At 40.1% G+C, this 72,089-nt stretch overlaps 1 protein-coding gene across 2 annotated transcripts; it reads right to left on the reverse strand.

Moving 5' to 3' along the window:
* Positions 1 to 10,349: 10,349 nt before the first annotated feature.
* GCLC (glutamate-cysteine ligase catalytic subunit) lies at positions 10,350 to 57,164 on the reverse strand. 2 transcript variants are annotated; one of them, XM_063096780.1, is made up of 16 exons: positions 56,569 to 57,164; positions 33,918 to 34,030; positions 32,911 to 33,093; positions 28,917 to 29,030; positions 27,196 to 27,254; positions 26,958 to 27,091; positions 22,394 to 22,468; positions 21,822 to 21,938; positions 20,570 to 20,708; positions 20,001 to 20,113; positions 19,407 to 19,499; positions 19,003 to 19,107; positions 13,415 to 13,496; positions 13,231 to 13,334; positions 13,038 to 13,158; positions 10,350 to 11,989 (listed from the first exon to the last, which is right to left on the reverse strand). In XM_063096780.1, exons 1-16 carry the CDS (start codon positions 56,716 to 56,718, stop codon positions 11,778 to 11,780), a joined length of 1,914 nt encoding a protein of 637 aa, XP_062952850.1. In that variant the 5' UTR covers positions 56,719 to 57,164; the 3' UTR covers positions 10,350 to 11,777. The 2 variants fall into 2 exon arrangements, with proteins under 2 accessions (XP_062952850.1, XP_062952851.1); XM_063096781.1 differs by lacking the exon at positions 21,822 to 21,938.
* Positions 57,165 to 72,089: the final 14,925 nt, after the last annotated feature.

Consider the following 72,089-nt stretch of genomic DNA (forward strand, 5'->3'; position numbering starts at 1 on the left):
TTGTTGGGAGGAATACTGGTCACCTCCTAGAGTGTCTGAAGAGAGTTGAACAACCAGGCCCTCAGCAGCAGTATCCTCAGGCTTTCTCTCTATTTCACCCACAACTGGACTCAGTAACCTGCATCTTGCATGTAACTCTTAGTTGCTCTCAAGAGAAAACCTAATTGGCTCTTGGCCAGCCAATGGATTCCCTCCTTTGGAGTCAGGTGTCCACTTCTAATCCTGTCAACTGTGACCAAGAGTCATGAAGTACAAACAAGACCCCTGGGAGCTATTTCTGTGGATGGATTGGACAGTTCTATGAAAAAACAGTCTGGTGCTGGGAAGATAGCCCAAAGGTGTTTATTGTACTTGGTGTAACTCAATAAATATTTATTGCCTGGTGTTTTTTGTATTTATTAGTCCAGACCAAACACATTGAGAACCTTGACCCAATCATCCTTCTGTTTTTCATTTAATCCATGGGCCATATGTCATCAGGAAAATATGTGACATTTCTATATGCCAGTTGTACCCTTTTTTAAAACCACTGGAACAAATCAAGGAGAAATGAACGATTTATTCTCAAATGCTTGGTTTCAAGGAGAGAGAGGAAGTGGGGAAAACATTGTGGATAGGGCTATTGTGTTTGCTGCTGGAATACATCCAAGGCCAGTTATTAAATGGGTGGGCAGCAACAAGTAGGTGCTCTGTTTTTTTTCCCATAGGAAGTTGCTTTTGTTTTGCAAGCTTGTTGAATTTCTTTTGTGTCTGGAGTCAATAAACTAGATGCCTGAGACTTTTTTCCCCTTCAGAGACCCCTAATTATGCATTTTACATAACACTAAAGCTAACCAAAAGCTGATGTGTTGAGAAGTATGTTGCTTGCAGGTTAGTTCATTGACTCTGAAGGCTGCATGTACGTGGATTAGTCTTATACTGCCACCATAAGGGGACTGCTGGAATTCCAAGGCACTTTTAGTTAAACTTATTTGTTATCAAATGTAAATTTTCAGAAAGGAAAGTGAGCAAGGTAAAAAAAATATAATGGGATAATCCACCTCCTAAAACATGACTGTCTGGAAGACTTAAAGGGATAGACAACATGGCCAGGTGTGTATGAGTTAGGTAGAGTTTGTGACCTGCCTCCACCTATCACAACTAGTAACTTCTTAGACCAGGCATTTGTCTTCTAAGCCACATGTGTAAAAAAGCCCTGATGGTACACATTTCACAGGGGTTTGTGTTGACTAAATGACATAGCCTGTCTCAATCTTTAGCACTTAGTAAACAATTGAGTAATAAATGATTGTTATTGTTATCACCCGAAATTGGCCATGCCTGAAAGCATTAGAGAAGCCTTCTGCAGGAAAGAGGAAAAGGTGAGGGTGGAAGGCACCAGTAACCCAGTGAAACTAAACACTCAGAACACGACTGGAGTGGATGCTCGATGAACACTTGCAGGGTTGGGGGAAGGGGTGATGTAACCAAAGATGGCTCTAACTGCCAAAGGGGGATGGGCAACATTTTTTTCTGATCATTTTAGTGAAGAAATCATAAAAATATAGAACATCCATATGGTTAGGATTCTAGAAATGTACTCCAACTTCTTTTTTCAAATGGGGCCACCAAGTGGTTGAATCACTTCTCAAGTTAAAAAATGTGAATCAGTAAGACTAGAACTCAAGACTTTTGACAAATAATCCAGTCCTCTCTATGTAGCACTAAAATATTACTCAAGATTGGCCAAATCAGGACTGCCCTAGATTAGGAAAAAAGTGACTAGGCAAGTTATTTAACCTGATCATGCTTTAGTTTCCTTACTGGCAAAATGGCAGTAATAATAATATCCTACTGCAGAGGACTGTAGTAAAGATCAAATGAGATGCTACATGTAAAGCGTTTAGAATTGTGCAATGTTAACTAGTATGATTATATGACCACAGAGTTTATCTGTGTAAAGCTAGGGCTTATAGACCCCTCGAATCTGTTGCACAGACTGGGGGGGTCTGTGAGCTAGGTAATAAAAAAAGCTAGGTAATAAAAAAAAAAAGGTCCCGGGAGCCGTGGGTAAAGAAAAATGAATGGGTTTTATTCAGATCTAGGAGCAACTATCCCAGGGGCTTCTCGGAGAGTTCTGAGAAGCGCTGTGGATCAGAGCTGTTAGTCTTTTATACTTAAGTACATAACTCTGGACACCTGGGTGCCCATGCACAATTACATTAAGTAGTAACAAGGAACTCCTGAGGATATTAACAGCAAATGCTCAGCAAGATTCTGAACATCTGAGGGGCCCTGACCATCTTCCCATTTTTTCCCAACAATCTGTTACAATTAAACTGTCTTTTGGATGTGACCATCTCTAAAACCATCGGCTTCCTGTCTCCATGATAATAAGTTCATTGATGGCAAGAACATTCGTTAACTCTTTATACCTTCTGGTGCCTGTACAATTACCTTTTTTTAAATTAAATTTTTTATTTTTAGATAATTATAGATTCATATGCAGTTATAAGAAATAATACAGAGACAACCCATGTTTCTTTTACCCAATTTTCTCCAATGGGAACAGTTTGCAGAACAGTATCACAACCAAGATATTGACATTGATATAATCCATCAACTTGATCTCTCCAGTTGTACTTGTATTTGTGTGTGTGTGTGTATGTGTGTGTATTTAGTTCTATACAAAATTTTATCCCATTTATAGGTAGGTGCATGTATCCACCATCATGGTCAAGATACTGAACATTTTCATTATCCACCAGGATTCCTTGTACTGGCCTTTTATAGCCACACTGACCTCTCTCCCTGCTCCCTAAACTCCAGCAACTGCTAATTGGTATGGGGCATTTTTCACTCAGCATAATTCACTGGAGATTCATCCAGATTGTTGCTTGTATCAATAGCTTGTTCCTTTTTATTCCTGTGTGGTACTTAAAGATATAGATGTACCACTGTTTGCTTAATCATTCCCTCCTTGAAGAACACCTGGGCTGTTTCTTGTGCCTGGCTACTAGGAATAAAGCTGCTAGGAACATCTGTGTATGGGTTTTTGGGTAAACATAAGTCTTCATTTCTTTGGGATAAATGCCCAAGAGTGCAGCTGCTGGGTTAAATGATAATTACATAAGAGGAGTCCTCAAAAAGTTCATGGAAAGATTCATATTATCTTTTAATTCCATTTTCCCACAAACTTTCTGAAGTACCTCATATTTAGATTTATGAGAAACTGCCAAACTGTTTCCCAGAGCAACTGTACTATTTAAAACCCCCACCAGCAGCATATGAGTAATCTAGTTTCTTTGCATCCTCGCCAGCATTTGGTATCATTATTTTTTATTTTAGCTTTCCTAATAGGTGTGCGGTAATATTTGTTGTGGTTTTAGTTTGCATTTCCCCAATGGCTAATGATGTTGAACATCTTTTCTTGTGCTTATTTGCCATCTGCCTCACTCCTTGATGAAATCTCTCTTCATATCTTTTGCCCATTTCATAACTGGATTGTTTGCTTTTCAAGACTGAGCTTTGAGAATTCTTTACGCAGTTTAGATATAGCGCCTTGACAATTTATTTTAAAGTAAAACCTCAACATGGGATTGTGAGCAGCATAACTATGTAGTAGTAAAATATATGACAACAATAATGCAAAGCATGGGAGGTGGTAAATGACAGTTTACCGTTGTATGGTTCTCACACTGTATATGAACTCATAGTGTTAATCCATGTTTAACTGTGATAAGTTATGGATGCACATTATAATCATTTAAAAAATACACAAAGAGGAACCATTAAAAAAACCCCAAAGATATGTAATTAAGTCAATGGAGAAGATAAAATGGAATACCAATAGATGGCAAGAAAGGTAGATTAAAGGAACACAGAACAACAGAAACGAATAGGAAAGAAATAACAAGATGGTAGACTTAAACCCAACCATTTCAGTTATTACAGTAAATGTTAATGGACTAAGTCCTTCAATTAAAAAGGATTTTTAAAAAGACCCAACAATGAGCTATTTGTAAGGGATACACTTTAATTTTAACATTATAGATAGGTTGCAAGTAAAAGGATGTAAAATATTTATCATGTAAGTACTAATCATAAGGAAGTTAGTGTGATTATATTAATATCAGACAAAATAAAGTTCAAAACAGGGGTACTAACTACCAGCAATAAAAAAGGATACTTTATTGATATGAGGGTCAGTTCATCAAGAAGACATACACATTGTAAATGTGAATGTACCTAAAAGAGCTTCAGAGTATATGAGGCAGAAACTAACGAAACTAAGTGAAGAAACAGACAAATCCACAATCCTGTTTTGAGGTCTTAACACTTTAACTCTCAGTAATTGAAAGAAAAGCAGACAAAGAGAAGCAGTAAGGATACAGAAGATTTGAACATTATCAAAACACTACAGATGCAAAGACACATTATTTTGAAGTGTACATGCAATATTCACAAGAAAGACCACACATTGGGCTATTAAAAAGTTGAAAACTTAAAGCATTGAAATCATTTATAATATTGTATGACCACAATGAGATTACGCTAGATATCAGTAATAAAAAAGATATCTAGAAAAATCCCCAAAGATTTTGAAATAAAGCCACACACTGCTAAATAACCCATGGCCAAAGAAGTCACAGGGATATTACAAAATACTTAAAACTCAACAATGAAAATATGACATAACAAAATAAGTATGCAGTTAAAACAGTAATAAAAGTGAAACCCACAGCTTTAAATGTTTATATTAGAGCACAAACCTATTTCTATCTTAAAAAGAGAATATAAATAAAATACATTTCGATATGGGATTTCATTTTACAGTAAATTTGCTCAGAATATGTCTCTTTGTGAATTGGGGAATATTTATTTGTAAACCAATGAAACTACATAAAAAGTCAGCTACTGACTTCACCACTAGAGGACACTATTATCTAATTTCCACAGGAAAAAGCTTTTGGTGTAGAAAATAGAACTTAGCTCTGGAACACACCTGACACAGCATTGAGACTTTATTCCCCTATTTTGCAAATAACACAATTGAGGTCCAAAGGGAGCAAATTACTTGTCCAATATCACACAAATACTAGTAATAGAGACAACTAGAACCCAGTCTCCTGACCTTACAGTTCATGGTGATCCTTCATGAAATTAGAGGTAGACCCAGACTGTCCTATGGACTTATGGCAAGTAGGCTCCTTCCCAAGGGGGTTGCCCCGCTGCTGTGATGCCTGGAGTCGCTGGAGCTGCTGCGGGGTGGGGTGGGCACAGCGGGCCGAGGAGTGCACTCCATGGAGAAAGGCTGCCTGAGAGTGGAATCATTACAGTGGAACGCATAAGCCAGAGAAGAGAGAAATGACTTGATGGCATTTCAGCCACCAGTAACCTATGCTTAAAGCTAGGGTCACCTCTTGAATATTTCAGGTATGCACGCTGGTAGATTTCCTTTTCATTTAAAGCCAGTTGGTGTGGGGATTTTCTGTCACTTGCATCCTGGAGTAGGGAGTAAAAATAGCTTGCCTGAACCCAGTTTATGTACCTTCTTTTTATGTGCGTCACCTCATTTCCACCTCATAGCAACAAATCTGCGAAGTATTCTGTTTTACAGATGGTATAGAAAGAGGTTATGTCACTTGCCTAAAGTCACCCAGCTAGTGTGTGTAAATAGGATTTGAACTCAAGTCTGTACTCTTGCTTTTGTGCTAGAAGGACTTGAACCTGTTGGAACGCAGTCCTGAGAAACTTCCTAGGAACTTCAAACCACACTTTTGATTGAGAGGTTAGCTTTTAAGCTGCTTTCATTAAGATGTCATGATGAAAGCATAATGTATTCAAAAGGATATAAAAAATAGTTATTCAACACATACGCCACTGGTATAGAGCTAGTTCTTGCTCGGAAAAGTTTCTTTTCGAAGTGGCGGCGGTGCTGGCGTGGGTCGCGGGGCTGAGGCTGCGGCCGCCGGGGCAGGGGTGCGGAGCCTGGCCTGGGGGTCCTTGGGGGACAGGCGCGTCCTCCACCTCTCGGGGGCACTGGGGCTGCCGTACTCTGCGCGAAACACTTCAACGTGCTAACGATTCCCTGAGAGCCTTGTCTTTCAGGCTGGAGGTTCCTTGAGCAAACTTTTGGGTTGGAAAGAGGGAAAATTCGCAATCTCTAGCTGATCGTGCCCTGCTCCTATCCCCCAGGTTCACCTGAGCAGTAGCCGAGTGACCCATGTGTGTGTTCACTTTGGAGAACCACGGTGTCCAGTTGAGGGCTGTGATTCAGATGCTGACACACAGACTGGGTTTTAGCCTGTCTCTTGGCGACCTAGTTTGTAATGGTTCCTAAACTTTAATTGAAGTAGTTGTTTTCTGGGCCATGGAAATCAAAATGGTGGAATAGACAGTTTCCAGGGTCACTCTCTCCCACGACTGACCAATTTACAACTGTTAAAAAACAATGACAGCCAATCTGGGGCCGCTAGAGCTCAGGGGAAGAGGAGGAGAGACCTACCGAGTTCATGAAGACAGGAGAAGTCACCATGAGAGAAAGAAAGGACCATTCTCACCATTTTGAGCCCCGCCACTTCAAAGTTGGCCCTGGTGAGCATATGGAGCAAGAGCTGGCAAAAGCCACTGCCGTGCCCTTTGTGTGAAGTTGCTTGGAGGCTGCAGGGGAGAAGAGGGCCTTGGTGGCCCCCAGGCCAACAAGACCACTAATAGGGTTCCTGTGGACCCACACAGGAGTGAAGGGTCAAAGACAACTGAAAAAAGGAGCTACTCAGAGGCTGGTGAGTCATTGCAAGGGACCAGCACACGGGACCAGTGCCCGTCCCACCCCATGGGAAGTGTTTGGAGTGAGGGCAGTGGGGGAGGCAGGCCACTGGGGGAACACTGGGGCACAGTACGGACAGCTGATCTGCCCTCCAATAGCACAGGCCCACTCCGTGTAGACTCGTCATGAGTATAGACCTGCAGGGAGTGCAGTTCACTGAAAAGACTCAGGCCCAGACCAGTTTCCATACAACCCAGGTATATCAAACCTCACAAGACTCGGAAGTGCTTACAATGTCAACAATTAAAACCTGAGCTGCACAGAAAGCCTTCGCCAGAGCATCAGCAGCAAAGCAGCAATTTAGCTCAACCACAGGGCTCAAGTGCTGGTTCCCACAGGAAGTTCCCTCATTTTAGAAGTAAGCAAAGGACAACATATGAGTTCCAGTGCAGAGTTTAAGTGGTGGGGGTAGCTAATAATCCAACACAGAAGTGAAAGAAAACACCCACAGATCAGAGACAAACTTCTGATATTAAACAGTAAAAGTCTAACACCACCAAAGAACACCTATAAAACATAAAAGAGCCAGAAACCCCCTGGGCTCCTGAGCCAGGGTGAGGGAGGCCCAAGGGCCTCAGCCATTTTCCCCCCGCCCATGTCTGCATCCAGCTCAGTGATAACAAAGCCACCACAGATGCCCCCCCAAGCTCTTGAGCTGGGTTGGGGGTGGTCAAGGGCCTCAGCCACATCCCCCAGAAGTCTACATCCAGCCCAGCAACAACTGAACCTGAACAGAAGCCCCACAGGCTCCCAAACTGGGGTAGGGGGAGGCCAAGGGCCTCAGTCCCATACCCACCACATCTGCAACCAGGCTGGCACCAACCAACCCACCACTGGAAGTCCCCCAGGCTCCTGAGCCAGAGTGCTTGTGGGCCTCAGCCACAGCCCCCCATCCACAACCAGGCCAGCAAAGGAGTGGGCCGTGGGCCAGCCCTGCCTCCCCCACACCTCTGTCCCCCTCCCCCTCCCACTTCTCTGCAACATCTTTGAATGTAAAAATAAATGTTTTAAAAAGTTCCTTTTCTTCCCCCCCTCCTTTTTGAACAGTTTTTATTTTGTTGTTGTTGTTGTTTGAGGTATAACAAACAAAAGAGGTAAAATGCCCTCAAGTGTACAGCTTAGTGATTTGTAAACATTTATACACACAAATCATCACCCAGATTAAGATATAGAACATGTCTAGCAACCCAGAAATTTGTCTTTCCAGTCAGTACTTGTTCATTCCAACCCAGAGGTAACCACTAGTGGGACTTCAGTAATTGCCACTTAGCTTTTGTCTGTTCTTGAACATGCAAGTGAAATCATAAAGTACACATTATTTTATCTGGCTTCTTTCTTTTTCTCAACATGACATTTGTGAGATTCATGCATTTGTTGTATGTAACAGCTCTTTCTTTTTATCACTGATACATAGTCCATTGTTCTTTTTTAAAAGCATCTTCCATACTTAGCTTTCATAGACTGTTAACAGTGAAAAGGGGCTTTAGGAATTATAGCCTATTTCAGCCTCTGCTTACCAAGGTAATGTGACACTCTGAGGGGTGTATCTTTCCTAGCCAAGACTGCCCTCCAAGGTCCCTTCACTTCCAGTCCAGTCCTCACCAATTCCCTTCTGTTATGGACTGAATGTATCTCCCCAGAGTCCCTATGTTGAAGCCTAACCTCAAACATGATGGTATTTGGAGGTGGTGCCTTTGGCAGATAATTAGGTCATGATGGTTGCACCCTCATGAATGGTATTAGTGCCCTTACAAGAAAAGGCACAGAGAGATGACCTTTCTTTCTTCAACTTGGGAGTACACAGGAAGAGGATAGCTGTCTGCAAACCAGGAGATCTCTCACCAGGAACTGAATCTGTTAGCGCCTTGATTTTGGACTTCCAGCCTCTAGAATTGTGAAAAATGTCTGTTGCTTACGTCACAGTCTATGATATTGTTTTAGCAGCCTGAAATGAGACACCTTCTTACACACTTCTATATGTCACTTGGCACGTATTTCCAGAAGTGTTTACAGGGAATGCTAAATATTTACACAGAAGCATAATGGAGAGGAGAGAGCAGCTGGTAGAACTAAGTGGCTTATCTTTAGGGAAAGTGGGGAAGATTTAACCTAAACGGAAAGCTCACTAGCAAGACCTCTGAAAACTGTGCGACTAAGCAGCACATTTACAGCTCTGAGAAGGGCCCCTCATCTAGTTGAGCTTTGAAAGGCCCTGGCATCACAGGCCCACTTCACCGTTTTCCTTCCATGTGTCAAGCACTGCAAACAGCTTGAAGCATCTTTCCATCTTTTCTTTTTGCAAGGCTTCAGGTCCTCAAGGAACCACCAATCAACTCTTCAGAGACATGGCCTAACCCATTTCACATCCTGGATTACCACACATCTCTTGGCTAATTTTTGTATCAGGTGGTGGTTTAGAAGGAAGTGGCCAAGGCAGACTCCTTCCATTTCTAAATGGAAAGGCTCACAAATAGCCTCAGAAATGAGCTGAGTGGCAGAGGCATCCTGGGACCAGAAGGAAACCCCTTATTAATGCAGGAAACTTATGGGTAGAAAACTGTACTTAGGGTTAGAAGCAGGTTAAGTAACAGTAGTGTTCTAAGTGAGGATCTGAGAGTCTGGGCTTGGCCACAGGTATTTCTACCAAGGAGAAACCACTTTTTGCTGATTTCAATGTTTATAGCTCTGTTCCCCAAACCCTGAATTCTCAGCTACATTCAGATGGTAAAGCTCATAAAAGTTGTGGGGCTTACTGTTTTGGAGAAAGTAACATTACCTGGTTTTTTAGTAAGAGAAAAGTCTAGACACCTCACGTTAGAATTAAAGGCAACTGTTATTTGAGACTTAAAATTGATTTTTCTGCAACTTGGGTACAGAAAGTGACCTAAGTCCTTGTTTTTCATGCAGCCTGCAGACCAGCAGCATCAGCATCACCTGGGAGCTTGTGAGAATGCAGAAATGTGGACCCCACCCCAGACTTACTGAGCCAGAATAAGACCCCCCCCCCCAGAAATTCAGATGCAGATTACTCGATAAGCAATGCCCTAGGATCATTCAGATAAAGAAGTTAGAGCTCTGAGAAAAGTGTACTGCCCAGATGAAGAACATTATTCTATGCACTGTGTGTGTGGGGGGGTGGTGGTGAGTGGGGGTGGATATTGATATCCAAAGACACAGGATGGAAACAGCTCTTGGCAGGACTCATTGAGCTTAGACTGCAGTGTACACACTGCACCTGAGTCACTCAACATGCACCAACCTAGCACACCAGCAGTTTGGAGTAAAAGAAAAATTCACTTGCAGTGGTGCAGCAGTCATTTCAGCCACGCTTCACGTCCTTCCCCTCCCCACAGGGGTTGTTAGCTAAGGGAGATGACACATCTGTTTTCTTCATCACTATGCTTCTTTCTGAAAACATGTGAGGATCCCATTAATGAAGAAATAATTTCACGAACCTAGGCTAATTATAGAAAAACTTTACTATCCGCTTAGTTGTAGAACTCACACACATTAAAGAGTTTTCTGAATGCTAATTCCATTCTTTTATTTCCTCATACCACAAACAGTTTGTCTGCCTTTTTACAACCTGATTTACACAAGCAAATTGCCAATGAAAAACAGGGGTTCTTTAATCCTTCAAAATGCATGTATGAAATAGAGAACAAACCTTAGTATTTAAACAATCAGGTTTAGCTGAAGTTTTATTGCAATCTCTTAAAGTTAGCATTGCAGTTTAAATATTTATGCTTGTAAAGTTTTGCATGTTGTATAATACAGTTATTTCAGAAGCAGTTAAGACTTAATTGGGGAAAAAAAACCAACTTCAACACAAAGCTATAGCAACAATTATCTGAAACTTAAATTATTTACAATTAAACATTTAAGGTCCTGATTCACAAAACTTAGTGCATTTCATGATTTATTTGTGTTTTATAGAGAAAGCAGTATACAGGATATTTCCCAGGTAAAACTGGAGTGAATGGCTTTGAGAAGAAAGTCTATCAATATGCTTACTGGAAACGAGAGAAAGAATAACAAAACTTCAGCAAACTGCATTTGATTTGCAAATTTAAGCATACAGCAGCAATCAGAACAACAGACCACCACACAAGAGCTGATGCCATTTTTGACAGTACTCTTGGTATGTAGAGGAAAAAAAATGATTCCCCCCGTTTTAGTTAAAAAATAAAATAAAATCACCCCCAATAATTACTACATATGAACTCTGAGTAATAGTCTTTTTTCTTCCTACAGAGTTGTCCTTAAAATGGCTGAAGCAGCAAATTTAAACAAATAAACAAAAAGGAAAGTTCTTTTTATAACAGCCATCAGAGTTCAATGGATTTTATTCGACAGTGAAAGCTTACGGCAAGGTTCCCAAGTGGTTAGCTATTCCAATTCCAAAATAAACATCATAGATAAGGTGCCAGAAATCCAAGATTACCCCTGAAACACTTCAATGGATTCAAGTGATTTTATATGCACAACAAAGGAGATGACTCAAAGAAAATTAATAAGAGAAAGTGTGTTTTTTAAAGTGAATAAATTTCAGTGAATCAGGTCCCAGGTAGTCTTTAAATGAACAAAAATGTACAGTAAACATTTTAAACTCTGGAATGCAGGTATTGTACAATTACTAGTACATTACATTTACAAAACTGCTTAGGCGGTAGTTTTTCCAGAGTAAGATTTTAAAAATGTACAAGCCAGTTCACAATGACTTTAGATACAATGTTATTAAAATACATTGTTAATCATAAAAATACTTTACTATGTACATGTACACTGTATAAACTCTAAATTTACCTATTGAAGGAAGCCTCTAAATCAATTGCTGGCCCACTGGCTCAGGAAACAGTGCGGTTCTATTATTTGGTCTTCATACTGTACACATGGGCTGAGAGGCATAGATAGCACTGCAGTTAGTTCTTCAATAAAACAGTAACACATTTTTCTTTCTGCAGAATGTCTAGTTCGAAGAGTCAGTTTTACTTCCGCTATATTTTACTTTCCTAAATGCTGATCCAAGTAACTCTGGGCATTCACATAATTCATTTGCAATTTGGTTACACTTCAAAATAAGGCTATAGTTCATTTCATCAGTTATTACACTATCTTGTTTGTAGTCAGGATGGTTTGCGATAAACTCCCTCATCCACCTGGCAACTGTCATTAGTTCTCCTGAAAAAAAAAAAAATTAGGTTAATAGTAAAAAAAAATTTGCTTAAACAGTAAGTTGATATTTCGTGCCCAGCATGAGCATGATCTGAAGAGAAATCAGTATGACCTTTTAGTGTAGCCACATGGCAGGTATTGGGAACAACATGTCTATCTTTCAGTGTTTGAAGAATTACTCCTGGGGAAGAATTTTAGGTGGCAGGCAGGCAATGAGAACATATGTATCCAGTTTCTATGGTACCTGTTAGATGTCACGCATATGCTGACACTGTCAGCTCTTAAGGGACAGGAGATAGCACATGTGTACAAGAACATGTGTCCTCCCATTTGGCCAGAGGGTTAGACTACTTACACTGGTGCCATGAGACTGCTTCAGAGGACTGCAGAGTTCCCTAGAGTAATTTTTGATCAAAGAGGTGGGACAAAGAAAGAATAGTAATCACAGAGAATGAAGAGGGAAACTGGCAGGAACACCATTTGGTGATGTGTGTGGTTCTCCAGCTATCTTCTGTGACTCCAGAAAATTTGCAGAGCCTCAAGGTAAATGCAGATGCTACTCTGCTGGGTACTGTTAGGTGCTATAAATGTGATCTCCTCAAAACTAACAAAGAAAGGGGATTTTCAGGATGCTCTCTTACAGAGGGAGGCTGAAGCAAACGGACATCCTAAGTGTGCAGCTTATTTACCCTACAGAGTTACTTAGCCCTATAAAAGAGCCCACGATGACATACAATGAATACAGCTGAACATAAATAACAGGCAATCCGGATACCAAATTTCATCATCTAAGATGCCATCGATTTTAAGATGCACCTCTAATTTATGAAGCAGTAAGAAAAAAAGGACTTCTAATTTAAACTGCGACTGTTTATAAGATATAAGATAAAGATTGTAAGGTGTACCCAACTACACACATTTGAAAAATGAAAAGGTGTTTATGGATAAAATATGGTACACTTTAAAAGGCTACTTTAAGAAACAATATTGTAAGACTATGGGGTTCTGCCTACCTACATTACAAGATTATGAAAAAAAGAAAAGGCTACCATACCAGATGCTCTCTTCTTAATCAGCTTTAAGTAGTTCAGAATACTACATCTGGTGTCCACATCCACTTCCATGTTTTCAAGGTAAGAGTTCAGAATCGGGATCAGTCCAGGAAACACACCTTCCTACAAAAGCAGGACACATTATGAACTCCCTGCAAGCTGGTGCGCACAGCGAGACACATGTACAGGACCTACCTTCCCATTGATGATGGTGTCTATGCTCATGAGGGTGTACTCCTCTGCAGTGAGCTCTGTGCTATTCTGGGCCTTGCCACGCCCATCTACCACTGCATTACCACCTGCCGGGGGAGAGGGCAGAGGAGCTTTAGTGGCTTGTGGCAGCATATACTGACCCTAGAAATCCAAGAGCATGTAATACCTTTGCAAATATCTTTCCTGAAATAAAACATTCCCTTCAAGACAGCATCTCGTTTCTGTGCTACTTTCATGTTTTCATCAACCTAAGGAAGAAAAAGAATCATGACTAAGTCGAGATGTTTTTGGTCAAACACAGAAGTTGTAGTGCTTTCCTTACTTCTGCAATTAGGACTCACTCCCATGAAATTTTACTTCCCCTTCCAACGCTTTCTGGTCAGAACAGACTTATTTATGTGGGGCCAGTGTCGCTCAACCTAGCAGTTGAGGAATTTTAAGAGAAACTTACCTTTAAAAACAAAACAAAAACTTAGGCAGGACACCTGCATTCCAAAGCACCCTTGTGACTGCATTTTGCAGTGCTGGGAGGACAGGAGTGGTTCCCTTCACACAGCACAGTGGCTCACCAAAGGTCCCAGAGTAACTACTAGAGATCAGTCCTCCCAACTTCTCGGGTCAGTGCCTTCCTCTCCCTGCCACTGGGGTTTTCCAACTCACTTTAGTGAGGACAGAGAGTGAGTGAGGAGGCTGTCGGATGTGGAATAAAGCTTCAGCCCTAAGGGCGATGGGTCACCAAAGCTGTTCGTCCACCTGATGGCTCTAACCATTGCTGACTCATTCGTGAGCCCAAAAAACTTCCCCCATTTCTCCAGTGACTTCTTAAGACCCTCAAAGTAGAACTTTTATAAAGTACTACTTTTTAGTAGTAGCCCCTTACTTTCTATAATAAAATCTTATGTGGAACCTCAATACATGAAATAGACAGTAGAGGGCCAGGTTGAAGTGGGATGGATGGTACAAAGTCATTCTTGATTACTTATCCTGTCTCCGTCCTCATTATGGGGAAGTCCTGTTTGCTCTTGTTTTGCTTTTTGAAAGACACATAAGATCTTCTGAATAATCCAGACACTTCTAGGAGCATACATAAATAATAGTCTAAAATTCTACCAGGGCTGTGAACATGTTTTCATTTCTAATGGTATATGGGTTTTTTTCTTAGTCTTGATAGAAGTCCATAAAGACCATTAGGTTTTATCTTATTTTTAAAAGTATATTTTACTATTGTTCTTTAGATTCTCCACCACTTAGGTTTATTTTCCATCTTTTTGTTAAGAAAAAAAATCATAGCTTTAAATGTTTTAAGAGACTAGCTCTGTCAGCATCCCCTACCATTCTCTTTCTTATACAATCTACCATTCTAGTTTTGATTAACCTAAAACCTATTAGGAAAGATATTTTAAATTTCCAATAATTAAATTTCTCTTGAATACCTTTTTGTTGAATTTTGGTGTGGATACATCTTGTATGATGTCTACTTTTGAGAAGTAAAGATTTTCCCTGATTAGTTTTTTATAAATCTTCCTCAGGGCATTTGAAAAGAGACGTGCTACGGTATGAGACTGGTGAGACAGGCTATACAACCAAGTTTATTAACTATATATCATTTAATTCCCTTATGGCCTTTCTCATCCTTTGATTATACGTCCTGTCAGTTACTAAGTAACATGCCAGGTACTCTGCTAAGTAGGTTACCTCCATCAAGCCCACATGGGCTCACAACAGCCCACCTATCTCTATCTACATGTAGAGACTGAAGCACTAAGAAGATAAATAATTTGCCCAGGTTAAGAAGCTAGTAAGTAGTACAACTGCATTCTGATCTCACATCAAAGCCCTATTAAATTCCCACCATATTAAATTCTTCTCTTGGTTCTAAGAAGTGTCGCTACACTTCATGGTACGAAAAGAACCATGGCTCTAACATCATCTTGGAAGAATATATAAAATTGCTTTCTCTATCCAATCTAATACTTTCTACCTCACATTTTATTTTGTCTGATAATACTTTGTCTTTCCTTCCATTCATTTTAAAGGTCATTGTGTAGCTTTTTATTGTCAGCATTTGTCCTTGTTTTAGGTATGTCCTATGCAAACAACTTACCATAATGTTGCTATTTTATATTATCTGTTTTAGTTTTTTTCATATCTACCTTTATTTTTTTAATTTTATTTTGTCGATATACATTGTGATTGATTATTGTTTCCCCATCACCAAAACTTCCCTCCCTCCCCCCCTCCCCCCCAATGTCCTTTCTGTTTGCTTGTCGTATCAACTTCAAGTAATTGTGGTTGTTATATCTTCTCCCCCACCTTTTTTTTTTTGTGTGTGTGTGTGTGTGTGTGTGAATTTATATATTAATTTTTAGCTCCCACCAATAAGTGAGAACATGTGGTATTTCTCTTTCTGTGCCTGACTTGTTTCACTTAATATAATTCTCTCAAGGTCCATCCATGTTGTTGCAAATGGCAGTATTTCATTCGTTTTTATAGCTGAGTAGTATTCCATTGTGTAGATGTACCACATTTTCCGTATCCACTCATCTGATGTTGGACATTTGGGCTGGTTCCAACTCTTGGCTATTGTAAAGAGTGCTGCGATGAACATTGGGGAACAGGTATACCTTCGACTTGAGGATTTCCATTCCTCTGGGTATATTCCCAACAGTGGGATAGCTGGGTCGTATGGTAGATCTATCTGCAATTGTTTGAGGAACCTCCATACCATTTTCCATAGAGGCTGCACCATTTTGCAGTCCCACCAACAATGTATGAGAGTTCCTTTTTCTCCACAGCCTCGCCAGCATTTATCGTTCATAGTCTTTTGGATTTTAGCCATCCTAACTGGGGTTAGATGGTATCTCAATGTGGTTTTGATTTGCATTTCCCGGATGCTGAGTGATGTTGAGCATTTTTTCATATGTCTGTTGGCCATTTGGATATCTTCCTTAGAGAAATGCCTACTTAGCTCTTTTGCCCATTTTTTAATTGGGTTGCTTGTTTTCTTCTTGTAAAGTTGTTTGAGTTCCTTATATATTCTGGATATTAATCCTTTGTCAGATGTATATTTTGCAAATATTTTCTCCCACTCTGTTGGTTGCCTTTTAACTCTGTTAATTGTTTCTTTTGCTGTGCAGAAGCTTTTTAGTTTGATATAATCCCATTTGTTTATTTTTCCTTTGGTTGCCCGTGCTTTTGGGGTCATATTCATGAAGTCTGTGTCCAGTCCTATTTCCTGAAGTGTTTCTCCTATGTTTTCTTTAAGAAGTTTTATTGTTTCAGGGTGTATATTTTGTTTTAGCCTTTTGATAGGAGAGTTTAGTCTATTCAAATGTGTTTTCATTTTATTCACCATTTCATGTTCTGTGGGTTATACTGTCTAACCACTCTCCTGGCCCACACCCACTTTCGTGGTACTGAAGTTTTCTTTGTTAATTTCCCCACCCTTTTAGCTAGCAGTTTAGATGGAATAAATCCTATTTTTATACTATTAATAGTTTTCCTTACTTTTTTTTTTTAATGCAGCTGGCCAGTATGGGGTTTCCTTACTTTTAAACAAGTAGTTTTGAAATTATCACTCTCTAAATGTCAAGCATTAAAGGAATCTACCATTCATCTCATTCCAGTATCTCCCTGCTAGATGCTATGGGTTGAATGTCTCTGTCCTCCCAATTCATCCACTGAAACCTAACCTCCAATGGGACAGTTTTAGAAGGTGTAGCCTTTGGGCAGTGATTAGATCATGAGGGCTTTGCCCTCAACGAATGAGAACAATATCCTTGTAAAAGAGGATCCAGAGAGCTGGCTAGCCCTTTCCACCCTGTGAGGATTCAGCGAGAAGGTGCCATCTGTGAACCTGAGAGCAGACCTTCAGCAGACACCAAAATTTCTGTTGCCTTGACTTCAGATTTCCCAGCTTCCAGAATTGTGAGTAATAAATTTCTGTTGTTTATAAGCCACTCAGTTTATGGTATTTTGTTATAGTAGCCTGAATGAACTAAGACACTGGCATACTTTTAGCCCTAACTTGATCTATTAAGTTTTACTAGAATCACCTGGAAGTTAAATAATTTGGCTAGGAAAAGAATTCTCTGGCTATAATTCTTTACCTCTCAGGATTCTGTAGACTTCTTTCCATCTCTTCTAGCATTTAATGTCGTACATGAGAAGTGATATCAGTTGATTTTTTCCCCCTTGACACATATCCTAATTTTCTCTCCTGTCTGGACAGTTGATTTTCTTTTTATTTGAAATTCAGCAATTCCTAGATTTGGGTTCTTCTTTAAATATTTCTCTCATCCTTACTGGACCCTTATGTTAAGGGAAAATTCCATTATTTCTTTGATTATTGTATTTCACATCACTTCTATACAGACCATTTTTTTCTTCTAAATTATTAGACAAACACTGAATTTTCCAAAGCAATTCTCCATGCATCAGTTTTTCCATAATTTCTATTTCTTTACTCTCCTGCTGCAATGAACCTTAATCTGGTCTCCTAAAGCACTACCTTGGATCTTCAGCAATATCTGCTCTGGTGAATATACTGAGTTTTAAAAGTACGGCTACCATGTTCCTTGTTCCTAAGAACTCCTTTTCTCCAAATGTGTTTTGGTCCATAGTGCTTGTTTATTTTATGGATGTGACCCTTCTCTAGAATGAGTGCACTAATTAGAATTTAAGAGTTTGTTCTTTCCAGTTTCTTGAATCTTCCATGTTTCCCTGAGGGTAATATACTCTGCAGGATGAACTGGGCCCTTCTCTTTAAAGCTGTTGTTAATTTTCTGTTGACCATATTTATAAACAAAGGCTTAGATAGGTAGCTTACATGGACTCTCCCTTAGATGGATTTGGCCTCCCCAGTAGGTACACCCCTGAGGACAATGTGGGCCCACAGAATTCTGTGGGTTACCTTTGGCCCAGGTGTGATGAGCAGGCAGGGACAGGCCAACAGCCAGGCTTCCTTCAGTGGGTGTAGGGGGAATAGGCACAGGCTGGCAAATCCCTTGTGGAGGAAGCAGGGAGGGAGGTATCCTGGGGGCAGATCCTGGGGCTAAGCAGTTTTATTCTTCCTTTCATGTCTGCTGTGACAGGGCTGCTCTATTCCCTTCTCTGGCCCTAAAACCCTCTGCAGGAACCCACTGAGCAGAGCCCTCACTCTGCTTAGCCATCTTTCCCAGCCATTTTCTGTGTCAAGTGGCCCAGTGGCCCACTGGCCCATGAACCAAAGGCCTCTACTTCCTCAGCTACTGCTCCACAGCCCATAGCTTTCCTTTCTCATGGCCTGGAGCTGCTCCAAAGCTCTGCTGGGAAACTTCTCCCAGAAAGCTCCTGTTTTAGTGTTTGCTGGGCTGGGGTTAATCAACTCTGATTTGTTTTTCTAGTAGAGTCCAGTGCCCTCTACACTCTCCAGAAATATCTTCATTCCGGTTCTACTGAAGAGGCCTTTCCCTGCATTCTGGCAGTTACACTTTCCCCTCCCCATTCTAATTTTAACACTGTAACCCAAAATGGGATTTTTGGGTGGATACAGTCAATTTGGGACTCCCTCCAGCCATCAGTCATCTTGAATGAAAAGCCTCTAGAAATAAAGCTTAGGTTTAAAAGGAAAAAAGAACAGGGTAAAGAGAAGCATTTTACTCTAATAGGTGAACAATTCTAAATGAAGTCAGATTTGAAATAAATAGTATATATAAATGAGTAAATACATCTCCAGATAGCTATACCCAGCACTATAATGAAACACATCCTTACCTTTGACAGTGGAATGAGAAAATCCAATTTGTACGAAAGGATGACTCTGGTGAGCAGCACCACAAACACCACATAGGCAGAGTTCTCAAAGTCTGTTAACTGGACCTAGACACGTAGAAGCCCAGAGAGGTTAATGTGCTCTTCTCTGACCCCAGTCCCTACCCGGGGCCATATCATTCCCAAGCCATCTCCTCATTCCCCATCTGGGTCTGGAAGCCCTCTGCCTGCATCTATTCTCAGAAATCGGTCCCCCTTAGCTTTTGTACTTGCTTTTAACATGCACATACTTAATTTTTATGCCTTATAGTAAGTTTAAGGGCCTTCTGATGAGAGGATCAGAAGGGTGATGGGCAGTCAGAGGAAGTGTGCTTCCGAGTCAGTTCCTGATGACGCACGGGTCTTACCTCCATGGGTCGAAATTCTACTCTCCATCCAATATCTGAGTTTGGAGGAGGGGGCTTAAATCTCATTGTCTGCCAATTTGTGGACTGAATATTCTATAATCAAAAGAGCAGAGAATAAAACCAGCTTTCCGCATGTCCAGGAAAATAGTAAAATGATTTGGGTGTAATTAGAGAAGATTGTTCACTGTCCATGTCAAATATTCTTCAATTTACAAATACAAAAAAGTAAAATTTAAGATTTTCTTGGGGTGTGACCTGCTAGGAAAGAAAACAGCAAGTGTTTAACAGAAGTTAGGTGATATATCTGCAGCACTGAGATAACTGATTATGTTATTTTTTGTGCAGCATACTTTGGATTTTTCACCACTAGGCAAACAAGAGAAAATACTGAACAAAGAAGTTAGAATCAAAGATATAAACAGTAAGAATCATAAAATAAGAGTACTTTAAATCGATTTTCAATTTTTCTTAATTCTTTACTGCACTGAGTAATGAAAGGTGTATGAGATTTTTACTGTCGCTAATTCCTCACAGGGTCAGAAAGCTGCCTCCGTCTTAGTTCATGAAGCGAAATGCATTTAAAAGAAGAGATACCTCAAAATGGTCAGACTCATTGGCATCATCCAGGTGTATTTTTTCTTCAAATAGAGTCAGTGGGTCTCTAATAAAGAGATGAGCAACATGCTGGGCCAGGAGATGATCAATGCCTGCAAAGACAGATTACACACCTGAAGACACTTGAAAGTTTGAGACATCACTTTCTCTAAGTCCAGTAAGGAGACAGGGCAGCTCAGGAAGTTTGAAAAAAGGGTATCTAGAAGCTCAGGAAGCAACTGGTTTGTTCAGTATTCTCACCTCACCCAGAATTTTATCCTATGGACACTGGGGAAGTGTCAGAGCTTAATTCACTACTTACACAATGCCTGCTGGGGCACTGGTGTGGACCTAGACACACACCTCCAAAGTAAGTTCCTTTTGCTAAAACTCAAGATCTCATAAGCACTTGGAACTTGAAACTTTAGGAACAAGCAGACTCATAAGAAAAGTTAGAGACTTCACACTAAAAACAGAAATCAGACCAGAAGTCAGCAAAAACGTTTAAAAGAGCTTTGAAGAACTAAAGGCATATAATCAAACCTAGAAAAATGAAATGGAATGATCACCTTCTTGTAAGAGTTGTTTGTAGATTTCTTTATCTATCGTCAAGTTGATGTCATTATATTTCTCACCACAGTTAGATAAGTAGCTGTCTATTGAATCATATCGGGATTTACTAATCCTATAGTTATTGTTCTTCAGAGGCTAAAATTAAAAAAAATATATGAATGAATGCCTTATAAAGTGATCTGAAAATAGACTAATGCCCCAATATACAAATGATACATATTTTTATATATAATAATCATACAAAAACCTCAACATAAGATACTGAGAAAAGTTAGGGAGCCCTGAAAAGTGTTAGGGAAAATTATATTTTAAAAAAAATCTGGTGGCAACTTAAGTACCCTTTTTTCTGATATGACTTAAATGTAATTTTTTTCTTTTTAAAGCAGATCATTTTCATTCTTATTAAGCTAGGAAAATAAATGCCAAGGATGAAAGCAAAAAAAAAAAATAAACGTATAATGTAAAACAAAGCTATCAAAATGATTTATCCTTTAAAGTTTGTTTCTACTTAGAAAGCATGTTTATGAATAATTTATGAATAAAATAAAACAATTTGTAAATAGTTACATAAAGACCCAAGCAGTAGTAGTACAGCTCTGGTTCAGAACATCAGAATAACTTGTGGGGAGGTCTTTAAAGACACCTATGTCCAGGCCACAGTCCAGGAGATTCTTATTTATTAGGTCCAGGATGGGGCTTGGGTGTCTATTTTTAAAGATCTCCATAGGTGTTTCTGATATGCACTCCTGATTGGAGAGATGTAGGGTTACAGTTCAACATGCAAACAAGAGGTGCCAACTCACTCTTATTAGGCAAAGCCTAACTGTTTATACAGAAAAAGACTCTGACAACAAATTACACTTTCCACAGCAGAAAGCATCATATACAAAGCACTCATTTAGCACCAAAATGCCTTTTGGTAAAAACGGCCATCAGCACTGACTTCCAAAATATAGAAAAATGGCACTACTAATTTTAAAAGAAGCTAAAACAAAGATTTTAAAAAATGATAAAAATTAACTTCCCACCCAAACAAAATCACTTTCCCCACATATTTACTCCAAAGCAAACACTATGAAGCCAAAGACTAGAAACAAAGACAAGTTTATAACCTGTGTGTTTCTTCCCATATGTGACTACCCCATTCAAGATAAAAATCTAAGAGTGACTTCAAAATTGCAAGCAGTTACAATAACCCCATTTTACCTGCTTGATTTAAAAGAGTTATTAAGGAAAAATCATTCCCACCTCCAGTCCTCTTTCCTCCCGAGTTCTATCATCTACAGATGCAGAAATCACTCCCCAGCGACAATCAATATCTGACACATAGCCTCGGTAAAAAGGAGATGCAGCACTCAAAGCCATCTAAAAACAAACAAAAGTCAGCGTCTGCAGGTTCCAAGTATCACTTACATGCAGATAAAGCTCCATGCGGTTATCTTTCTGGTCAAGAAGAATCAGTTTATGCAATTCATTCAGAGTTCTACCACATGTACCTGTGCCTGTTTTCTTATACTGAAACATACCAGAAACAACCCAAATCCTTCGATTTGATTAATTTAAATTATCCTCTCCATAACGGGAGGACATGAAGCATGGGAGAGGGAAAATGGCCACACTCAAACTTGACATATAACAAATGTTTTACTAGCAAAGGTAAACTTCTTTAGCATAGGCTCTAAATCTGCATAGTATTTATATTAGTTCATTTCTGAATGAAGTCTTAACTGGACTTAAATAGCACACTATCAGCAAATTCTGCACATGCAATGTTATTTTACACAAAGAAGTATTTAAAATAAGATGTAATTTCTACTTACGACAATTGGACAGATCGTGGCCAACTGATCATAAAGATATCTGGCCTCAGATATGCTGCAGGCTTGGAATGTCACCTGTTTAAGAATTGCAAGTCATTAACAATAAAAAAAAATCATTAGCCTCCTCCGGCGCAGTAAAGTCTGAGAAGGAAGATGGCTGGAGAAGAGAGGGGGCAAGGTAAATGTCCACTTCGTTGATGACAATGTTTAATGCAACACAAGGTTTTGTTTAAAAGTGCTGTCTTGTGTGAATTTAACTAGAAAATGGTATTTAATCATGTCCCATTACATACAGACAACTAATATAAATAAGCATGTTCCTAAATGAAATAAGATTAAGAAGTCAGGAAAGAAAGGTAAGACACAAGATATAGGTGAAGTCCAACACAGCACTTCCTCCTCTACAGCTACTCCCCTCTCCAGCTTCCCATCACTTCAGTTAGCTGAGGGGTTATATGCATTTTGGAACAAAAAAGATTTGGAGATGTTAACAATAGTTTTCAAAGTTTACTGGTGGCAGTACTGGGAACAACTTGGAAGGGGGCAAGGTTAGAAAGAAGGGAAAGCAGTTAAAACACTGTGACTGCCAAGGAAGAAGATGGGGAGGGCTGGTGGGAAGACGCACACCAGAGTCAAAGAAGCAGGCTCCAGTGACCAGTGGGACACAGACAGTGAGGGGGTGGCTTAGGTTTGGGCTTGGATGTTCCCTGGACATACAGGAAGAAGAGGTTAGAAAGAAGAGGTGCCATGACTTGATGGGCTTACGAAGCCAAGGGAACAGACAGACAAGGGGAACTGTAAGTGGCTGCGTCTCTGGGGCTGGTGCCCAAGGAAAATCTGTGTGAAGAAATATTTGAGGAGTAAGCTCAGAAGGTGTCTTGAAGATGGGAAGACCACCTAGGAGGCCTGCACAAGAGGGGCAAGTAGGACATTTAAAGAGTTAGGCAGAGAAAAAGGTCATATTATTTGGTTAGCACAAATCCTCCAATTACCCAAAAGAAACCAAAAAAAAACACACCTGCCTTCTTTCAGCGGGTGGGCGGTGGTGGTGGTAGAAGGCACAAGGAACACAAATCGTGATTGTGTCAGCACATTTTTAATAACTGCAAATTGGGAACAACTTTAATTTCCTTTGTTATTGTTATTCAATAATGACAGTTTGAATTTAGTGTTGCTGCAGGGAATAATTTAAGTATTTAAGACTTGAAATAATAGTGGCAGAGTGAATATGTTTATTGTTACAATCTCAGCCTGTTATGTCCAACAGTTTTAGCTAGATCTTATCATTGCTCTTAACAGAAGACAACTTCTGCTGGAGACTCACAAGTTAATCTGCTCAATTAGAATAGCATTTCATGTCAGTGTGTCAACTTACTACAGAAAACAATTATGTAGATAATATCAATGTCCTGAACTACCTATAACTTCTATGTTGATGCTTAAGTCAGCACTACATTTTAATTAAAAGATAATGGTAAGTAACTAGCCAGTTCAGTTATTTCAACATGGAGAAGAACTGTGTCATAGACAAAGAATAAGAGTTTCAAAGGTTAAAATAAAAATTGAGAAGGATTGGCAATTAGGTCACTTATAACCCAATCAAGGGTAATTTCTGCAAAGAGGTGGGAACTTGGAAATCAGTTTGTGTGTGATAAGGATTAAATGAGAAGAGAGGAAACGGGAGATGGTAAACAAGGTATTTATGTACTTATTTGTTGTGACCCCACCACTAAAATGTAAAGCTCCAGGACGGCAGGGATCTGTCTTGCCATTCTCTATCCCAAGTGTGTCAGACAGTGTCCTGTGATCATCAAATCAAACAGGACCTCACTGTGGGTAACAGCTTTATTGGGAAAGGAAAAAAAAGTTCTTATGAAACAGAGCTTCCTACACCCTCATAATGTACGCTATCTGCTTCTGTAAGAATTGCTTGCTTAATCTAAGAAACTCCATTTTACCCCGTCTGACCTGCAGACTACCCCCGCTTCTGCACGAGAAACCGTTGACCTTCTCATAGAAACAAAAGCCATTGCACAGAAACAGGAGCCATACACAGTGAACTATTACATGGGAACAGGAACCATACACAATGAAAAGTTGTATGCTTGACTGCTCTAATGGCTCATTCTTGGCTTCTGTAACCTAGCTTCCTAGCTTGCTTTGTGCACCTGGACAAACCCGTGCCAATGGGATGTAGTTTTTGCCTTTAAAAACCCCACAAGACCAAGGCCCAATGCCATCTTTCCTGGTTGCTCCTTGGGAGACAGTCACTGGCCAGTTGGAGTGAATAAACTGCCCTTTTTTGCACGAGTGGCATGTCAGTACATTCTTGCCGGAGGGTGCCTCACAACACTTACATCTTAAAAAAGTATGAATATACAAACAGTTTTGGCTTCTTGTGTTCTTTTAAAGTATCACATAAAGAAGAGAGACAGTGTTACTAGGAAACTGACAAGAGGGGGAAAAAAAGAGGAACTAAGAAAAATAGATGTTAGAAACCTAAATACCTAATCTGAAATTAGAAACCTAGAAACCAGTTTTGATGCCATTTGATTTTCTTAGGTAGGGAAAAACCTATCATAACATGTCATGAACTTACTGCTTATTAAATGATTACTAAAAAGCCCCCAAAGAGTCAAGAATTTGAATGTGGTTAAAATGCTTTTTGTTTTGTTCAGTAAGCCTTCCATTAAGCTTAAACAATTACTTTAAAACTATTTTTTCTGCTTTACTATAATGAGCAGCTTCTAGTGTTCCACTTAAGAGATACAAAGCAGGGATTTCTATAGCAATGTGTAGAATTCGTCTCATTTGCCACATACTTCACAATATCTTTGCTTTTTGTTTTTTAAAATGGAGTACTGAAACTGGGCATGTCATTGGGAAAAAATAACTTAATCCTAAACCCATGATAAAGCTTCAATTGAATGGAAAATTATATCTACAGGCAACAAAAATGTTTATCACTTACTACCAGGACACATGTATTCGTATGAATACAGTGTTTCAAAGTAAAGAATATCCCTTTGGAACTATATTAAAGCAACTGTGCTGTCTTTGGCAGAACACCCTGGTTTAATATTAAACCAAGAAAAGGCAATTGGTACTCTAATTGCACTTATACAATTTTAAAGCCATGCACTGTAAGTTCTAAAGCTTAATGGTTCTCCTTAGAAATATTTGTAATTAAGATAGGGAAGCAGATACATAGTTAAAAGTCAAAAGGTCTCTTTTTTTTAATGAAGCGTGACCATTTGTAGGGAAATTTGCCTATGTATGTTTGGAAGCCACACATTTTATACTACCTATATGTGTCAGGAAAACAGAAAAAAAAATTACCCATGGCCATTCAGCATGGAAAAATCTGACTCTGGCACTCAATTTGGGTTGTATGCAGTTTTAAAAATAAACAGATCAGAGGTATATGTGCAAGATGTGCATGTATGTGCTGCAGCTGTTTGAGGGGATGCTGGGTTTCTTGGCCTCCATGGTGAGAGTGACCAGGCTGGAGGCCCAGAGGGCCTTAACTGGGGCCTTAGCGGGGCCAGGCTTTGCACTGCTCCAGGTCCCTAGGGACTATTTCTAATCAGCTGAAGTAATTAGAACTGGATAAAATCTCCTTGGACAATAACAAGCAGCCTTTTTTTCACTTTGAAATTTTTAATTTGAAAATTTGTATGTTGTGTAACTCCTACTCCTGATCTGACAAGATTTTACTCACATTAAGGGTGAAAACACATACTTCTGTTGATGAAAGCAATGAAATAAATATTAGCATAGAGACAGGCCTAAAAGGGGCTTTTATATAAATCCTTGTTTTAACTGATGAGCAAACTGAGCCAAAAGATGCAAAGGGAGTTGCCCAAATATCTGAGTGGTGATAGTCAAAACTTGATCGCAGGCCTACAGGCCTCCTGATGGGTTCCTGTGCTCTCTTGCTCAGGCTCTACGTGAGCTTGGGAACACTCACTGCACCAAGGGCACCAATAATTTAATCAGATCTGAGAATATTTTTAAATGAGTAAACACAGAAAAGCTATTTTGCCTCCTGTGTTATTTAAACCAGGGGCAAGGCAAACATGGCTGCTAAATACAGTATTTATTCTTCTTATACCACTAAATGGCTTTGCATGAATTCAAAAATTTAAAGTCCAAACAATCCTTCCCTTGGATCACAGAATCATTGGAATACTTCCATGAGAGCTCACTTTCAGAAATAGTAAGAGACTTGAGTGATGTTTAACAACTTGACTAGCCAGTCACTAGATGGTGGTAAAAATCAGGCATATGGAAAGAAAATGACAGCTGACCACGGAACATTCCGCATTTTAAGTTAATTAACAACCATATTCCTTTGTGGAGAACTGTAGATTCTATGGAATTCTTAGGAGATAGTTTCCAATGAATTTACTAAAATAATTTCATTGGTTTTCAGAAAGGCATACCAGCTAGCATTCGACCTGATTAAAATGTGATTCTTAAAACAGGAAACGTGTATATATGAAGAAGTTAATAAACAGAAATGGATGAGGACATTTGCCTCTCTGTATATTTGAAACAATACCTGAAGACAGCAATTGCCCATCCCAAATCCCATGGCATCCATGTAAATATGATCCGGTTTGGAAGCCTTTGCTGCCTCATCATCCTCAGGAAATGTTTCTATAAACGGAGATGGTGTATTCTTGTCCTTAAATACTGTATTCATTAAAAAAAAAAAAAAAGAAAATGGTTGAGAGTCAAGGATTAAACAACAATCCAACAGGTATCTCTCCCACCCCAACACCTCCATGTAGACTTACTTGGTACATTGATGACAACTTTTTCTCCTCTCCTATGTCGGATATTTCTTGTTAGGGTGCTAAAACAGACAACCAGGTGTCGTAAATCGTAAATCAGTCACCTAAGACCCATCATGTAAAAGAAGAATTTCGTCACATACAAATAAATGGAATGAAATCCTACCTCAAACTAATTTTCTAAGATGACCCTACAGAAAACATACGTATGTCAATACACTTTAAGGGAAATTTCTGAAAGAAGATTGTGCATTAATACCAATTCCTTTGGCTCTTGCTTGAGAATGCCATTCTCTCCCCTGCTCAACCCTTGCTTCCACAGCTCCCTGTAACTTATCAAATGAAGTTCAGGTGTTCGAGGTCTACCATGGTCTGGTTTCACCCTATGATTCTAACATTTCCCTTGTTAACTCTAAAGACTTCAGTCACACTTTAGTACTCATTTTTCCCAGGCATCTCTGGAGCCCCAATACCTCATTCCTCCCTTCCCCCTATGGGCTGTATTAATATTTATCCTCCAGACTTATGCTGTTTAATCCAGAAGCTACCATGCACATTGTGGTCACTGAGCACTTGAAATGTGGTTAGGCCTAATTACAACATGCTGAGAGAGCAAAATACACACCAGATTTCGAAGACTTATTACAAAACAAAAAAGTAAAATTTCCTTATTGATAATTTACAATACTGATTCATGTTGAAATGATAACATTTTGGATATATTGGGTTAAAATATATTGTATAATTAAGTTCACCTGTTTTTTTTTTTTTTTTTTTTTACTGTAACGTGGCCACTAGAAAATTCAAAATTACATTTGTGGCTTGCATTATGTTTCTACTGGATGCTACTATAGACTCAGCCTAAGTGCCACCTCTTCTATGAAACTTGCTTTGATCCCTTCCGTCAGAAGCACCCTCCTTTCTCCATGGAGAATCTCTGGTGTTACCATCTTTTGACACCTGCCATAATCTATCTTTTCTTGCAGCTGAATGTTTTTATTTTCCTTTAAACACATGACAAAATTTAAAGTTGGGAACTATGTCTATAAACCTTGGTCTCTCCCAAAAGACTTTCCACATGGTGGGTGTACAGACCTGTTAAAGGAATGAACACTGAGAAGTCCCAATGTCCCTAACCCTGGGTCAGGAGCCTAGGCTCAGGATGATAGGTGAGCACTCAAGGTACAAAGCCAAGATCAGAATGGTGAGGGCTCTGAAGCAACTTAAAACCTAAGAATTAAACTGAAAACTCATAGACTTACAAGTTAATAGAAAAGAAGGCAGAGAGTGCCTATTATACACACCAGGTGCTATACACATTGTACCCTTATCAAGGTGTGACAGTGTGAGACGACACTGGTGCTACCATGCAGAGCAGGGGAATGGTAGGAATAACCAAGGGATAGTGTCCTCAAATAGGTGTTTACAGAATAGGACTGAAAAGAATCTGCTCATTAAAGGGAAGGACAGTGGCTAAACGAATGACTTTAAGCTGACTTGGAAAATGGACAAACGAAGACTACGTGCAAGAAATGACAATCACATAGCCTTGGTGGCGCTGAGGACATGGACAGGTAGACGTTGGCTGTCTTCCCTAGTTGATTAGGAAAGGAGGAAGAATTCAGTAAATGCTCAAAAAGGATTCTCACACAGGAATATCCCACTCTCAGAAGGCAGGGATCTAAGTGAGGGGCATCTGCGCCTGAACACGAAGGCATACTCACCTGAAGCGGGGGTGCTTGTTTATTGCTTCATCTGGAAAGAAGAGGGACTTGGAAGCTCCTCCTTCAACCGGGTTGGGTTTGTACTCAGGCAGTGTGAACCCGGGACAGCCTAATCTACAACAAATTGAAGAACTTAATAGATGGACTTGTTTTAGGATCAGTTGCATGAAATCTTGCCATAATTGCACCTATTAAAATACCTCATATTTATTATTCCCATTTTCAGAGGGTCTAGCACAGGTTTTGTGTTTACAAAACAAATGCTCTGCATATATTGTGCCTCTTTACAACCTCTTCCACTCCCTCTCACTTTATCATCTTGCTCATCAAGATCTTTTATGATTCCAGCCCATAACTGACTTAATCCGTCTCCACTCACAAATGATCTACAGAGCATTTACTTAGGTCTTCCCATCTCTTCATTTAATAGGAAGAACTGACAGCACAGCACAGAAATTACTTCCCTTGGTCCTGTCAGTTGTCATGTATTACAAGTGTCCCCCTACAAGGTTTCTGAGGGGTCCTCCTTTACTAGCTCTAAACTCTAGATTATCTTTTGAACCTGCATACCACCATTGCCCCCAACCTCCTAATAGGCTTTCCTTGGAATCTGGAAGGGGCCTCCTGTTTTTCTGCCTCTGCAGGTCACCTCATGAATCCCTCAAGATTAGATAGTGTCTCTACAGGTGTCCCCAGACACCCCTGAGATCTCCCTCTGAAATCTGAAACCCAATCCTATTACCTTACTTGACCTAAAGAAGAGCTCTAATTCCAACACAGAAAAATGAAGCTCCATAATTATCCCTAAGTATAAAGCTCAAATCCCACCTCAATTGCAGTGATGCTACACTACAAGATTTTTCCAAGTTAGGAATTTTAAGGTCAACGTTAACTGTGAGGGAGGACAAGGACTAACAAAGGTAGTAAACAAGGGGAGCTCTTGTCAGGGTCTTAGATCGGTGGTAGAAAACTTTTGGTTTGAGGACCAAGACTAGCCCATGTCTCATTTTTAACCCCTCCTTTTAAAAAATAAAATGCCTGCTGGCTGCCCACATCCACTTTATAACAACAACTGCAGCTGATGTTATCGGGAAAACAGTTCCAGCTATAAGAGCTCTTGAGAATTCTTGCAGCCATGTGCATTACTTACTATGAGCCTGCAACCTTAGAAAAAGTTTTTTAGGAGAGTAACAAACTTAAATCCGGAGGATTCCTAACTAACTAGAGTCAAGTTAAGTGAAGAGAGAATGAGAATGTGTTTATGTGGCAAGGAGAAGGCAGAGTCAGAACTCAGAGCTTTAGACACCCACAGTGCTGCTTCCTTCTAGACAGTGCCATCTAACAAAACTTTCTGCAGTGATGGAAACGCTGGATGTCTGCACTGTCCAAACCAACGTGGCAGTCACTAACCACAGGTGGCTACTGAGCACTTGAAATGCGGCTAGTGCAACTGAGGAAATGAAATACCCATTTTATGTAAGTTTAATTAGTTTAAGTAGTCACATAAGCACTGTTTTGGACTACAGTTCCACACCGCAGAACTTTGCCTCTTTACACAGTGAAAATCACACAACTCAAGAAACCAGAGCACTCCTTTCTCTCTTGATCCCATAATGCAATAAAACTATCTTTTGCCATGGGTGTAAGGAGAGGCTTCTAAAAAACTACTATACTTGTTTTCATTACAAGTCCAAAAATACCCTTCTCATCCTACCACTTATGGCTAAGCTTTAAAAAAAAAATTATAGATTTTTAGAATAAAACTTATTTCTCTGTCTCAATTCTCCCTTCACAATAACTTAAGACACTAAATCTTTAAAAAAAAAAAAGAAAAAGAGCAACTATTTCATATAGAATCATTCTCAATTAAAATAAGAGACATTAGGTTTAACCAAAAACTTTTGTGGCCCTGAAAGAACCGCCACTGCCTATCAATACAATACATTCCTAAAATTTAAAACATAAAACTGTTATAAACAACACTTAAAAAAAATTGCTAAGTGAAATGTACAGCCCTCTCAATGGTAAGTGGGGGGAAAAACAGTGAATGTAAGATACTGAATTTTCCAGTTATCTGTAACCTCCTTCTTGGCCTCTATTATTCAAAAGTTTTCACAATTCCACCAACGGCCTTGACCTGTCTTCTCCCAGCAGATTCATAGATTCTGCTGCCATTTCTTCCATCTCCACCACTTGCCTGTGTCCCCTCCGAGCGAGTCCCAAACTCGTCTCTGGGTAGCCCTGAACCTGTCCCACAGCCCACCTCACAGGACAGCCCAGAGGAGGGCTGTGAAGAAAAACTGGGATGCTGTCTGTCGAATTCAACCTTCCAAGGTCTCTTCCTGCTTTTAGGATAACTACAATTCCTAGTTACCCCAACTGGCCTGCCAACTACTGCCAGCCTCACCATGCTTGTACTTGGACCTCAGCCTCTGAGTCACACGGGCCAGCTTGCTTCTTCTGGTTCCCAGCAGGAATCTCCCTCAGACATTCGTCCCTCCCCACTCTTATTAAGCTCTTCCTAGAACCTTGGACATCACTGCATCGTCCTCCCTGGGAGACACCTTCCCCTACCCCACACAGTCCATCAGCTAGCCACATCACGCTTGCTCTGCTCCACATTCTTTTTCATGGCACTCCCCTAGTTCACTGAATCTGTGGGTATTTGATTTATCTTGGTCTCCCCCCAGCTCTACGAGGCAGTGCCTGTTTTCACTCACAATAACATGCCCCTGCTGCCTGGGTCTGGTAGGGAGAGGTACTCAAGTGTCTGAGTGAACTGAACTCAGAGTCAATGATTTTTTTTACTTCCTCTTTCAAACATTCCAACTCTTATTGAAACAAACCTGGCTACCCTCACCCAGCTGGGTTTTTCCCTTCTGGAGGGGAGAGGGCAGCGAATAAACAAATCAGAAAATAAGAAATGCTTCTCCAAATGTTTGACAATTGGCTTAAATAAGGTTTCTTACTATTTAGCTGATACAATGGAGATTTTAAAAAGGAAAAGTACCATTTAAACGTCCCTCTGAAGCCAATGGTGTGATTTTGAATGCCTGTGGTCATTATGGACATTTATTGGGGGGAGGTATAAAAATAGCTCAAAGTGTTCTAGGCCGTGGATACCAACCTGCAAAGCTCTTCTGAACTTTGAGGAAGTAAGCATATGTCACAATCTGATAAATACTTAGCCTCGATAAATCAGACTTATCAAGAAGACTTTTTTTTTGGCAGCTGGCAGGTACAGGGATCAAACCCTGGACCCTGGTGTTAGCATAAGTCAGACTTATGATTCGGTAGAACTGCATCCCTACATGGAGGTCCTGTATATAATATGTACAATATTTATGTACCTTATTTTAAGCTAAGAACATAATTTCATTATTTATATTTACTTTTATGTACTTTCAGTCATAACTAGATTTGATGACAAACCCTAACTTGTCTTTTTCAGCACATTATCCAAATATGACCTGATGACTCATCTTGTTTGTAGTTAACATGAACTGGGTACACCGGTGACCCTCTGACCTGCCAGCAATACCACAACACACTAGTAGGCAAATGCTCCTTTGTGAAGGTTCATGAGGGAGCAACCATTACAGTCAAGTGAGAAGAGCACTTGATGGGCATCAGGAGACTGCTACTCCTTATGGGGTCAGAAATGCTTGGCAGATGTGCTGCTCCCTCCATCCTTGCCTGTGGTGGACATTGCCACATTGCTAATCAATCATCACAGTCGCCATGGTCTTTCCCACTGAACCCACATGAGTGCTCTTACCACAGTGCTCTGGGTGGCCACCATCTACCCAGGGCAGCTGGCAGGCAATTTCTGCCTGCAGTTCTAACGTTATGGAGTCTATCAAATGCAGCACATAAAGTATGAGCTGTCCGTAAGGTATGAGAATTGTAGGGTGAAATGCCAGGCTATGACATACTATCTTTATAACTTACAGCTCTGATACATCTGCTGGGGCATGTTAATATAGGAACCAACCTGGGAAATGAAGTAATTGTGCAAAGAGCCTGATTTTCTTCTAATACAGAAGTAGCCTCCTTCCGGCGTTTTCTCATGTTGTCCTCAACTGTGTTGAACTCGGACATTGTTCCTCCGTAGGGCTGTCCAGGTGTCCCTTCAATCATGTAACTCCCATACTCTGGTCTCCACAGGGTAGGATGGCTACATAAGAGAAAAAATTTAGTTCTGTCCTCTCCTTTTGCTACAATTTACTCAATTTTTACATATTTTAAAACTTGCTTAAAAAATTTAGAAACTGGAAGGTATAAGTGAAGCTAAGAACTCCTTTTACAATTCCCAAGTGTTACTTTTCCATAGCTCTTCAACTATGTAAGGTTAAGAAGTATTGGATCCAAAATATTTATAAATAACTGAAAATGCACACAGGGCACCCACTGTCTGGGACAAGCTAGTCCACTTTGCAGGAAAGGAGGTGAGTCCTAAAGGGCTCTTTCAGTTCAATGCTAGAGACCAATCTCAAATGCAGCTTCCCAAAAACTAGTGAATGCAAAATAAACTGAAGAATGCTTTCCCTCTGTCTACTTAAATAAAGACATATTTTTAAAACTTCAAGACAGCCAAACAAAACCCATCCACAAGTTTTATCTTGCACCATGGTTTGTGATTCCAATTATGCTTTGGCAATGTAAGTTTAAAAAAAAGTTTAATAGTTAACAGACATTATATTTAGTTTACTGTACTAAGTGCTTTACTTTATTAATATATTTAATCCCCAACACTCTAGAGGTAGGTATCGTTATCTCTACTTTACAGATGTGGAAACTGAGGCACAGGGGATTAAGTCACCTGCCCAAGGATGCTCAGCTACTGAGTAGAGGAACTGGGATCTGAAACCCAGCCAACCTGGAACCAGAGGCTTTACTCTTAACTGCTATGCTATCCTGCCTCCTACAAATCTGAGAAAAGATTCTATATTCTAAAGAGTTTCAGAAACATGAAATCAAGCCTTCAGTACATCAGCTTACTTTGGATTTGTCCTTTCCCCCTTCTCTTGTAGAGTTTCAAGAACTTCCTCTCCAGACAGGACCAATTGAACTTTTTTCTTTTCATGATCAAAAGATACCAACATGTATTCCACCTATTGAAAATAAAGGTGAGAAAGATTTAACATTCTTCCAGACTTGTGCTCAGTGTGACCTTTAGAAGAAAAAGGCAGGGAAATGTGAGGGTTGGAAAGGATCCTCAGTAACTCGAGGCAGTCACATTTGCTTACACTATAGCATACAATAAGTGTTTGTTTGCATAATATGAAAACCTGTAGAAGATGGTAAGCCAACAGCAGCATTGTTGAGGACAAGACACTTATTCTTCAATTCTTCTTTCTCCAGTTCTACTTAATATCCTATAGAAAGGTCCAGATGCCCATTTTGACAAATGGTACTTCAAAACAGATGTGTTTCAAAGATAAGATTCTGTAAATTGTGGTTGTAAAGAAGTAGTTGCATTTTAAAACTTATTTCCTTAACTGACTTTCTAAAAGTTTAAGAAAGTGTTCATCTGGACATTTCAGTTAAGGTAGATTATACTTATTTACTGGCAGATTCTTTAACAATCCCACTACAAGTCCTGCTTTTGGAGAGTTAAACCATAATCATAAATGCAATGATGTGGAGAAGTTATTTTAGAGGTTTCAACAATTTAGTTCCAGTTTATTACAAATAATTTAAGATAATTTCTCCACTCTAAAACCACATAAAATTTACAGTGCTGGGCACACTGGTGTATTCATAACTCACTGATAAAAACCATGAGTTAAATACCAAAGTAGGACGACTTTCTGGACAGAGTACAATTAGAACCTGCTTAAGATTTCCCTGAAATTGCATGTTTAAATCATGATAGTTGGTGTTAATAGTGCATGTTTTAAATCACTATCTATGATTGAAATAAAACACACATTATCCACATGTACGTGAAAAGGTATGGAATTTGATTATTCAGGTAAATACTGGAAAGTACCCTTTGCACAAACATCAAGATAGTCACTATGGAGAAGCAATGGCAAACTGATGTCCAACAAGGCAAGCCAGTCCATAGATGTATTTGGTTTGGCTTTAGTATTAAAAAACAAAACCCTCAAAACGCAGGCAACGATATATCCACTATCTCTCTGATGTTTTGCAAGTGAATCCAGATTCTCAGCCTTAAAAACAAACACCCAGAAGCCCAGCACTAGGCCTGTATCTGTGGAGCTGGGGTTGGGCTGCTGTGTCTGGTCTTGGAAGGCATTGAAGTCAGCCATCCCATCACAGAAATGGAAATGTTTAAGAGATTGTTTTGCCATTTACCTAAGAAATACAATTATAAAGAGGAAAAAAATATCAGTAACCATAGGAAATAGCCCGGCAGGTTTAAACAACAAAAAATAAACTTTCAATTAACTTTTATTAGTTGTCTTACTGATTAGTTTAGGTTCCTATCAGAATTTTTAGTTCAAGAAATAGGTAAGACTGCTTGATTTAGGTATGTGAGCCAGAAATGTGAGATCTGCACCTGTACAATCAGTCACAGTGTCAACTGACTGAAAATTTGGAACATCTCCCAACATCAAGTACAGACAGCATCTAAAGATCTATGACTCTGAACAGCCAAAACCTGATAGAACAGCAACTGTCTCAGGATGAATATATGAAAAGATCATTAAGTATGAGAAACAAGTTTATCTTCAGATGAGCACAATGAGAAAGGGTATGCTTTCACATATGGATCCTACTCTTTAAACCCACCATACAAAAGTAGACATAACTGCCCATTTTATAGGTGGGCAAAGAGGCTTGGAGAGGCTAAGTGAGCTATCCAAGGCCACAAGTGTCAGGCAGGGATTTGAACCCAGCCTTGCCTTCCTGGCCCCAAGGCCTAGCACACCTTACTGCTAGGACTACAGAGGATGCCAGTCTGGTTTGGTAAGTGACAAACTTTTTATAAAACTGTTGGTAAGCTATATGAGGCAGGGAAAAGTTATAACACAGGCTAAAATAATCTCTATTAATTATGCCTCAGTTTTATTATGCTAGCCTGACATTATATCACAGAAGCTGAGATGTAATTAGTAGTTACAGTCATGTATTTGTACAGATCAATCTGCCTCTCTCTTAGACCCAGGATGGAGTCCACCTGCTCTATACAGCATTCCTAACTCTTCCAGCTAGAAGGAATCTTCCTCGTCCAGGACCACACTTCCTCCTTCACTCACTGGCTCCAACACAATCTGTCTGGCATCTTCTGCCATCTTTTTAACCAAATAACATGCTTCCTTAAGAAAGAGGAAGAGATACTTCCTAGCTTACTGAGTCTGCACTGTACTATCAAACTGAGCAAGAACTTCTGTAGCATTTATATAAACTAAATTACAATAACTTTTGTCAGTCTCCTAGTTTACAAAAAAATTGAAAGCCTTAGTTTTCAAAAACCACTCTTTTCCCATACATTTAAAAGATGAGTAGGCAAAAGTACAAAAAGCTCAAACTCATTTTGGGTTTTAAATATCAGCCAAATGGATCACATCTAAAATGTTAACAAACCAAACTCTCCTTAATTGAAAAAATCATTCCACGATCTCATGTGCTCTATTTTCCACAGTACACCGGACACAACTCCCTAGATGTGACTTAGGGAATCTGTTACTTGGCACCTACCGCTTATCGTTTTAAATGGGGGAGAAGAGTCCCAATAAAAATACCTGACCACTTTGTAAGATACTCATATTTTAAATGTGCATTACTTTTGCTACAAATGAAAATCAAAATCCCTTAGATTTCTATTGCTAAAAGGCTAACTTTAATCCCATTAGATTAAAAGTCACTAATATTGCTGAACCGTTGAATCAAGGACAAAGACACAGATAAGACTGTTATGAACTTTGCTTTATGTGGTATGGAGTTTATAGGAACCCAGACACAATCATCCTCAAGTAATTTAATGTGGGCTTGAACAAGGGTGAGATGCTTTTTGTTCATCTGAAATTAGGTCAATAAAAATAAAGAATCTTAATTGAGGTGATGTAAGTACAGTTGTTCCTTGGTATCCGTAGGGAATTGGTTCCAGAATCTCCCACAGATACAAAACTTGATGGGTGCTTAAGTCCCTGATACAAAATGGTGCAGTAATTGCATATAACCTATGCACATCCTCTATGTACTTTAAATTGTCTCTAGATTACGTATAATAGCCCTGTGTATAGGAATAAACAAACCAAAGTGTTTTTCCTGTACTCTTACTCAGCAACAATCAACACAGAAGGCTTCTGTGACCAAATGTGTGTGGATCTTCCCCCACCAGCAAGCAAGCAATCAATAGTGCAGTGTGTGTCATCCTATTCAATTCTGATACTAACTACATGGAGACAGAGTCAGATCCCACAGGTTGAGGGCTCAGTCCCACAAGACTGCCTCCACTTCAGACACCAGATGCAAGGCCAGGCCTTTAAAACTTCTGACCAACTGGCTTCAAGTTGGGGTTCTCACAACCCCCCAGTTAGGTTTGACTAATTTACTAGAGTGGCTCACAGAACTCGGGGAAACACCTACTTAACGTTTACCCATTTATTATAAAGTATGTGTTAAAGGCTATAAACACATACAGATACATAGGGTGAGGTCTGGAAAGGTCGTGAGCACAGGAGCTTCTGTTCCTGTGTCGTGGAATTGGGGTGTGCCACCTTCCATGCATGTGGGTGTATAAGCCCCCAAGAGTTCACTAAACCCTGTCCTTTGGGTTTTTAGAGGCTCCATTAGTAGGTATGATTGATTAAATCAACAGTCACTGGTGATCAACTTAAGCTTCAGCCCCTCTCTTTCTCCCAGAGGTTGGGGGGTGGGGCTGAAAGTCCCAACCCTCTATTCCAGCCTTAGTCTTTCCTGTGACCAGCACCCACCCAGAAGCCATCAAGGGGCTGCCAGCCACCAGTCAACTCATTAGCATACAAAAGACAGTCATCACTTTGGAGAGTCCAAGGATTTTAGGAGTTGAATGCCAGGAGACAGGGATGGAAGACAAAATATTTCACAATATCACAATTACCTAATACAATGTAAATACTATGCAAAAAGTTGTTATATTGCATTGTTTAGGGAATAAGGACAAGAAAAGTCTGTACATGTATTAGTCTGTTTCTGCTGCTTATAACAAAATTACCTGGAACTGGGTGATTTATAAGAAAACGAAATTTATTGCTTAAAGTTTCAGAGGCTGGGAAGTCCAAAGTCCAGGGAACACATCTGCTGAGGGTCTTCTTTGGTGGTGGCTTTACAGCAATGCAGGGGTGTCATATGGCAGAAAATGGCAGAGCAGAGCAAGAGAGACCTTCACATGCTCTCCTTTTAAAGCCCTCAGAACCATGCTCCTAACCACCATTATTAATCCATTCTCTACGGCATTGGTCCTACAATCTAATCACCTCTTCAAGGCCCCAAACCTTTCAATCCTCACAGTAAGATTTCCCACTCTCTCAACACTGTCACAGTGGGGGCCAAGTTTTCAATACCTGGAACTCTGGGGGACACAATTTAAACTTCACTGAATTTGAGGGGGACAGTCAATCCACTGTAGTACATGTTCAGTACAGATGTAATTTTAAAAAAGAAAGTTTCCATCTGCAGTTGGCTGAATCCAAGGATGCACAACCCACACATCTGGAGGGCCAACTGTATTTAGTACAATGCTGAATATAGAGCAGACAGTAAAATACCTGTGGCATTGAAAAGTTTAACAGTTAATATTCAAATTCTTTAGGCTTTAAAATCTTTAAATGGCATTTACCATTAGGGTGGAATAAAAATTTTCCTTTTCTTTGTTTTAAACATTTTGATACTCTAACTTGGGGATAAGAGTTTCAGGAAGCTTAGAATATGAGGAATGGCTAGACATTTTATGAAATAATTTTAATCTCTACTCCCTAGAGGTGAAAACTGTTTAATTAGGAAACAATCTAGTTCTGTGAGACTCAGCAGGTATAGGCAGTTCCCCATTTGGGGAAATTATACTTTGAGAAAGTTCCTTTCTCAGTTTCTGTGTAAATTAGAACTAAGGAATCTCTCCTGTCAAAAGTATAAAACCCACCAGGTTCCCTCTCTCTAGAAGTCAGGCACATGTCACCACGTCCTTGAGGCACAAGGAGTTGTGAGGTCCTACTTTCCTCCCACGCAGGATAAAGACTCTCCCTTCCTTGCTTCCTGGGAAGGGTCCGTATCCAGGTGGTCGGTCAGGTCAAGGAAGGCAAGATATCACTTAGCCCAGGAAGGCAAGATATCACTTAGCCCAGGAAGAGTCTGTGTGCAGGGCAGGGTCTACCCTACTGAAACTGGGGGTTCATGGCCAGCTCATCCATTCCACTGTTGTCTTTCTCCCACTGGCCCAAGCAGTAGTTCTGACTCGTTTGCTAGAACCACCTGCTGTTTCTCAGAGACCTAGTTTTCTCCTTACACTAACTGCTAAATAAGCCCACAGCCATTTTGAGGGTTAAGGCTCTACTTAGAGTTGATGACTAACCAGTGCCAAAACCACATAGTCTCGCACCCCAACACCCCAGCAACACCACCTTTTTTATCCTGTCATTCATTCAACAAAGCCCTGTGCTGAGCAGGTGCTGGGAATATCTTGAAGAGTCAGGCAGATGTGGTTCCTGTTCTCAAGCTTGTACTGTAGCTGGAGTGACAGCCAACAACATGATATAGCTAGATTATCTGGGTGAGCGCTCAAATTGACCCAATGGAGCTTTGTGTATGTAATAGCAGGGTCAATCCAGGATAGATCAGAAGGCTTCCCAAAGGGAGCACCATTTAAATTTAAGCTGGTTCCTGGTATGGGGACTGCTCAGGCAAAGGTGAGGGTCTCTGGATCCTTCAACATAAACACAACCTCTCACGGATGCCCTGCCTACCCCTCCCTTGGGAGCTGTACCATTGGACTGCGGCATAATCAACTGTCTGGCCTATCAGAGATGTGGATAATCTGGTTCTAACCCCCTCAACCCTGAGATCATGCCTCAATGTCCCCCTCTAGATTATAAGATGTTTTAAAGTCAAAGACCGCATCTTCTGTTCAGAAGACTGTTTCCTCACAAAGTGAAATATTAACAACCAATATTTTTTATACACTCTCAGCCATCGAGCTGGATGGCATCCATTTCTAAATCTAGCACAATACTCAGACTTGAGGTGCCCAAAGAGGTGCTGGCCACAGAATAGTTACATAGGGAAGACCTGAATGACAAGACCAAAAGAACAGCCTGTGTTGAAGATCATGGAAAATAAGAATAAGAAATTTTAATACTTGTATAGATGTAATGAAATTTGCTATGGCTCAGAAATTGGTTTAAGGTGTACTCCCACGTTAGACATGTCTAATGATGACATCACAAATATCAAAACCACTGTTTTACATGGTAATGTTTGAGCATTTCTGGGGGATCAGTAAGTGTGAAGTAGAAACTGTAACATGCACGCTTCTGTGTAGCGATATTTTGTACACTTGTATATGGCAATATTTTAATCTGGTGACCATTGATATGTTATATTAAACTGCCCTATCTCTTAGGGAAAAAATGCTTAGAGTAGTTTAGTCTAAAGTTATATCAAATTCTCCTAGCACTTCATATATATTGAGAAAATAGGCTTTTCCCCCTCACTGTTTTTTTTTTTCTTTTTTATTCAAAAAATTTTATTTACTTATTTTCAGATACAGTGTGTTGTTTCAATACATGCATATACTACACAGTGATTCACTTAGGGCCCCCCTAATTTGAAATGTCAGTTCATACCACAGAATTATATATGATACATTCTAGGGGAAGTTTACACTTTTAGAAACCAAAATAAACGTGGCCTCACCCTGACCTGACCTTCTGTTGGTATCCTAGACTAGGACTTTAGCTTACAGAGAAGTTGCTTTTTATAATGCACTAATCTCAATTAATATGCATTGTTAACACCACATAAAAAAAAAAAAATCAATGAATTTCCTGTATGATTAGGTAGAGTAACTTTCTTGAATCATTATCTTGGCCCACATAAGGAAGCATTCTTCACATGCATGAATTAGTGATGAGGCCAAAGTGAAAAATTTCTAGACTTTAAAAGAAAGAAAGAAAATGGGAGTTGCAGGGAAAATCGTGGAGAACCTCATAAAGGGGGAAAATGACACCCTTCACTAAAGGAAAGAAAAAAATTGTGCTGTCCATTACATAACCACTAGACACCTGTGGCTACTTAGATTTAAAATTAAATTAAATTAAAAATTCAGTTCCCTAGTCCCTACTGGATAGTGCAGAGTAGAACATTTCTATTATTGCAGAAAGTTGTATTGGACAGCACTGGACCAAAACCTAAGAGAAACCACAACCCTGGAATTAATTTTACCTCGATACCCTAATTCATTACTGTTGGCATAAAGGGAATCCTTGAACGTAGATGTGCTCTTTTGAGCCCTAGAGATGGTAAGAATCATTTATTTTCTGGGCTTCTGAATCTATATTAGTTGGTTTTTTAAAAAAAGTCATACTACCACACTTCAGGCACAACATGTCAGTTTTAATTTTCTGACAGTTATAAAGACTACTAAGGCACTCTTACCTTGTTTCTGAGCAAAATCTAGCAAAGCCTAACCAGTCTTCATGCACAAATTAACCTCAGAAAAAATAGCACATCAAGTTACCAATCGTGTTGTCTGTTGTGGCCACCAATGTGACACAGGCAGTCAGCAATTTAGAAACCTAAACTAGAAGATGCTTCCTCTTAAAGAAACAATATTGCAGGTATAAATAAGTCTTATTTACTCCAAACACCTGCACTTTAGTAGGACAGCTTCTGGTTTCTAAAGACAAGTGAATTCCTTGCCTCTTTCCTGAGAACACATACCACTGCCAGTCCTGGTCACCATGTGGCTGACAAGAAAGAGGATACCCTGGTCCTCAGATAGAGGCTGCTTTGGATCAACTGCCCTGCAGCAGCCAGAGCTGAAGGGGAACTGGGGCACCATAGTGGATAAGGACTATGAAAAATCTCTGTAATGGCTCCTACAGCAGAGTTCAGGGCTTTAAGCAAGGGGCATGACTGTTGCTAGAGAGAACCGCCTCCCGTGCCCTTGGGTGGTGCCCACCCAGCTCAGTGCCTGATGTACTTCCAGGGCTGAGCAAGCAAGAAAGTGAGCATATTCCCTTCTAAGGTATGTCTATGAATCAGGTTGTCCTATACTCAGTGACAACTATGAGAAATTTAGGATTTTAGTTCCTGGGAACTGGTGTTAGACTAACCAACCTATCAAAGAAGGGAAAAAAGAGTGCTTTCTAAAGAGACTAAGTGAGAGCCAATGCTAAAACAGAGGAATTCTACCTCCAAAGTGACTGCTGTGTTCAGAGAGGCCCATCTATGCTCCCAGTGACAGTATGACAGTGCTTCAAGACCCTAGTTTAATGCCACTCCACCATCCTAAGAATTTGAGTGTAGATACTCCTTCATAAACACATCTCATAAAGGGCAGCATCAGTGCTCCCATTCAGGAATTGTACCTGGACGTTATAGCAGATCCCAACAGTAATTTCAACCTGCTTAAGACGGGACTTGGAAGACTTACTCTTATTCATAAAAATTCCTTCCCTGACATATTTGAAATTCATGTTAAAGGATGATGAAAATCTCAAAGAGGTAAGTCAAAGCTCCTGACTTGAGGCTCTGATTCTGGCCTGGTACCTGCTGCCCTGGGAAGAGGTCCGCACAGGCTGCATAACTATCAAGTGAGGTCAGCGTGATTTTCATATAAAGCGCTCGTCCTACATCTGCTTTTTCACGGGGCTTGCTTGCCAGCGGAAGATTAGCTGGGAAGGCTGTGGTCACATTACTAAACTTGTTAGCATTTGTCCTGTGGACCGAGAAATTTACCAAGCATATTCAATAGTGTCATTTTGAAAGGGTGCTGGCATTTCACTAGAAGAGAATTACTGGCCATCTGGCAACAAAAAATGCTTAAGCCTGCATCTATGGCTCTAAGACATATTCACATTTTCATTAAAAAGAAAAAAAAGAAAGAAAAAAAAAGGTCTTCCTGAATTACTACCCATCCCTTCCTCTATTCTTTTCTTTTCTACCCTTAATCTCATTTCTGGTTGGGTCCTTTTAAAACTGTCACAGAACTCTTTCCCTCCTGCCTATTTGGGCAGCTGTATGTGGAGAAGCAGGTAAGAGTGCAGGCTTTGGAGTCAATCTGCTTCAATCTTTGTAACTTCTTAGTGCTTCAGTTTTTTCTCTAGTAAAATGAAGGTAACATCTACCTCACAGGCCCACAGGCGAGGATTACATAAAACAATGCATGAACAGTGCCTACAACAGGGTTAAATACACAGTACCACTGAAATATTTTTGGTTATTATTGTCTGGCTCTAGGGCCATGATATACTGATTGAGGCAGAATAGCATATTTTAAGTGTTCTTAAAATGCTCGTTACAACCCCATAGTGGGCCACAGTGGGCTGTGATCAACACTACGTTAAAAAAAAAAAAAAAAAAAAAAAATTTTAAGAGTAGAATAGAAACAGAATATGTCACTCATGGAAAGGGAAGTTCTATTTCACAAAAATATTGTTTCAGGTGGCATTTGTTTTAGGTGCACTGGTCTTGGTGAAAGTGAAAGCTGCTGGTATGGAATACTGCCTAACTCTGCAAGCAGGCAGACCCAAGGGCCTTCCTTCATCAAGCAGATGAAGTCACTTCCCTCCCTGAAACTCTTAAGTGGCTCACACTCAGCAAAAAACCCAATACCCCTCCCCCAAGAAGCACTGGGTCATCTTTTCAGCCTCCTTCATTTTGACCCCCATACCCACCATGGTGCAGCCACACTAGCCTTTTTCTGTTTCTCCAACACCACTTCAGGACTTTTGAAACAATTCTGTTCCCTCTGCCTGAAAGATTGTACCTCAACTCTTCAGAGAGCTAGCTCCCGTGCATCTGAAGTCAAATGCTATCTCAGAGAGACCTTTGCTGACCCCACAACACTGTGATATCTTCCCATCCCATCCCCCAAAGGCGCCACCCACACTAGTATCTCCTGGAGTTGTGCAAGGTGGTGACCCTGCCCAGAGCAGTCTTAATTTTTGCTAATCATAGCTACTCAGAATGTGTTTTCATCTGGGCCTTAGTATCACCATCTGTAAAATAAAGTAAAAACAATGTCCCTTCCCATTCTAAACAATTTCTGTAATTAAACTCTTTCAGAAATCCTGCATAGTATATGACCATCTGTTTTCCTTTCACTCTTAAATACAGAACATTACTCAAGTCTTGTTACCCCTTTAGAGCATATGCTGTCCTAAAAAATTTTTATGTACATATGAAAGGAAATCTTTCTAAAATTGACTGCATTCTCTTGTTATCAACAGAAAGATATTAAACGTACTTTTGTTTTTTCTTAGGGCTTCAGACTTCATTAGCAATTTCACTGTTTTAACTAGAGTTATAACAGATCACAGCCCCTGGAGGCACATCAGCCGCTGCCTCTGGACCTCCTTTTTGCTGCTGCTCTCGAGAATGGTCCCTGTCATTTCTGTCTTAATTGGTTTCTTGTAGTTCATCCTGACCTGAGAGAGCAGATGTCCAAGCTTTCAGGAGCTGTGGACAGAGTGATCTCTGGGGAAGGGCTTGACATGTGCTTCTAGGAGTAAAGTGCACGAACTTTGTGCTCAGAGGACTTTTGTTTACTTACAAGTTTTCACTATTTGAGTAGTGGAGCCAACAGATTATAACCCCTAGACACAACACAATGCAGCAATGGCATGCCAGAGCATTACCGTGCTTAGCGCAGGCAGGATTGCTGAGATGGGTGTTAGAGAATAACATTGCTTCTAAGCACCTAGTTTGGGTAAATGTGAACATTTAGAGAGGAAAATGAAGGAAGCACACCCAAATACCCTCTTTAGGTTCATCTGAAGCTTACTGTTCGCCGAGAATAAACTTTATGAAGATTTTTTTTTTTTTTAAGAAAATGTTAACTTTCTAGTGTTTAAGATCATTGCTATAATCCCTAACTCTTTCAAACACTTCAGAGAAGTGCCAGCCAGCTTTCACAGGTACTTCAAGACCTTTACCATCTCTGTGAAGCTCTGGGCACCCCAGCCCATGACCTCTGTGGTTAATCCAAATGGTGCAGAATCGCAGCTCAGATTCTTACTAATTTCCTGGAAAAGGGCCTTGGGGTCTCTCACCTTACGGTTTTGTTTTAATTCTGCTAAATCAACATCCAGTTCAAAAAGAAAGGAGTTAAGTGAATTCAAAGAATTAAAAAAAAAAAATCAAGGGGAGGGGGACAAGGACGACAGTGAGTCTGTATGAGCATTTATGTAACCAGGAATATTTGTTTTGGGGGTTCTTCTATAGTCTCATTGTGGAAATAAGTTCAACTACTAAATACTGATCATAACAGATACAAAACCCTAATACAGAACGTTCTCTCAAGAGAATCCAACAGAGTAGAACTTTAGCCATATAAACTCTGAGGATATACCAATCTAGATACCCAAGTTTTCTGGGTACCTATGAAGATGAACATACTTTTTTTTTTTTTTTTTTTTTTTAAGGGTTTCAGACTTCATTAGCAATTTCACTGTTTTAACTAGAGTTATAACAGATCACAGCCCCTGGAGGCACATCAGCCGCGGCCTCTGGACCTGCTTTTTGCTGCTGCTGTCTAGAATGGTCCCTCTCATTTCTGCCTTAATCAGTTTCTTGTAGTTCATCCTGACCTGAGAAAGCAGATGAACAATCTTTATAAAATGAACAATCTTTTGGCTAGAGGTCTGAGGCTTATAACTTGCTTTCCCATCTTTTTAAACAATGTCTGAGAAACACAACCATGGCAATGTGGGAGGTAGGCTTTTTTTTTTTTTTTTTTTTTAATGAAAACCTAACCATGAAGTGGAAATTCAGGGCCATCACTCCAACACGCTTAATCCATCACACTGTTTCACTACACAACAGTGATAACTTAGGTAGTATCATTGTGGCTACTAAGTAACTCAAACTTGTATGCTTTCCCAGTTTGAGTCTGTTTGTTTCCTTCTAAAAATTATAATCAAGACATTAAGGACCAGATGAGCTGTAAAAACTTGCATGGGCTTTGTGAGTTTTATTTTGGCCAGAAACCAATTTTTGCTCTTTTCCCAAGTGCTTCATATGTTTGAGATATGCTGTCGCCAGAGCCCCTAGTGTCTGCCCAACTGGCAAATCCAGTGGCTTACTTTTGGTTCTCGTCCTTCTACACCTCCCAATAGCCTGCCAAAAACCCTTCTCACCCACAGCAATCCTACCACCTCCCACACCATCCCTTCTCAAGATCCACGCCACATTCCTGTTCCTTTAGAGAGTATTTGCTGGGGTTCTGAGGCGCAGCCAATGTTTCCTCTCTCTGGGTTATCCTGCCCCTCACCTTAGTTTTTAACCCTGTCCTTGAGGCTTGTGGCTGCCAAAGCCCACACAGCCAGCTCAGATGTTACTCCAGCTCCCTTCTCATTGTTCACTTGGTATTTCTACTGCATGAGTGCTAGACTGTTTAAACTAAGGGTTTAAGCTGAAACATCCAAACCAGTTCCCCTAGGAACTATCCCTGCCGGGATTCTTACTCACTAAAGCCTATTCATGAAATGTATGCAAACTTCCAAAATAACTTTTTTACCAATACCTAGTCACAGAATGATAACAGTGATAATGAATGATAATTATAACATAAGGGCAAAGAAAATCCTAACTTTAAAAACTTGACTAAATCTCTGTTGCTGGCAGCTATCTTCTAACCATAAGGATAGCGAGCATCTGGACAAAGTTTATAGATAGAGAACAGAGCTAAAATAATAATAATAGAAAAAGTGAAAAAGAATTCCACTTCTAGTCAAGTTGAGATGGAGTAACAGGGACCAAACTTACCCTCCTACCTGAAATAAGCAAACAAAAAAAGAGTAAGAGAGAGAAAATATATGGTAGAATACTTTAAGACACTGGAAATCAGATAACCAAGGGCAGAGATTCCTGAGATACGGGAAAAAATTACATGGGCCCTATAATTGCCCCAACATACTGCCTGTAGAGAGGCTCTAGATCATGGGGAGGGAGGTGAAGCAGAGCCCATCAGACTCCCTGAATTGAAGAGATGGCGCTGAAGGGCTGGTGAAACCAAGTCAATTAGAGTTCACAGGACAGAGTACTGGAAAGAAGAGATCTATACAGAAAACACCAGCGATCTGCAGAGGGCCCCCCTTGGAGGATTCAGTGGTAAATCAAATCAACACATGCACATGAGGTATCCAAGGCTGGGACAGGGTGTGTTCCCATGAGCCAGACAGAGTAACTCATAATCCAAGGGTACTGGGTAGAGTCCTCATGAACATCTTGCCTCACTAGAAAGGAATAATTAGCTTTAAACTGAGTCTTCTCAGGATCTGCCTAATAAATTGTAAAAGCAACACTTGAAAGGATCAAACTATTTCTAAATATATTCCAGAACAGAGATTAAGAATGCTTACAGAAATATATAAATATCAAGCACCCAACAAGGTAAAATTCACAATGTCTAGCATCCAACCAAAGATTACAGGCATTCAAAGAATCAGGGAAACATACCCTGAATTAAGAGATTAATCAATCAACCAAACCTAACTGGAAATGGCAAAGATGATGGAATTAGCAGCCAAGGACATTAAAACAGTGGTAAGAACTAAATCCCATATGTTCAAAAAGTGAGTTTAGACAGGATACAGGATAAAAGATAAATATACAAAATCAATTTTATTTCAATATACTAGCAATGAACAATCAGAAAATAAAATTTCTAAAATAATACCATTTAAAATAGAATTGAAACATGAAACACTCAGGGGTGATCTGACAAAAAAAGATATGAAAGACCTGTGCACTGAAAACTACAAAACACTGCTGAGAGAAATTAAAGAAGATGTAAATAAGTGGAGATATACTTGTTCATGTACAGGAAGACTCAATATTGTCACAATGTCAATTATCCCCAAATTGATCTATAAAGTCAATGCAATACCAATCAAAATCCCAGTGGGGTTTGTTTTTGGTAGAATAGCCAATCTGGTTCTAAAATTCATGTGGAAGTGTACTATTGGCATAAAGATAGACAAAAGATCAATGCAATAGTACATAGAGCCCAGAAATAAAACCACATATGTAGACAATTTATGTTAGACAGAAGTGCTAAGGCAGTGCAGCGTGGACAGTCTTTTCAACAAATGGTGCTAACACAATATGGAAAAAACAAGAAACTAAAAAACCCTTAATATATACCTTGAAATATATACAAAAAATATATATAACTCAAAATGGATCACAGACCTAAATGCAAAACCTAAAGTTATAAAACTTTTATAAGAAAACATAAGAGAAAACCTTTGTGACCTTGGATTAGGCAAAGATTTAAATATCACATCAAAAAGCATGATCCATAAAAGGACAAATGAACAAACTGGATTTTTATCAAAATTAACAACTTCTGTTCTTCAAAAGACACTGTTAAGAGAATGAAAACAGACTGGGAGAAAATATATGTAAAGCATATGCTGGTAAGACTTACATCCAGAATACACAGAGAACTCTCAAAACTCAATAGTTTGAAAACAAAAGCAATAGACAAGAGATTTTAATACTTCACAAAAAAGATATACAGATGGCAAATAAGCACATGAAAAGATACCCAACTTCATTGGTCTTTAGGGAAATGTAAACTAAAAATACAATGAAATACCACCACATACCTACTAGAATGGCTAGAATTAAAGAGACTGTCCATGCAGTCTGGCAAGGATGTGGATGAACTGGAACTGGCATACCCTGCAACTGGCATACCATGTTGGTGAAAATGCAAAATGGTACATCCACTTTGGAAAAGTTTGGTAGTTTCCTTAAAGAGTTAAAACACACCATCCCTAGGTAATAATCAATATAAATGAGAGCAGTAAGTCCATACAAAGACTTGCACATTAATGTTCATAGAACTTGTATTTGTAATAGCAAAAAATTGGATACAGCAAAAATGGTGAATGGATAAACAAATTGTGGAATATCCACAGAACGGAATGTTACTCAGCAATTAAAAGGAATGAACTACTGACACAGGCAACAACATGGATGAATCTCAAAATATTTATCCAGAGTTTAAAAAGCCAGACCAAAAAAGTACATGCTGTGTGATTTCCTAGATATAAAAATATAGGAAATACAAACTAAGCTATGGTGACAGAAAGCAGATCGGTGGTTGCCTGGGGGTGGGGAGAGAGAGGAATTACAAAAGGGCACAGGACATTTTTGGAGAAGATAGATATGTTCATTATCTTGACTGTAGTGGTGGTTTCACAGGTGTATACATATATCAAAACTTATCAAATTGGATATTTTAAATATGTGCAGTTTATTGTGTTAATTATACCTCAATAAATCTATCAAAATGTTAAAACTTGGTTATATCAGGAATGTACAAACAGAGAAGACTAATTAGCAAGCTCATCAGGATATAGTTCATCCAATAATACCAACATCAGTAACACCCCATATACAGTTTTCTCACTTTAACAATACATGCAGATGCCTTGAGTATGTGAAAATGTGCAGAAACACAAATTCTGATGTTAGAGACTCAGTTAATATTGTGACGTCTATTCTCAAGATACGGGGTCTTATTGAACTTTACCTAGCCTTATGCTTCAAAATGGAGCTACACATAGACTACCAATGAGTGCATTTGCTAACACTACTTCTAGATATTAGGGTCCTCACGTGAAAGAAATCAACAGGGAAATGGTGGAGTCACAGTAATGATTCATAAGTCCATAAACCTTTTCTTCCCATTCCACTTTTCCTATGTTTTTAAAGTACAGAGATATCTCTACTTATCCAGAACTATACAAAGCCCTCTACAAACTGGCTATATCTACTTATTCACTGCACTTACAACACCAAAGTGCACATAACCTTCACATGTCATCCAATGGTATTTCTCACCTTTCCTTTGTTCTACCGTTCTTGTGCCTAGAAAGTTTTCTCTTCTCCTCTTCATCTAATTAATTACCACACATTCTTTAAGGGAGTTTCTCAAAGGTGGTGCATGAAGAAGAATCAGAATCACCTAAGTGCTGTGTTTCTCTCTCTCAAGCACACATGCAGGCACACATCTGCAAAGGGCACTAGAGAACTTCTGGAAGAGTGATAGAAATGTTACACACACACACACACACACACACACACATGTGTTATATTTTGACTGTGGTGGCAGATGCCTGGCCGTACATACTTGTTAAAAGACATTGAATTGTACACTTAAAATGGGTGCACCTTATTTTTGCAAGTAAATTATAACTCAATGAAATTGGTTTAGAAAGAAAATCCATACAAAACTATATAACACAAAAAGAACAGAACAAACAAACAGCAGTAATGAGATGGACACCAGAAGCAGTAGTCAAGCTCACATTTAAGACAATCTTAAATTTTCAGCTTCAATTCCTAATATATGTATAGGGTAAATTATCTGCTTTCCTAACCTAAAAGGAACCTCTTAGTAAAAAAGGTATTTTTGGAAGAAAAAACCCAAAAAAACAAAAAACCCCACCAGAATTCTCCAACCACGTGTCACTCTTTATTCCTTGATTTCACCACTGTACTTTAGACGTATGTCAATAAATGCTATTGAATCAATGTCCGGTATCAGAAGAGATAGAAAGATGCAACAACTTTGCTTTTTGTGCCACAGAACACATAATGACCTGTAAAAAGAAGCCCATTTAATGCCTATTAAGAAATAATTTGTGCTCAATATCTTATTCTAAGAAATCAGTGTCAAATAATGAATTTTTGAAATGCAATTTAGATTTTGAGATGCAATTTAGATTTTGAAATTCAATTTGGAAATACCATCAAAAATTACTAAGCTAATGGAATATAATTATATCTGAATGGGCAAATTTCAGTTAATTGGAAAAAAACCCCAAGAAACCCTACATACATGGAATCCCTCATTCCCCAGTGACCATGGTTATTTAAAGGAGATATACGAGATATTTTTAAATTTCCAGTGTATGAGTCTTTACTTAACAGGATAAGCACTAGCAAACCATTTCACTAACATTATCTTATTTAATCTCAATAACCCTATAAAGAAGGTATTATTGTTCCCATTTTATAGATAACAAAATGGAGGTTAAGAGAAACTAAACAACAAGGTCAACGGTTTGGATCCCCATACTAGCCAGCTGCCTGCCCCCTTCGAAAAGAGAGACTGTGCAATTTGTCCGAAGCTACATAAAACCTTCAATTAGACTCAACTGACTATGTTTTTATCCATTCTAGATTTATAGCTGAGGACCATATTATTTTTGTTTCAGATCATAAGCTTATCCATTAATAGAGTATGCATTTTCTACACAGTCACTTAAGCATTCTTAACCTAGCATAGGCAAATGTGAAGTTCAAACTCAATTAATAATATACCAGCCCTTAAAAAATTCCATCTTGGTTTTACTGATATTATCCATAATAAGAACACATTCATAAATATTAAAGATATATCGCATTCTCCTCTCAAAGTTCACATGGACTTTTCTGCTAACTACAGAACGATTTACCTTCTTGCCTTTGAGGGCCACTGCACTGGGTTAAAAAACTAGAAAAATTATATATTTGCTTTTATGTGTTGTTTTCTGATACCTCTACAACCTGTACAGTTTGAACTCTGTGCAAGAAGATTTGATGAAATCTCATGCATTGTAAATAATCCAAAACCCAGTATAATGCATATAAGAAATAGACCTGGAGTCAGATTTCAATTCTGATATTACCTCTGCCACTAGGTAGCTGAAAAGGCCTGGCAGGCAGCTAACACTGGAGTGATTAGGAGTAATCAAAAGGCATATTTATTACTATTTGCATCACAGATTTCTTAGATCTGTCTTTTAATATACATACACTCAGTTATAAACAAAACATGTATCTGAAAAGTTGTGTGTGAGCTGTGCAGAAAGAAGTGCTTACTTTTTTTTGCATTCTTAACAGCATCCAGGAATTTCCATCTTACCTCTCCCCTTCACCCCTCACCTTGAGGCAAATGAGATATTTTTCTGGCACCTAGGAGTTAGAACTTCTATTTTGCACAGAAACAGCATAATAAATGGTGGCTAGGGTTAGAACCTGTCATGATAAAGGTGAAACAGGCATCTGTAGGCTGATCTGGGAATCTACTTATTCATAAGGTTCTCACAGGAAAATACTTTTGAGTTCTAAAAAGCCAGCATACACATGCCTTTATAATACAATCCATTTTGCCACAGTGATTGGTGATATCCTTCTCTTTGCACAGCAGTTGCAAGATTACCTCCAGGTAAATTTCAGAGTAACATATTCTTGTTTGAAATACATAGGTTATCACAAATCTTATTCAAACTGTACTTAAACTGTAAAAGCTGGAAGAGATCAGAGAAAGAGTCCAACCCTCTAATTTTCCAAAAGAGGAAACAGGATCTAGATCACACAGGCAGTATGGCAGGCCTTGGACTAGAACAAGTTGAACCCCAAATCCAGGGTTCTCTCTGGTGAGACCAGATAAACAATGCCCCTGTATGTAGGGCCAAGTATTTCTAAAGTGACAGGTTCTCCTTCCAAGTATACCTACAACTATAGTTTTAAGGTTCCTTTTTTTCCCCTTCTTTTTAAATCTAAGTCCATGGCCCTGTAAATGAAACACCAAACCATGAAAAGCAGTATTTTGGTATCTTGCTGATACAGTCCAACATATCACATCGAAAACACTACTTTGTGTCTGACTGGGCCATCCTTCATCTCCAGGGGCCACACAATCCACCACACCCTTCTCTACTTTTATCTGCCCGTCCTGTTTCTCAGTTATTTCCCAAGGCTTCTGCTTTCAAACGAGCTCACTTGCTATCTGACCTGGTCTTCAGACTTCTATTCAGTATATGGAATAGTGAGTTCCTACAATGTGCAAGGATTCATACTCTACGTTCCTGCTCTTTTCCACAAGGCTCATCTCATGAAGGAAGCCATAATAAATCTGAGACTGTGGCTTTTAAACTCCTATAGTAAGAAATAATTTGTATGCAACCCAGTACATACCCCCATTCACACACACCTTCAAATAAATAACTCAAAAGTTTGACAAAATATTCTTACTATGCATGATGTTTTATATTCTTCATTCTATTCCATTTAATTTTTTAAAAAGTCCTGATTGGCAAAGAGGTATTAGCACTCCAGTGTTCATTGCTGCTGTATTCACAAAAGGCAAGATGTGGAAACAATCTAAATGTTCATCAACAGAAGAATGGATAAAGAAAATGTGATACGTACGAACAGTATATTATCATTCTGCCTTAAAAACAAGGAAATCCTGCAATATGTGACAATTTGGATGAACCTTGAGGACATCAGGCTAAGTAAAATAAACCATTCACACACGGAAGGACAAATATTGCTTGATTCAACTTACACGAGGTATCTAAAATAGTCAAACTCATAGACTCAGAGAGTAGAACAGGCATTTGCCAGGGGCTGGGGGTAGGGGCAATGAGTTGCTAATCAACGAGCATAAAGTCTCAATTACACAAGATGAACAAGTTCTAGAGATCTGTATGTACAACATTGTCCCTATAGTTAATAACAAATTTAAGTGTGTACTACACTGTTAAGGTAGATTTCGTATTAAGTGTTCTTACCACACATATACACAAAGTCCTGCTTGAAATCTTCTAAATTTCTCATCCACTAATGGATCATGACCTGTGATTTCAAGAAAATGCTCTACCTCCTAAAAGGGTGATTACTTTGACATGATGCTGAAGGGATAGTTAGACACATCAGCAAATACTTAGGCACAAGACACTGTCCCCCCCTCCCTGCCAACCAAGAATTAGTATCTGCATCCTATGATCCAAGGGTAGAAGAGAGACCAACTGGTAGGAGACCAGGGCTTCACTGAACTATCATTTCAGGAATAAGAAGTAGGGTGGGGCTTCTTTTTTCCCCAATGACCTAGGCAGTCTTCACATCTTAATTCTTCCCCGTGTCAGGCTGCTTATTTCTAACTGGGCTGTCAACACTTGAAGGCAGGAATGGTATTCTTCTTGAAAATTCTACACTCCACCCAGAGACATAATTGAAGCAGAATATAAAATAATAAATGAGCAACGAGTGTTTTTTTTCCCCCCAATCAAAGATAACTTTTCTAATTCATGGCTTCTGTTAAACAGTAAATTCCCCACTCCAAAAGACAATGATTTGTTAGTGGGGTAAAAAAGCAAAGGAAGATGTGGAAAAGAAAAAAATCTAGGGAGACAGAGGATAAATCATAAAATAAATATTAAAATACTGGTAAGGAGAAGCATTTCAAGTCAAGTTTTTTAAAAAAATCAACTTGTAGGTTGGTATTTCATTTTGACACAGAATATTTGGAACAAGAAAGTTGAAGATGCAGTCTCAACGGCCACTAATGAAAGCTTCCGTAGAACCTCTTTAACACATTTAATGTAACAGCTGTGCTATCCAATCAACTTATAGATCTTTCCAAGAAGTGTTATTACCTGGCTGAAATGCTGGACTCAATTTTCTCCTCTTATAGAGGTACAAGTTTGCTTTACTGCCACTCTTTTCCACTGCCCTTGATTTTTGGGGGTGGGGAGGAGAGGCAAACCTATTATTAACCCTCTCTTCAGGAAAGCCTGTCAAAGTGGAGACACACTACTGTAAGGCCCTACTCTTCAGTTCTCACTTCAGTTCATTCAACAACTACAAAAGCCACTTAAAACAGGTAGTTTAAAGAGCACTTAAAATGCTCTTCCTGCCAACAGGAGAAAAATCTTTAAAAGGGTAAGGAAAAGGATTCTTGGAGGGTCCACAGATGGGCCAAAGATGAATGGGATGGAGGAAGGGGTGGGGCAATAAGGAGGAGAGGTCTCCAGACTGGGTTATTGAGCTCCAACTGTGCTGCAAATCTCCTGTCGCTGTGGTTCTATCTGGGACAATGACTACCAAAGACATTAACTGCTTTTCTTTTTTCTTTCTTTTCTTTTTTTTTTTTTAGGTAGACCTAGTTAATGTCAAAACAGGCCCAAACAAAATTTTAACTTGCAATTGCACAAGAATGGCTACTTAAGATGGGAACCTTAAATGGCAGTTCACTTATCATGCCACAAGCATCTGATGCCAACTGTACCAGGCACAAGGCTAAGCGCTAGGGAAACAGAGGTGAAGAAGCAGCATGATGTCCCTGCCCTTCCTGGGCTTACATTTTCCTGTGAGTGACACACAATACACAAACGAATATATGAAATGTCACATGTTGTAAAGAAACACTGAACTTGAGACTAAAAGAATTATCACCAAATACATGCTGTGCCCCTTTTCTGTCCAAAGAAGTTTTGACAAACCACTTTTGTGGAAACATGAATTACTAGTTGTCACACTTTCCTAATTTAAAACAGCACAATTCCTTCAGCTGTAGGAAGCGGACTTATCTTTCAATTTTAGAAATAAGAAAACTAACCTTTTGCAAGGAGATATTCTGCACTGATGCAGCAGCACCTGGACACTTTGGCCAAGAATGATAACAACACTGGCCAGAAGATGAACTATTTACACAGGTGGCAAGCCATTTAAGGCAAAAGCTGAAAATGCAAAAAAGAGATGGACTTCTCAGGAAGTCATTTAACTATCTGTACTGCATATACATGTGATTTTTAAAAACGGAAAAGGAGGGCATAAAGTTTTGGCAGAAAAGACTAAATCTAACAGTTTTAACATTAATGCTTTCCAAAGCATTCCAATAAACAATGGTTCAACACTGAGAATCCACTTCATCTTTAGGCAGAACACATGATGAAGCACTCATTTGTAAAGTTTAGATGCTAGATATAGACCCTACAAAGGCGCTAACAAATCCTTTTTTTGAAGCTCTAAGCATTCCCATTTAGAATCAAACAGGATCAGAAAGGTCCTCGCCTTAAAGAAAAACTAAGCCGTAACTTATTTGTTTAAATTTATAGCTATACAGGCGGGGGGGGGGAAGGGGGGTAGGCGGGGGGAGGGGGGTAGGCGAGGGGAGCGGGGGGCGGTGAGAAGGAGAAGTTGGAGAGGTTTACGAAAACACACCTAGATGAGGTAGGAAGAAGTGAACATCCTGAAGACCTGACTTCTACTAGCTACGAACAACTTAGTCCCTTGCATATCAATCGCAAAAGTGAATTCTGACACCGGACGGTGGATCGCGGTACTCGCCGTACTGAAAGTCACACTTTTTTCGTGCTCACGCCCTGCCAGGGCCCAATCCGCGTTTGCTGAATGAAGAGGAAAACCCAAATGAATGAATAAACGAGTAGTATGGCCAGGATGCTCAGAGAAGGGCCCCCACCGTCAGATGGCCCTAGCTGCCGGCTGGGCGAGGGCGAGGACAGCGCACCGGGGCGGGGGACGCCGGGGACCCCCGGGGTGCAGTGCAGGACTCAAGAGTGCGATGGGGCTCCAGGGCCCGGGCGCCGGGCGTCGGGCGTGCCCGGCCGAACAAAGGCGGCGCGGGGTGGTCTGACAGGGGCGCTCAGCGGGGGCGGGGGCCGCGGACACTCACCTCGTCTCCCCACTTGAGCACGTCCTTGTGCCGGTCCTTGACGGCGTGGTATATATGCAGGAACTGAAGGATCCCGTGCCGCCGCACGTGGTCTGCGTGGCGCTGGGTCTCCTCCCAACTCAGCGGCGAGCCCTGGGACAGCAACCCCATGGCCGCCCCCTTCTGCTCCTCCTCGGGGCTGACCGCGGCCGCTCGCTCCGGGCGCGAGCCGGACACTCAGCTGCCCGCAGAAGGCGGTAGCGGAGGCTGCTCCACCCCGGGGTGGCGCCCTCGGGACGCAGTCGGCGGAGGGAGGGTTCGGTTCGCTTCTGCTCCCGGGCGCGGGGGTCCCTGCAGCCCAGGTGACAGACCGGGGGTCCGACGCACAGCGCGGACACAGAGGCGGCAGACGGGAGGGCACGCTGGGCGGCTCTCGGCCCGGAGGCCTTGCCCCTCGCCCACTCCGGCTCTCGCCCTACTCCTGCTCGGAGGCAGGACGCCACGGCCGCGGTGCGGCAGCGGCTCCCACTTCTCTTTGCCGGTGTCGTGCACTGGCTTCTTCCTACTTGTGACCAAAACCTGCGCCTCAGCTGAGCATGCCCAGTCTCCGCGTCCGCTCGCTCGCCGCTCCCGGGTGCGATCCTTCGCTCCGGATTTTATAGACTACGGGAGGGGGCGGGGAAAGGGGGCGGTGCAGGACGGGAGGCGTGGCTGAGAGTCCGAAGGGATTCTAAGGGGGCCGCGGAGGAGGCGTGCGCAGGCGTGGTTAGGGCGGAGTCAAAGGGGTAAAAGCTCCTGGGAAGTGGGGTGAAGTAGGTCTCGCTTTAAGCAAATGCGATGTGGAAAAGTCCGTTTTTCCTAATCCAAAGAAATAAACTCCGGGTTGGGGAACAGAATTGATTATTTGAGTTAATGAGGAACGCACCAGGTAACTTTTTAGTTGGAAAAGGCCTCACACTTATAAAAACATGGTGAGAGCGGCAGAAGTTTTTGAGAAGAATATTGGCTTGGGAGTTTGATGAAACACGTATCACCTGTAGACTCCATTACTTACTGATTGTGAAACCTTGGGAAAGTTATTTCCGTACTCGTATAAAATTAGATTAATCCTCTTTCATGGATGTTCTAAGGATTGCACAGTGTAGACGTGCATTGAGTTGATGATCAATAAATTGACCAGGCTGTTAAAAGGAACGAATTTGTCTACAAGTTGTTACGTATGTGTATATATTATCATTATTTGAGTATTCTCGGAATTAACTATGACATGTTCTCTGGATGGCACAGACAACATTCATTGCAATAAAAGGGGGTTTGTCAACATCTCCACATGAGCTATACGAAGGAACCATCTCCAAAAGATTATCTTCCATCTAAACCTAAGATTCATCCATTAAGTGATCAAAACGATTTTCATGTGAACTTACCATGGGGGTAGAAGATATTAGGAACAGCTGGAGTTGGCCCTAACTTGGTATGATAGGGAAGAAAAGTACCTTGCCCTGTAGTAATTGTTCAATAAATATGTGTTGACAGAGTAATGACATGACAGGTCAGGGGGGAAGTGACAGCAACTAGATCATACATTTACCGAGGCCAGAAAGTGTGTACTTATTATGCGTTTTCTCGAAGTAAGTAGTTAACATTTAGTAAGCGCCTATCATTGCTAAATGAGCTAATGATAGTAGGAGTCTCTTCTCCCACAGCCTTAATTGTGGATGTGCCCACCATAGGGCTTAGGGACAGGGATAACCAGGTCACAGTGGGGTGTGTGTGTGTGTGCGCGCGCGCGCACGCACGCGTTGACAGCGTGGGGTGTTTAAAGCTCAGGGGATAATATTTCACTCTCCAGCACATAGCTGGGATAAAAACCAGGCCTCATTCTAGTTTTTCCACAGCCTACTCAATAACCTCAGCTACTGCCCCCGCCCTCCTTGTGCTCTCCTTGTGCCCTCCTCACCAACCTCACCAGACATGTATATTTTTTCTGGCTCTCCGCTGTTTTTTCTGCTTAGAATTCTCCACTTGACACACTCCTGTTCATCCGTTGAGTGCCAGTTACTCCACTCTGTATTTTGATTGCATTTGTACACTCTTCTATTTGTACATTATGATAATCATTTCTAAAATATCTCCACACTACATAGTGACTTTCTCTGGGACAGATAGGACTTATGCCTTTTGTACCTTTAATTCCAGAAAAGTGTTGGTATAGAGTAGGTGCTTAATAAACATTAGTTTTCTCTGTGGAAAGCAAGTAGTAAAGGAGGGGGAGAAACAGTGTTTCACATACAGGTAGGGCATCCAAAGGATCATTTGGTTATTCTCATAATCTCATTTCACAGTTTCATAGACTTGCATTGTTCAACATGATGGCCATCAGCCACATGTGGCTATTGAGTGTTTGAAATGTAGCTAACATGACTCAGAAACTGAATTTTTAGTTTTACTTAATTGATTTAAATATGAATTTTTAAATTGATGTTCCATTCAGTTATTGGAAAACATAAGTAAATTTGGAACAAGTTGGAACTGTGAATTCACTTTTTCAACTGTAAATTTTAGGAAATCTAAATACAGATCAAGCATTTTCAGTGGAAATTGAGTGGCCCAAGAGATAGATATGCTATGAGAGTAAAACTCCAGATTTGAAGGCTTAGTACAAAAAAAGAATGTAAATATCTCATTAAAAATTTTATGTTAATATAGTATTTTGAACATGCTGAGTTAAATAAGATATAGTATATTACTTAAATTAATCCACCTGTTTCTTTTCAGTTTTTAAAGGTAGCTAGTGGAAATTTTAAGATTACATATGTGGCTCACATTCTACCTTATTGAAACAGCGCTGATGCAGACCTTTATTTACACTTTGCAGAGCACACTTTCCCCCATACACCTGCTGCATTTCTTCACAGCGATATCCTGAAGCTGGTCTCTTGGGAAAATGTCAGCTTCATTTTAATGAGGAGACAGGAACGTGGGCGGTTCAGTAAGAGACTAAGTTCTATCCTAGCCACAGCTCTAAGCAATACTGAACATTTACGCGATACTGAGTTAACACTGCAATTTGAGTTACTGTGCCGAGACTCTGGTTCACATTCACATAAGCGGGCCTCTCCTACCCTACCCCGAATTCCTAACCAGCACCCTAAGAGACGGTCCTAGGGCTCTGGACAATCCCAAATCCGGTGCATTGTGGCACCCACCACCCGGCAGTTATGCCAAATTTAAACCATAATCTCCGCAATGCCTTTAGCAATTTCTGTTACACGAACAAAAACTCCGCTATGGATCAACGGAAGTCATTCATATTCAACAACGTTATTCCCCTCTACTTGACAGTGGTTTGCATTTGCAGGTCCATTTCTCGATTTCATTCTGTAGACTGCACCCAGGGCTGGGTTTCGACATCTGGGAGTGGGTTTTCAGCGGACAGCACCATCAGGGCTTTAACAATTGCTAAAAGGAAAAGAAGGAGCTCATATCTTGCTCAATCTACTCTTCCCTGAGCCATGACCAAAGACAGACTCAGGGTCATTTCTTCCGCAGAAAACGCAACACTCGCTCGACCGGAACCCACCCCTGCCCAGCGGCGGTCAGAGCATCGCACCCTCGCCTGCTAACGCCGGGGCCGAACGCAAGCCCCGCCTCCAGGGCCGCCCGGAAAACCCGGACCGTGGAGCCGGGCGGCAGGGGACGCCGTGCGGTCCCGCGGCCGAGCTGAGCATGCTCGGAGAACGGATCGGTCGCGGGAGGAAGCGGCGCGGGCCGAGGGCGCTGCACGCCGCGCCGTTGTTGTGATACAGCCCCCGCCACGTGACTGCGCCGGCCCGCCTCCCCGGCGCGCGGTGCCGCCTCCCGGTGACTCAGCACTTTGTACGGGCTCCGCGCCGGAGGTCAATCCGGGGAGGTTGCTCCGGGGCAAAGTTTCTGTCACCCTGACCACCGGGTTGCTGCTCTCGGTATCGCAGCAGCCATTTCAGACTTGCCGTGTTCGGGCCTCCACACAAGGAGGAAAAAATATATCATTTTCCTGGGTTCACGCCATTCACTGTTTCCCCTGAGTCAGCGGCTTCGCAGAGATCAAGTGAGGAAAGCAGAGGGACAGTGCTTTGGGGTCTCTGAGGAAGGCACTTATAGGTTCACGCTACTTGCTGTCATCCACCCCACCCTTTATTGCACTCTTTGACCTGAGTATCCCTTGTCTTTGATGGTCTCTAGGGTGGTTCTCAACTAGTTGCTCTTTATGGCACACCTGCTTTATGCCAAGCGCTCTGTTTGATCTGGAATCCATAAAACAGCCCTGGTTGCTGCCACGTTTTATAGATGAGGCAACTGAGATCCAGTAACGTTTGGTAACAAGTAGTGGCTACGCTGGGATTTGAACGTCAGTCTGATTGCAAAGCCTGTGCGCGTTCTACTAGTCCACACAGCCTGGGTGAAGGTGATGGTGGTCTTCAGAGGGACTCTTCCTGGCACGTGATACCACCTCCATTACATGGGACACACCTGTGACACACCCTTTCCCCCAAACCCTTGGGTCTGTGAAGTAATGAAGAATTTTTCTTTTTAATTTTTTGAGTAGTAGGAAAAAAAACAGGTATTTCTTAACTTCAGTCTACGTGGTAGTAAAATACAAAAGATATAGAAGGGATTTTCTCCCTACAGGTGTTTTATATGTAGAACTTGATGTGATTATACTTAACAAGGTCCCTAGGGCCTTATGATAGAAGAGCAGTAGCCAAAAGACTGGGGTTTTCATCTCAGCTCAGAGGTTAGCCTGCTGGGTCAATCTAAGTAAGATTGTGTTTATGATCGTATTTATCAGTGGGAGATGCGTCCCCAACTCTTCACCTGTTCAAAGGAGAAGCTGGAGATTAGGTTCCTTTCTAGCCTAAATATTCTCTGATGTCACTACTACTAAATTAGTAGAAAAAGGGCAAATCTTTTTGCATTGTGTAGTATTTCCTAACACATACTGCTGTGTTAATTGTCATTTTAAGTCAAAAAAGTAAAGAACCTCTCTTAAACTTGTTTTTCAAGCCGATTTTTAGTTCATATGGATTTTTGAAATATATAACGTGTTTATTTTCATGTAGTGTTACAAAAACGTTCATATAGAGTTACAAAAGTTCTGCACAAGTGAAGACCTTTTTTTAAGAGGGAGAAGCTGGAGTGTGCTAAAGAAGAAGAGTAGGAGACAACAGGGGGCAAGATTAAGGATGTGGGAGGGAAAAAGGATGCCTTTAAGATCTCTGAGGAGACATGACATGGGATTCAGAACACATGGGAAGTGGTGGGCTTATTATTTTTCCCCCCTAGAACAGTATCATTGTCTTCCTATGAGATGCTGAGGATGATGTGCGAGGATGGCAAGGGTCATAGCTCAATACCTTTCTCACTGGAGTATGGTTAAAGAAAACACATCTATTTATTGTGGACCTTGGCAATCAGACACAAAAGTAGACAACATAGTGTAATGACACTTCATGTACCTATTACCAACCTTCAGTACCACCACAGGGCTATCTTATTTCAGTTATTTACCTCCTCCTCTGATTAATTTAAAGCAAATCTCACTGGAGTAGGTTCTCATGTAGTTAGCTACAAGTGAGGGTTCAAGAAAGAAAGAAACAGTTTGAGTAATTGATATGGGGGATGGTCCAGGAAGATGGAAAGGAATGAGGAATTGGCTAATCCTTTACTGGAAATGAATTTCTTTCATCCTGAAATTGGAGACAGTAGTAGTCATTCACTTGTTTTTATTTCAAATTATCTAGCTATTGTTCTAAATTATGGGACTTTGCATTTAAAAACAAAACAAACCGTCTTTGTCACAGGTAGTATGAACTGTTTCACAACAGCTGGCACGGACAGTTATTACTGTTAAAGTAGGCCAGGTGTCAAAAGATAAGTAAGGTATGTAAGACATGTATTTACCCTTTTAATGATTCCTAATCTTAGTCTCTGCCCTTTTCCTCCCATTTCACTCACTTTAGTTCACATAAATATATGTAAACATCAGTCTAGATTAGATAACACCGAATAATTGAACTTTGGCACTCAGTAACCTATCGTTGATGGATGATGGGATGTAAAAAAGTACTAACCATAATTATACCTACTTAGAAAGGCAATTGTACTGAATATTGAGCAATTTTGCTTAGTGTAAGACTAATTCCTAAAAGAAAAAAATGACATAATTGTACTTCCTGAAGGTATTTTTCCTCACACAGTACCCACTGCCACTTATTTTTAGCACTTAGGCTTAAATGTAGTAGATTTAGAAAAAAAATTCAACTCACCTAAAAATGACTTATCTTGTAGCACACAGGACAACCCTGCAACAAAGAATTACCTAGCCCAAAATGTTGAGAAACCTTGGTCTATATGTTTCAGGATGAACTCTAAGTATTACCCAGTATTTACAAGGGTTTCTAAGGTCATCAAAATGACTAGTTGAAAAGAACTGAACATTTACAATGGTTACCATTATTTTATTTGCAGTTAACACAAGCACAAATACACATGTGCACACTCACAAGGGTACTTCACAAATTTCATGGCAAAATAGAAGAGAATACTAATCTTTCCACGAACTTTTTGAAGTACCCTCATATATCCATATACATGTGTGTATATATATACATATATAAATAATAGCCAGCTATTTCATCCTGGTCTCTAGTGCACTGATGGAGCGTTTGATAGGAGGGGTTAGGGCCCTTCTTTATCCTGTTTCTCTTTTCCTGTGGCCACTTACTTATCCAGCCCTGGTCTACTCTGCAAAGTGTCTTATGCCTGTCCATGAAAGACTAGTTAAATATTTGTAATATCAAACTGCAGCATTCTTAGTCCCTATCTACATTTCTTAAGAATTCAGTTTTAACAAATGACTCAGTTTTCTCTCTTAGAAGCTTGGTTACTACTGAACAGGAAATATGGCATACTGGAAAAAGCTTTGGCTTGGGTGTTAGAACTGAGTTGTTTCCAGCTCTTCCCCCTTCTAGCTCCATAACCTAGGGTAAGCTACTCTGCTTCAGTTTCCTCACCTGTATAATAAGCGTGGGCGGGGAGGGTAATATGGTGCAGAATGGTTGGAGGGATTGAAAGCAACATGTGCAGGGCATCTGGCACATATGAGGGGCTCATTAAATGACACTTCTTTTGCATCAATCAAGGTAGGAATTTCAGGAGGTGCAATGGCGCTAGACTCAAGTTACAGTGAGCTCGGAAAACATCTTCCAGCTGTGGATGCTTCTGCTGCTGCAATGGTGAGAGGTTTTAGAAGTTTCCAAAAAGAAACTCCCCTGTTACTCAAAAGCCCACCCAGCACCTGTAAGACCTGGAGTTAAAAACTCTCACCTGGCTCCAAAAGTCACCTCTCTGGCACTTTAATTTTTAAAGTTTTGTGACTGCTGCCAGTGTTTTCTCTGCAAGTGTTGTTCAGGCAAACCTTCTCTGGCTTCTCTACCTTCTTCTCCAAGTAGAACCCTGGACTAAACAGAAAACAGCTTGCTAGTCAGCAGCAACCTCTGTGGCCTCGGGTAGGGACCTTGTGGAATCATGCTTCAAGGCAGGCAGGCCACAGCTGTCATGGCAGGTGGTCCAGTGAGACCTTCACCAAAGTAGAGTTGCCATGAATCCTCTCAGTGTGCACAGCTCTGCCCTGGCGCAGCCACACCGTCACCCTTTAGAGGAGTGTTCAGCCAAGTGGATGGGCACCAGGTAAGCAGGTTATGCTGTTTGTCTTTGAACTGCAGAAGGGAGAAATTATTCAACATCTATTGTGTTTGGGAAGGTTTATATTTGTTCCTCCCCACAAATCGAGTAAGGCAGAGCTTCCCAAAGAGTGTGTCCCAGAACATTAATATGCCCTCAATAGTTATGGGGTGCCAAAATGCCAGTTCCCCTCGGCCCCTGTGATGGCAAAGTAGGCTCTGATTTGGGTGGTCAGAGCTCCCTGGTCTGATCACATCTCACTGTGAGTGGCAACATTGTTTGCAGTAAAAATATTTTCAGTTTCAAGGTGTACAATGTTATGAAAAAAGTTGGGAAAGGCTACCATGAGGTATCACCCAGTTTTATGGAGGTGGAAGCTGAAGCTCACAGATTAGAAAGCACACTCAAAGGCCACACTTGTGAACAGCAGAACCAGGATTTGATTCCGGGTTTGTTTGCCTTCGAAGTCCAAGTTCATTTCACTTTCCTCAAATAGCTAAAAACAAAATCAAGCCACACGAACAGTTAACACCTGAAATTTGAATAGGCCTTTATGGCTTATGGAGTGCTTTGACAGAAGAAAAGAAAAAGCAAGAGATGAAGGAATGAACATTTCTCATATACCTACAATGCACCTTGTGCTTTACATGAACAGTCTTATTTAATCTTAACAGTTTTAATTTCTTACGTGTAAACTTACAGTAGCCTTGTTATGTGTTTTACGAATTTAGTTTACTCTTTTGTCATTTTCTCTATACCCCATTACTAAGAACTGACTCAGTTCTTAGAGAAGCGTTGAGTGATAGAAACTGCACTTAATCCCAGGTCTTTTGACTGCAGATTCTGGACCCTCCTTGCCCCAAGAGCAATGGTATAATTCATTCAATGGAGATCTTCAAAATAAGATTGTCATTATTACTGGATCAAGACTGTGCAAAAGAGATTTTTAAACTTGATATTTATAGTTTATTATAAATATTTCTACTTCTCTCTACATACCCTTTGACTTCTTTGTCCATAATTTTTGGGTTTAAGGATAATATCACATCATGTACTGATGGAAGAAGATATAGGAAAAGACCAAAAGGCAGATCAGAAGTTGAATCACCCATCCCATGAAATATGGAGTTAAGAGATGAAAGTAACTTGGGAGCTAGTGTAATTAGAAGACTGGCAAGTGATGATTTCTTTTTAAAGAAAAATCCCCTCTAAGTATGATGCTTAACGCAAATCCGTGGAAGTAAAACAGGCTACTCCTTTTTAGTACCATTTTGTAATATCATTCGCTAACATTCATGGTATCGAAAATGAGAATCCTCTGTCCAGTGATGTCTCTAACACACAGCAAAGCAACTTTTACCTGTCCAGAAAAAGCAAATGTAAGTTTTGTGAGGGAATGTTGGGAAAACAGGAAAATGGTCAAGGCCTCTCAGATGTTCAGAATCTTGCCCAGCATTTGATATAAATAGGCACATGTGCCCAGGTGTTCCTTGGTTATCTTCTAATGTAATTGCACATGCGCACTCAGGTGTCCTGGGTTATGACTTAAGTATAAAAGACCAGTGGCTCTAATCCATGGCGTCTCCCCACCATGCCCCCTTGGGGGGGGGGTGCTACGGGGAGGCTGCTACTGTTGCTGCCAGTGCCCCTGGGACCCTTCAGGAGGCCGCCACTGTTGCTGCTGTAAGCTGCTGCTGCTGCTGCTGCGGACCAAGCTTGTGTTGTCTGCCAACAGCTTCTAGGATCTTTCCCAATTACCTAAGCGCTGACCTGAGTGTGAGGATCTGGTGACCCAGTCTGTACAACAGGTTTGAAGGGTCTGTGGGTCCTAACCCCTAACCCTGACAATACAACTGGAAAATTTAGCATAACTAAAATAATGAAACATTTTGGCTTTAGCTTAGCTATTGCTGTAACCTGACAACAGGCATAGTCGTGTAGCTTGACAGGGATCACGAACCATCTTCACGTGCAGGGAGCTAATCACTGTTTACAATGTCCTTATTAAGGTCAGGGGCACAGTCCTGTAGTTGTAGGCATGTGTCATGAGGAAATCTGGTAGTTTTTCTGTCATTAATTTGATTGCAATAGTGATGGCAATAGCTAAAATCTTGAATGTGAGAATTTGTCCTTCCAGGTAGATTATTATTGAGATTACATTTGGCACTTTTTGTTTTCATTATGCAAAACAAATACTTAAATCTTTTACAGATGTCTTAATATTTAGCAACTTGGATTAAATATATTCATAAACTAGCTGTGAAATTAGTATTAATGTTGATCTGGGCTACAAATAGTTCGGAAGTTTGGACACTATGTAAAAGTACCATGATTATATGAGGGTACTTCAATTCATATTATCTTTTATTTTTCCACAAACTTTTTGAAGTACTGTAGTATAATAAAGGCAAGTCTCTGGTGATAAGACTTTAATCAGATTAAATTTGTGCTTAGTTATTTAACAAATACTAGGCACCCATTCTGTGTGGGTCCTATTCTTGGTGCTGGGGATACTGGGTGAATGAGAAAAGCAACACTGCTGCTCTAGGAGCTTTTCCTTCTAGAGGGAGAAGACAAAATAAATTCTATCATTTTTGATGCTATTTTAAGAAAGTAATAGAGAGCGCCTATTGTTGGGATGATTTATGTGTGTCAGACTGTCTTCTGGTTAGTTTTGCTAATGATGTAGCTACAGGTGCTGTGATTTTGCAGGCCAGAAGAGCTGTCAGCTCTTAGAAAATTTTCATTTGCTCCAACTGGGGATAAAATCTGACGCTGAAGTAGGAAATTTTTTCCACCATTTTCCTTCAGGTAGGGCACGCATCTTCTTTCTTAAATGCCAAGTGGGATAATGAGTGTGAATTGTTACTGAAAGACCTTTGATAGTTCCTAATTTGTTATGAATCTACAGATTCTTAGAAACATATTTAACCAACTTCTAAAGCCTGAAGTGTTTATGACATATTTGTGATGAGATTTACTTAGTAAGCCCAAACACTGTTAAAATGTCAAAGAGTATGTGACTGATATTTTAAATTGACGCAACATATTACATGTTAATTTTTTTTTTGAAATTTACTTGGGATGAAAACAATATTTAATGCTGTGCCTTTAATATTACAGTATAACATTCTGCAGGAAGACTATGCTGATATAAGGCTCCTTGCACAGGATGGTGGAAGACACATGGAATGTGAAATAAAAAAAGTACAAATAGGCTTGTTTTTCAGAAATTTGGTACATTTGATGATGTCAAACTTGTAAGAAAAAAAATAACAACCTATATTAATTATATTACACTCAAGGTTGCTTATAAATCCAGAGTTTTTTCCATCATAACAAAATAACATACATTCTTCTTGAATATGAAACCCTCAATACGTTTCCTGTCTTTTATCTGTCCTTGTATTTTCTACATGTAAGAAGGAGATTCAGGGTCATTACATTTTAACTTTAGTAATATGTTTTGAGGTTTTTAAGTTTTTATTTTCAAGTTATGGCTCGTTTATACAGTTTCAGGGCAGTTTTATATTCAGATGATTATAAGGTAATTTACTTAAAAGGCAAAAAGAAATGCTAACATAAGCCTGCAAATATTTACTTCAACGTTTAAAGTCTGTTAACAGCTTCACTCACATAACATGTTGATGCATGATTAATGAAAGCTGGGTTACTTTTAACTGTACTTAGAAACAATACTGTCAAAATAATAAACAATAGCTATTATGCTTTGTTTTCTGAGATTCATACTTTTAATAATCGCATTAGTTTTGCATTCCAGAGTTCCAAAGGATATAAAAACTGGTATAGAGATTATGAAAAATTACCAGAAAAAGGAAAGAAGAAAAAGGAAGAGAGGGGGAAGGGTAGTCAGAGGGGAAGGCAAAGGAGACAGGAGAGGAGCGGATAGGAAGAGAAGGCTGACAGTCTGGGTTAGTGGCTTGGATTCCTTACTTACTAGCTCATTAATTAAGTCATTAATTTATCTTTCAAAATATTAGCACGCTGTAGTAAAGCTTTTGGCAAATAAGTTAACCTCTTATCCCAAGTTTGCGGCCAGGGAAAAAGACTAAAGAAAATAAGAAAAGAAACTGGAATGGATAATTCCAGCTCTGTCTCACAATTATTCTGAGGCTTAAACAACATATATGAAAGTGCTTTGGAAAAATTCTCTACAGAAGAAAGTTCTCCATGGATACTGCTACTAAGAGGCACAGGCTCCTTTACCATCTTATTTCTAAAACCATATTTGACGTAGTTCGAGCAACCTCCAAGTGGGGCTCAGGCCCAGTAGCACAGAGAGCAAGACAAACAACATTCTTATCTTGTGACAAAGCTAGTAGAGTGTCTCAGTACTCCAGTGTATGAGGGGACAGTATGAGCAGAACAATATCTCTAATTCCTGCGGTAAAAATAACAAACTACAGTTTTGCATATTTAAGATGTGATATCTCATTGTTTGGAAAGAAGTTGGGTAGATGATTCATTGTACAAGACGGGAAAAGATCAAGGAGGCTGATTCATGTAATTCAAGGCTTATTTCTGCAAAGCCATTTTTGAATGTTTACTGACCTGGGTCAAGTAATTGTGGTGGCTTCATTGTATTAATTGAAACTTTCATGTGTGTCTGTCACTGTGTTTAAACTCTTAAGCGTCCTGTCATTTAAGTCTCACAACCACCATGTGAAGGGCAGTAATATCTGCATTTTGCAGTTGAAAAATGTAAATTTTGAGGATTTAAGCACATTTTTAAAAGTTTACATGTCCAGTAAATGAAAGAATCCAAATTCAGATTCAGGTCTTCACCATCTTGCTTCTTCGCTTCTGGATCTCCAGGCATCCCTGTGCAGCCTGCTCTTCCCCAACCACAGAGCAGAACAATGGCACTGAGCTCAGGGCTGTCCTGCGAAGTCAGCTGTTGGCTCTGAGGACTTTGGTATCAGTGACCTTTCTTTCTCCACCCCTTCCCTATTTCCTGTAGCATTTCTGAGGAATGTTGTGTTCTTCCTCACTTCTTGTGAGGGTGGCATTATCCTGGAGGGCAGCTGTCCATCTACTTAGGGTGGTCGTCTCCTGCTGCTCAATGATGATCTCCTAGTTCCAACAGTCAGTGAGTACTTTGCAGGGGTCAGTGGAGGAGCTGGGAAGTGTCGGGGTTCAATAAAGGGAAAGATGCAGGAAAGGAATAAAATGAGGGGACTGGGGAAATGTGAATAGATTTATGAGTTTCTGTAAAGTTCCTGCTAGGTGGTAGGTACTGTGCTAGGTGCTGGGACAAAATAGTGAACAAAAGGCAGGGTAATTCTCACAGAGCTTACAGTCTAGTTGGGTGGGAGGAAATGGCGTTAAAGAGCCACTTGAATTGACGCACAATTTAAAATTATGTTCTATGACAGTAAAAGAGTGTTATGACAAAGAGTAAGAGGAGGAAGATATAGTTCAGATGGGGGGGTGCTGTTGTTTCAGAAAAGTCTTCTCTGAGAAACTGATTAAAATAGCATGTTTATGAACTATGTTTGAATACTGAAATACCTGTACTGATGATTGTAGAATAGGACAACTATTAACCTTTGATAAAAGTTATAGTTAATAGTAGGGAGTGCAATTATTTTTATTACATATGCATAGTTTTCCTATGGTTTTTAAAGGTAAATTGCAGCTATGTGAATATTTCTACATATGCTTTATGAAGTTTAAAGAACTGCTATTTCATTATCTTTGTATTACTGGAGTAAGCCATAATGATCACTGATTTTTACAGATAAAATAACTATTGTTTTATGAAGATATTTCTTCTTTTTCATCCCCCATTTACCAAGTTTTAACTATTTCTATATACATAACAGAAATTAGCTTCTCACCATTCAATATGTCTGTTTTATTAATACAGTATGGGTACTACATCTCTTCTTTAAAGCTTATTTATGTACTCACATAGTGTTTTGCATCTAATAAAATGTTATTTGTGTACTTGGTTTCAACACATCTAATTTTTCATAGAGAAAATTTGATGAAATTTTGGCAAACTTTAATGGTGACCAAATGAAACACCTAAGATCATTACAAAAAAAAACCCAAAAAAAAACGCATTCCCCCCTACCTTTTGGATATGAATTATCACCTTGTTTTCTTTTGACTGTTACTACTTAACTTTATTTTTACTATAAGTTATTTATCTTAAATGGTGGGAAAGAATACTGATAAAAATATTTTACATTCCACCCTTACCTCTACAAAAACTTCACATAACTGTATATGCATACTACAAAATGTAAAAGTAATGTTAGTAAGGAATTTACAATTATTAAAGCATTAAATTACTGTTCTTCTTTTTTTTTTTTTTTGATGAATAACAGGGAAGTTTGTTAAATGGTAAAAATATATTTCCTCCATTCTGGTACTTCTGGACCTCTCAGCCCTCCTTTTTGCCGGGCTTCCACCCAGATACCGTTCTCCATGGAATCACAGGATCGTTCCAACCCACTCCCCTCTCAACAAGAAAACTCTGCAACTGCCTCCCTTCTGCCTAAAAGGCATCACCTCATTTAAGTGAAGGTTAAGGCAGGGCAGTCAGTAATATCAGTGGTTACCATGATAGCTGTTAATGTTTTTTTTTTTTTTTTGGTCCTTTTTTGTGACTGCGCTCAGCCAGTGAGTGAACTGGCCATCCCTATATAGGATCCAACCCTCGGCAGAAGCGCTGCTGCACTCCCAGCACCGCACCCGGTCCGCCCATTACTGTTTTAAAAATAAGAAAACTCAACAGAGAAAATCAGAAGTTGAATGACTAGAATGTGGTCACAGACCCAGGAAGACCATGCACGGGATCTGTATTAGTCCATTTCTGTTGCTTATTACAAAATACCTAAAACTGGGTCATAAAGAAAATGAAATTAATTGCTTACAGTTTCTGAAGGCTTGGAAGTCCACAATGCAGGGAATACATCTCGTGAGGGTCTTGGTGGTGGAAACAATGACGGCAGGGTATCACACTGTGAAATGGAGCAGAGAGAACAAAGACAGGCTCTCCTCTTCTTTTAAAACTCTCTGAACCACGCCCCTGACCACCATTTTTTTTTTTTTTTAATTTTATTTTGTCGATATACATTGTGGCTGATTATTGTTGCCCATCACCAAAACCTCCCTCCCTCCTCCCTACCCCCCTCCCCGCCACCATTGTCCCTTCTGTTTGCTTGTCGTATCAACTTCAAGTAATTGTGGTTGTTATATCTTCCCCCCCCCCCCCAGCCCGGTTTCTTTGTGTGTGTGTGTGCCTGACCACCGTTTTTAATTCATTCACTACAGCATGGTCCTACAATCTAATCACCTCTTCAAGGCACCACCATTTAATTAACATAATAGGATTTCCCACCCTCAACAGTTATGGTTGGAAATAAGATTCTAATAAATGAACCCTCGGACACCAATCAATCCACAGCATTCTGCCACTGTTGCCCAAAGTTCATGTCCTCACAGGTAAATACATTCCTTTCATCCCCAAAGTCTTAACTTGTTTCAACTCAAAAGTCCAAAGTTCAAAGTCCCATCTGTGAAATCAATACAAGTTATTTACTTCCAAGATACAATGGTGGGACAAGTGTAGGATACATATTTGTGTTCAAAAAGGGAAAAATAGGCCAAAAGAAAGGTGTAATAGGTCTCAAGTCCAAAATCCAGAAGGGCATGCATTAAATCTCAAAGCTGGCAAATCAGGTACCTTGACTCCATATTCGGTGTTCTCTGCACACTCGTGTAGCGGTTGGGTCCCCAAGTCCTCAGGCAGCTCCACTTCTATGGCTTTTCTGGTTTCAGTTGAT

Source organism: Cynocephalus volans, chromosome 5, assembly GCF_027409185.1.
Source record: "Cynocephalus volans isolate mCynVol1 chromosome 5, mCynVol1.pri, whole genome shotgun sequence".
NCBI classification, from domain to species: Eukaryota; Metazoa; Chordata; class Mammalia; order Dermoptera; family Cynocephalidae; genus Cynocephalus; species Cynocephalus volans.

Coding starts and splice junctions, on each gene's coding strand:
- GCLC (XM_063096780.1), bottom strand. CDS start 56,718: ATGGGGTTGCTGTCCCAGGGCTCGCCGCTGAGTTGGGAGGAGACCCAG. Junction 20,709..21,821: donor GGGAGGAAAGAGGACTGGAG/GTGGGAATGATT, acceptor TTTTAATTTTAG/CCTCTGAAGAACAATAACTA. Junction 19,500..20,000: donor ATGAGTCTGACCATTTTGAG/GTATCTCTTCTT, acceptor TTTTGATTATAG/AATATTCAGTCCACAAATTG.